Here is a 72,089-nt window from a genome sequence, read left to right on the forward strand (position 1 = left end):
GGAAACTCTAAACCTTCGCCTCGAGTCAGTGAGTCAATGTGCTGGCATCATGACATAAGCAGCGGCTGAGGAGCTTCACAGACTGTCCCTCACTGTGAGCCATCATCACCCTTTTGCATTGACTGGGCAGCAGGCATTCTGGGATTCCCCATCCCCAGCTCCCTGATTAGTCAGTGATCAGCCACTTTCATACACTGCTCTCAGAGGGGAGACAACGTCCTTGGGGGCATCCGGATGTCTACTGAACTCGTCATCCTCCATTAACCGGGATGCGATAAGGGCATGTCTAGCCCTCCTGTCCACGAGTACTCTCACTCCTGCCTGGCCTTCGGCCTCCTCAGCAATCTCTTTATCTGCACCCTCCTGCATGTCCTCCTCGTCGGAGGACACGGCCCGCTCCTGCATGCCATCATCTGAAATCTCTTCACCCCCCTGCAGAGCAATGTTGTGGAGGATACAGCAAATGACAACAATGCGGGAGACCCTGTGGGGACTTTACTGAAGTGCTTCATCGGGTCTGCCAAAGAAATGGAATTGCATCTTTAAGGGTCCAATGCACTGCTAGATGACCGAGTGTGTTGCACTGCGTGCCTCATTATATCTGGTCTCCGCTGCAGTCTGTGGCCTCTGCACTGGTGTCATGAGCCACGGCCTGACGCGATAACCCTTGTACCCAAGGAGCCATCCCTGTAGCCTGGGAAGTCCCTCGAAGTCCAGGGATCTGGGACTGGCCAGATAGGAAGCTGTCTGCCCGCTTCCTGGAAAACTGACACACTTCTATGTGGCACACATCTGGTGGTTGCACACCAGCTGGAACCCCTTCCAGTTTATGAAAGAAACTCCCTGAGCGTGGAGAGCAACGTGGATGCAGTCTATTGCTCCCTGCACCTGTGGCAGACCCACTATCTGTCGATCCCTATTGATCTCTCTTCCTCTGTGGCCTGGTCTTGTTCGAAGTTAATGTATTCACCCGCCCTTGTATATAGTGCATCGGTGACCTCTCAGATGCACTTCTGAGCGGCTGCCTGAAAGATTCCACAGAGGTTCCTGTTGGAGTCCTGGAAGGACCATGGGGCAAAGATGTTCAGGGCCCCCATGACCTTGACAGCCAGAGGGAGTGGGTGTCCTCTGTCATCATGTGGCGCCAAATCCACCAGGACATAGCAGAGTACCGCACTGTCTCCTTCATGAACTTGAGTCTCCACGGCTGGTGTGGCCTCCAGCCCCTGATCCTGGCCAGCGGCACCCTGGTCTTCATGTGGAGGCTCTCTCCTGAGAGCCGCTGCACGTTTCTGCAAGAGTCTGCCCTCATCAAGAGCTGCAATTAATATGCTTGCCAGCTCCACTGGCTCCATTCCTAATTTGGTTGGTATCCTGCGAGGGATAAGAGAGAGAGAGAGAGAGGTATATAGGTTGGTGTTGTAGCTCCTGACTTCGGACTTCGCGACTGGCCATGGACATCTGGAATGGGGGGGTGGGGGTGGGGGGGGGGGGGGGGGGGTGGTTGGGACCTAAAGGAGCCAGACTTGCAGCCGTTGGGGAGCCGGGAGAAATGCCACCCCCTTGCCACTCATTCCCGAGCCACCAATCTGAATCCCAGCCATGTCTTTGAAACTGTTGGGGAGCAGATAACTCCTGAGGGCCAATTAGTCTCACCTGGATGAAGCTCAGAATTCTAACTAGGCACAATTTGTTTCTCCTTCAGGGAGAAGCAGTGTCGATAGGCATCCTGCTTAGTCAGGCTGGAGAGGTCATGGATATCATCCCTCCACACTTGACCTACTTGATTGCTAATCCTCAAGTGGGACAACTCACACCCCTCCCCCTCCCCCTCCCCCCCCCACCAAGTTGCTTTGACCAAATGGCCCAGCTGCATTACAAATCATAGTGCTTCAATGTAATTGTGATAAATGCAATATTTGCTGTACACATTCAATGTGAGGGATTCCACCCAATTTCCAATCCCTCGGTGCACTATGGCTGGAGGTTTTAGATAGTGACCATTTTCCACTGCCCCTCTGCAGCAGCTGCCCAGCTTTAGTGCATCTCTCAGCACATAGTCCTGGACATTGGAATGTGCCAGTCAGGAACACTTTGTCTGGGACACCTCTTAGCACTGGAAGATCAACATTTTTCAGGCAGATCAAAGTGCATCTTTTACTGATGATCCACCAGCTGCAGTTGATGTTTGTCTCAATCTGAGTTTCTGGGAATAGCCTGTAGAGCACAGAGACCTTCGTCATAGGACAGCTTGGGATGAACCTTGACAAAAACTACCACATCTCTCTCCAAACCTCCTTCACATTCTACAAGGAGGTGGACAACAGTCCCTTTCCCACCACAGTCATCTCGATGGCGTCGTGTCGAGGCTGATTCGGAGCATGAAGGAAGTATCTGATAGGGAGGGTCTTGCTTATCACCAGAAAAGCTACGTCTTGGTGATTGTTTGAAATTTCTGGCAATGAGGGATTTTGTCAAATGACTTTGACTGTCTGCTTAGGGAACCGTCCAACAGGATCCACGTCTTGTTTTCCTGCAGGACCTCTCGGACATTGTCTAGTGGACTTGTGGTCAAAGGTATTTCTTCGCATAGATTTTTCCACGAGGGATGTAGGTCAGTAAAACTTCAGCATGTATGACATTTGGTGTTTGCGTATTGGGGGTCTATGCACAAATTGATGTAGCTGCACACAAAAGTGGTCATCAGGAGGTGGGCAATATTGGGTGCGTTCCATCTCCCTTTAGAGGTTTGTACATCATGTCCCGCAAACAGTTCAATTTTGACCTCCAGGTAAAGCAGAAAGTGGCTTGGGTGATCGTCAAGGATATACTGAGAGATCCTCTCACTTAATGGCCAGGCAATGGAGAGGGAGCGTCACTCCCATTTTTAGTTTGACTATAGCAACCTATTCCTTCCAGTTTCTAATGCATGCCATGGTCCTTCCAAACCAAACTGGCACCTTCAGGCTGTTTGACCCGACAGTGAAGGGGACAAAGTATTGGTGAATTTACCTTGGCCATTTTCAACTTCATTCACGGGATGTGGGTATCGCTGACTGGGCCAGCATTTATTGCCCACTGTCCTCCATTTCAGAGGGCATTTGACAGTCAACCACATTGTTGTGGATTTGGAGTCACGTTTAGGGCAGACCAGATAACGATGGCAGATTTCCTTCCCTAAAGGACATTAGTGAACCAGATGCGTTTTTTAAACAATTGACAATAGTTCAACTATAATTCCAGACTTTTTATGGAATTCAAATTTCACCATCGGTCACGGTGGGATTTGAACCGAGGTCCCCAGATCTTGCCCTGGGTCTCAGAATTAATAGTCCAGGGACAATTAGGGGCTGGTTTAGCTCACCAGGCTAAATCGCTGGCTTTTAAAGCAGACCAAGCAGGCCAGCAGCACGGTTCGATTCCCGTACCAGCCTCCCCGGACAGGCGCCGGAATGTGGCGACTAGGGGCTTTTCGCAGTAACTTCATTGAAGCCTACTCGTGACAATAAGTGATTTTCATTTTTCATTTCATTCTACTACTCTACTGCCTCCCGTTTAACTGGTGACCAATGTTGATCGTCTGTGCACTGACAGTGGGTTCGAGCAGAAGATGGTGACATTGCTCATGTTCAGGGAAGCTTTGATCTGAGTGCCTCCATTGCCTGGGATTATTATCCCTCTTGTGCCTGAATCCTTCCTGATGGACTCAACAAATGGCTCTAATACACTAATAGGACCCTGGAGAGAAGGCAGGCCTGCCTGACTCCAGATTTAATAGGAAAGCTTTCCGATTCCCTCACCAGCTTGGAGAGCACATCTACCATGCAGGTATGCGATACTCTGTCAAAGGCTTTCTCTCGATCTAGACTAATTGGGTGGAGAGACACAAAGAGTGGTGTCCTGGCTTCTTTAGTGTTCAGAGCCAGTTTTATACTCATTCCTCAGGGTATTCCAGGGAGGGAATCTAATAGGCATGCCTTGCATTCAAAGTCCATTTGATTTTGATTTGAGAAAACATTTTACACATTCTGAGATATAAATCAACAGGCGTTAGTTTTGGGATATCTGATTCGTTATAGCTGGCGGGAGGGCAGTTTCTATCATCTTTACAGAAACACAGTGATTTAAAAGTTCAGCCTTTTGCATTTTTATGTCCCAGTTTCAAACGTCTCTATTTGAATTGAGCCTTGACACCTCTCCAGGTGCTAAATCCCGTGTCTTCTTGGGACAAGGCAGTTGGTATATAGTTCACATAGGAATTTGTCAACCACCTTTTGAACATTGTCTTTTCATGACTTTTTAAAAACAGGTCTTCTTGCGGCAGCACGGTTGCGCAGTGGCTAGCACTGCTGCCACGGGGTGCCGAGGTCCCAGGTTCGATCCCAGCTCTGGGTCACTGTCTGTGTGGAGTTTGCACATTCCCCCCGTGTTTGCATGGGTTTCGCCCCCACAACCCAAAAGATGTGCAGAGTAGGTGGTGTAGCCACCGAAGTTGGACATTCCCTCAATACAAAATGGAGGAATGCAAAGCTTGCAGGTTAAAATGGACAAAGTTTGCAGCACAAGCAGGCTGCACCAAGCCAATGTGTATTCTGTCTGCTAAGAGAGCAGACAGCACCGAAACGAACATTCCACATACTAATGAGGCAATCTCCGGGACAGTTAACATAGTAATGGAATGATTCCAGGGACAATGGACACAAATAGGGAAGTGATTGCAACAGTGTATGGAAAACCAGACACCCCGGCACCAGCGAGGTTCGAAAACAAAGCACCTGAAGGCCCGCCCAGTAGCCGAGAGATAGCCTCAGTATTGGGGGGATTCAAACATATCGATTGGGAAGAGACCCAATCGATTCCCAGCAAGTAGAGGGTCCACCCAAAAGGGCGCGAAGCCCTAGGACCTATAAAAGACAGGTCCCAAACTTAGTTGGGACCAGCCCTCCTCTCTTGACCAGCCCTCTCGACCAGCCTTTTACTTGACCGAGAGAGAGGAGAGGTTTGGGACAGCAGCCGCCAGCAAGTAAGTGTCTCACAATGATCGCTACCAGAGATAGACACTCCTGACCCCTTTTTAACCCGTACCAACCTGAAGTCTGCGGACCAGTGCAGAGCAAGAGGCCTTGTCCCCTGATCCGGTAGTTCCCTTTAAGATAAGTATTGGTTTATTTAGTGGTAGGAATAGTTTAATCATCTTAGCGTCTGCATGGGTAGTATTATAATTGTATTATAATATACTCATTTGTTTGAACTTACTAATTGGTATATGGTTTTATTGCTTTGAACTTGACCTTGAAACTTGTGGCGGTATCTTAACGATACCTGGCGACTCCAGAGCTAAGTAACGAAACAGAGCCAAATTGAGTGTTAAGCACACTCACCCAGAACGAGCAACAGTGGATTGGCCATGCTAAATTTCCCCTTAATTTGAAAAAAATAATTGGGCACTCTAAATTTAAAAAAAAAACAAAACAGGTCTTCTTTAAGCAATTCAATCTATGGTGAAGTTGTAGGATGTGCGTCGCTCTCACTCCGACATTGTGTTGCCTGTCATGAGGTTCTGGGCGCAATCTTCCAACTTCGTTACGCCAGCACTCAAGCGAAACAAGGCCGGTGATTAGCGGGAAAGACCAAAAATGAGATGCAACCGGCCCGCTCCTGTAGGCGAAATTGGGATCTTGCCGCAGTGAGGCGAGAAACCAATTATCACCATTTAAGCACAATTTCCATACAATTAATGACAGCCACCCAATATCCAATGGCCTCCTGTCATTCAGCGGCATCGCCAGCAAGTGCCCACGCTGGTGCCGATTAGTACTGCTTTTTAAAAATGTGAACCTGGCAGAAGGGCTTCTGTGGGGAGCCGAGGAGGGAAGTAGTCATCTTTTCTCACCGGGGGTGCTGGGCTTGCCATCCCAGTGTTTGGTGGGGTGAAGGTCCATCAGCTGGGGGTGGGGCACCCTCCACAGGAGTGGGCCTCCAATGGAGGGGGGTGGGTCACTTGCTGGGAACCAGGGGGCAACCACTCACGGCACCACCATGCCAATCCCTGTATTGTTTACCCATTCCAGGGCAATCCTTATCCCTGCCCGTCGTTCCCACCGACCACCCATTACCCCCAAGGACTGCTGAGGCCTCTGGCCGTGCGGCTGAAGGCTATTGTTGATAGGGAATTGGCAATCATGGTTAAGTGAGTACTTCACACATTCCAAATGGATTCCCGTGGGTGGGCGGGCCATGTAGCATGTGGGAGTCATTGTCTAGAATCCCAATCACACCTTGATGCATGGACACCATGCCTGAACACTGCGGGAGGCACACGACACACGCGGCAGCCAATTTCCGAACACCCAGGGGATGGAACACAGCTCCAGGGACATGTTCCCGGCCAGAGGGTGTGTGAGTGCCACAGGGAGGGGGAGATGCCCGGGGAGACTGGCCAAGGGTTCAGAAGTCAGCCTGCATTGCGAAGAAAGTGACAGAGGTATCATAATGGTTGTGCACAAAGGTGTTTATTGTTTAATGTGTGTTACAATCTCTCACTCTCCCAATGTTGCCACCCCCCCCCCCACCCACCCACCCCTCACCCCCTGGTGCCCTCAGTGATCCTGAATGCACTTGGCACTCCTAGCTCTACCACTACGTTTAGATGTTTCCCAAGGATGCACATCTGAGGTGGAGGCAGCCAGCTGCTTAGCACGTCCCGTGGCCTTCAATGCCCCTAGCGGGTGTCCATTGGAGGCTCTGAGGCCAAAGGGCCACCTTGTTGGTGGCACATGCACAGCCCTGCCGCTCTGTTGCATGTGTTGACTTCGAGACCCGGCCTCATCAGAGGGGTAGAGCCCAGGGGGGAACTGTTGCCCACCATTGCCACTCAATGGGACGGGAGCAGCTTGGCACCCAGCACCTCCTCCCGGTCGGTGCCCATTGGGCCCTGGTGTTGACCTTGGGACAGAGGGGCAGCTAGTTCAAGCCCCGGGTGCCCCTGTATCATCTGGCTCTGCCAACCCTGGCGGCTCCTCAATGTCTGCACCATGCCGACACTATCTCTAGCGCCCGTAGCCTCTGGGACTCCTCCAAGCGTCTATCGAACTGCTGGAGTGATGTAGACGTCTCCCTCTGAATGTTTTGGCTGCACCTTATCGTCCCAATCAGCTCCGAGTACCTTTGTACCACAGGCTCAGCATCAGGCTAGGGGACCCAGCTGGGTCCTGGGATCCAGCAGCCCACTGACTGCTGTCGCGCCTGGGGATTCCTACCTTTACCTGATGTGCATCGTCAGCAGTGTGATGCTCACCAGATTGTGCCCCAGAAGCCTGCCCACTATCATTTCCCACCGAGGTGTGTGTATCTGCGCTGGTGGAGGGTGGGGATGACAGCTGTGCTATAATGGGTGCATTCTTGGAGCTCACCTCCGAGGTGGTCTCTCCGGGATGGGCCGGTGCCGTCGGCTGGAGGACCTGTGGGAGAATGGACATGTGGTCAGTGGGAGGGATGGGTCAGTCAGTAAGGAAACAACAACTCATGTTTGTCAGGTCCCCCGGATAGAGCCCAGTGGTTCCTCCCTCTGCTGCATCCGCCAACCTCTGCGTGGGTGACCAATCTCCTTGGCCACCCCAGTCACCTCAAGGGCATGCTCCTTGAAGGAGGTGAGAATTCTTTAAGTCCGGCACCCCTCCTCCAGTCTGGGTCCCCTCCCGAAGATTATGGGAGAGGTTTTCCTGAGGAGACACAAAGTGGGCATCGTTAGCCACATGTGTGGTTCACAATGGTGGGAAGTGAAAGTGAAAATTGCTTATTGTCACGAGTTGGCTTCAATTAAGTTACTGTGGAAAGCCCCTAGTCGCCGCATTCCGGCGCCTGTTCGAGGAGGCTGGTACAGGAATCGAACCATGCTGCTGGCCTGCTTTAAAGCCAGCGATTTAGCCCAGTGTGCTGTGGAGGGTGGGTTGATGGGGGAGGGGGTGGAGGGAGAGTTGAGGAGTGGCTACTCCCTTGGGGGGGGTAGTTGTTGGAGCTCACAGCTGCCACCACCACATCCCAGGCAGCACTGTCTGCCTTCTGGCTGACCCTCCGTGCCTCCACGACATCTCACAGCCTCGCCAGATCTCCGTCCCTGAATCTTGGGGCCGGTCTCCTTGGTGCCATTGCGAGCTGGCTGGGGTTGGCTGAGCAAGTGCAGCTTCAGTGCTGCTCTACCTTGTTAGCTTGGGGGGGGGGGGGGGGGGGGGGGGTTGGCGACCACGATCCCGGCGAATTAGCTGGCGAGCCTTCATTTGCACCAAAAACCCCGTGCGGCCTCGTCAAGTGGACCAATTAATTTTGAATCGTGTTGCCGGCCAACGTGCAGGGAAACGTGCGGCAATTCCTGCTCGCTATCAGAGTTAGAAATTTTTCTGGAGAATGGTGCCTTCTACATGGACACGAAAAGTAGCAAAATCTTGGGCGGGGTGGTGGTGAGAGCGAGGAGGAAGAGCCTTGGTAAAACTATCTTCAAGTATCACCCCATCCTGCTTTGGAATTATATTGCTGCTCTTTAACTGTTGCAGTCAAAATCCTGAAAATCCTCCCCAAGAGCTCTGTGGATGTACCAACTCCTTAAAAGACTGGAACAGAAATTAGGGATGTGCTGACCTCGCCAGTAGGTCCATATCCCGTGAATAAAAAAACAGCTGTGAGCAATGTTCCATCTACTTCTGAATTATTCCACGCCGATCAAAACTTTATAAAATTGGGCCCTATTTAAGGACGATCAGATTTTCAACAACTGGATTTAATTCTGTAGTAAATATTACAGAAATAAAGCAACTTCATCACACACCAGAGCTCACAAGTACCGCCCTTTCCCGGAGTTAGCTTCCCCATGAGGGCTGGAACGTCACTGATGCTGCATTTGACCGAAGTGAAACTAGAAACAGTTTGTGCCTCTTCATGAAAGACTTTCTCGCTTCCAGCAAGAAAAGGACGGAGCAGGAATTGATCTGAGTCGCATATTTCCATGGTTGGAAATGTCAGCATCGTCATGTAAGTTTAAAAAAATGCTTTACCAACATGTAATGCCGACATCATATTCATCTGTACATATCCCCTGATAAAATGGTAGAACAAGTTGCAAAACTGAAACCAGGACAGTTAGACCACGTTTAAGTGTGTTCTTGTCATTAAATAGCGATCATAATAATAATGCAAGTCATTTCGAACTGCTCCGTGTCTGTGTCTGCTGCTGCGGCGTATTTTTAAATTGCCAAGGCACTCGACACCAAAGCGGAAACCGCTCACTCAGACATCACGAGTACAAAATTAAAATTGAGAGAATGACAAAAAAGGCATTCAGTCTATAGTATAATTATCCTCCTTGTGCATACAATGTAAGAAAATAAATTCTATTGTTTTCTTTCAGTGCTTCTCCCCCTCCGCCCCACCTTAGATAATTTTAATACTTTCACGAGTATAAAAACGAGCGCAGGTTTTTAACATGTTTGTTATACTTGAATTAAATTCCTGGCAATATTTGTTTGGTGGCCCCCCTTGCCCCTTGGTGGGGTTGTTTAAATGTGACTTTGAGATTGGGGTGTGACTCATTATCTCCCCTTTGCCAGCGTGTTTCGGCCCCACCCCTGCAGCTGACACTCCACTTCACCAGCACACTGGCATGTCATCAGGAGACAAAAGGCGGCTGTTTTCACACATGTTCCAGCACTCTGCAATTTTAGAAAGATTCCACCCATTGACTCCAATTTCGCTGGGGTTTTTGATGACGCACTCGGTTGAATGCGTCTTTGACGTCAAGGGCAATCACTCGACCCTGACGTTCGACTTTCTTGTCCATAGAGTCTTTCCAGCACGGAAAGCGGCCATTCGGTCCATCATGTCCGTGCCACCCATCAAACACCTCATCCTATTTTCCAACACTTGGCCCATGTCTTGTATGTTATGGCTATCAAGTGCTCATCTAAATACTTAAATGTGTGAGGATCCCCTTGTCCCACACCACCCCCCCTCCCATGCTTTCAGGCAGTGAATCCCACATTCCTACCACCGTCTGGGTGACAATGTTTTTCCTCGCATCTCCTATAAACCTCCAGCCCATTACCTTAAATCTAGCCCCTCTGGTTATTGACTCATCTGCCGGGTGAATAGGAACCTATACCCCTCATAATCTTATACACCTCAATCAGGTCCCCTCTCGGCCTTCTATGCTCCCAAGTGTAAATGATTGTAGAAATTGTCATGTTATATTTTATATTTGTGGCAGTAATGTTATTAAAAGCCTGGGTTAAGGTATTTATTTGTTGCAGTAGAACGGTTAAGGTATCCAGATTGTGTGTCTGCTAAAGTTGTAATTAAGTCGTAAAAGGTGAGTTCATGATTGGTTCCAACCACTTGGTGCCAGATAACGGGAGAATGGGATATTGTTATGATTGCTCCCTGGTGATTAGATAATTTATGAGGGGTTGTATTTGGTCCTAACTAAGCAGATCATGACATCTTAGTGGCATCTGTACTGTTAAACGTGGGCAAGGAAACCTCCTGCTGATTACCAAGTACCAGCCACCGTCAGCTGATGAATCAGTGCTCCTCCATGTTGAACACTACGTGGAAGAGCACTGAGGGTGGCAAGGGCACAGAAAATGCTCTGGGTGGGGGGCTTCAGTGTCCATCACCCAAGAGTGGCTTGTTAGTACCACCACAGACCAAACTGGCCGCGCCCTAAAGGACATAGCTGCTAGACTGGGGCTCCAGCAGGTGGTGAGGGAACCAGCAAGAGGGAAAAACATACTTGACCTCATCCTCACCCATCTGCCTGCTGCAGATGCATCCATGACAGTAACGGTAGAAGTGACCAAGTCGTTGTGGAGACAAAGCCCCTTCTTCACATTGAGGATACCCTCCATCATGTGTGGCACTACCACTATGCTAAATGGGATCAACTTCAAACAGATCTAGCAACTCAAGACGGGGCAGCCATGAGGGCCATCAGCAGCAGAAGAATTGTATTCAACCACCATCTGTAACCTCACGGCCAGGCATATCCCCCACTCTACCATTACCACCAAGCCAGGGGATCAATCATGGTTTAATGAAGAGTGCAGGAGAGCATGCCAGGAGCAACATCAGGCATACTGAAAAATGAGGTGTCGACCTGGTGAAGCTACAACACAGGACTACTTGTGTGTCAAACAGCATAAGCAGCTATGCGACAGAGCTAAGCGATTTCCCAACAAACGCATTAGAGTTGGGGGTATAGCTCAGTGGTAGAGCATTTGACTGCAGATCAAGAGGTCCCTGGTCCTTGCATCAGTGGTCGAGAAATTATTGGAAAAGATTCTTAGAGATAGGATTTACTCACATTTGGAAACAAATGGACTTATTAGTGATGGACAGCATGGTTTTGCGAAGGGGAGGTTGTGCCTCACTAATTTGATCGAGTTTTTCGAGGAAGTGACAAAGATGATAGATGAGGGAAAGGCAGTAGATGTTGTATACATGGACTTGAGTAAAACCTTTGACAAGGTACCTCATGATACAAAAGATGAAGTCACGTGGGCTCAGAAAAGAGCTGACAAGTTGGATACAAAACTGGCTTGCGCACAGAAGACAGAGGGTAGCAGTAGAAGGATGATTTTCTGAATGGAAGACTGCGACTAGCGGCTTTCCACAGGGATCAGTTCTGGGGCCTTTGTTATTCGAGGTGTATATAATTGATTTGGAAGAAAATGTAGCTGGTCGGATTAGTAAGTTCGCAGACAAAAATTGGTGGAGTTGCGGATAGTGATGAGGATTGTCAGAGGATACAGCATGATATAAACTGGTTGGAATCTTGGGCGGAGAAATGGCAGATGGAGTTTAATCCGGACAAGTATGGGGTAATGCACTTTGGAAGTCCAACGCATTTAGGAATTGCACAATAAATGGTAGAACTCTTGTGAGTACTGGCAGGCAGAGAGATCTGGGCGTGCATGTCCACTGATCACAAAGTGGCAACGCATGTGGATAATGTGGTCAAGAAGGCATACGGCATGCTGGCCTTCATCAGTCAGGGCATTGAATATAAAAATTGGCAAGTCATGTTGCTGCTGCACAGGACCTTAGTTAGGCCTCATTTGGATTTTTGTGTACAATTCTGGTCACCAAACTACCAGAAGGATGTGGATGCTTTGGAGAGGGTACAGAAGTGGTTTACTAAGATGTTGCCTGGTATGAAGGGCATTAGCTATGAGGAGTGCTTAGATAATCTCTAGTCTGTTCTCACAGGAATAATGGAGGTTGAGAGGAGACCTGATAGAGGTCTACAAGATTGAGTGGCATGGACAGAGTGGATAGTTAGATGCTCTTTCCTAGAGTAGGAGAGTCGAGTAGTAGCGGACATAGGTTTAAAGTGTGTGGGGAAAAGTTTAGAACAGATGTGCGAGGCAAGGTGTTTTACACAGAGGGTGGTAAATATATGGAATGTGCTGCCTGGGGAGGTGGTGGGAGTAGGTACTTAAGGGGCATCTAAACAAATATATGAATGGAAGGATACGGACTCCATAAGTACATACGGTTTTAGTTTAGGCAGGTACCATGGTCTGCGTAGGCTTGGAGGGCTGAAAGGCCTGTTCCTCTGCTGTATTCTTTGTTCTTTTGCATCAGATCTAAGCTATGTAGTCCTGCACATCCAGCCGTGAATAGTGGTGGACAATTAAACAACTCATTGGAGGAGGAGGTTCCACAAATATCCCCATCCTCAATGATAGAGGAGCCCAGCACATTTGTGGAAAAGACAAGGATGAGGCATTCACAGCAATCTTTAGCCAGAAGTGCCAAGTGGATGATCCATCTCGGTCTCCTCCAGAAGTCCCCAGCATCACAGATGTCAGTCTTCAGCTAATACAATTCACTCCACGTGATTTCAAGAAACGACTGAAGGCACTGGATACTTGCTGCAAAGGCTAAACGGCCCTGACAATATCCCAGCAATAGTACTGAAGACTTGTGGAAGGAGTCATCAACAGTGCTATTAAGTGGCACTTACTCAGCAATAAACTGCTCACGGACGCTCAGTTTGGGTTCTGCCAGGATCGCTCACTCCTGACCTCAATTCAGCCTTGGTTCAAACATGGACAAAAGAGGTGAGGTGAGATTGACTGCCCTTGTCATCAAGGCGGCGTTTGACTGAGTATGGCATCAAAGAGCCCAGGCAAACTGGAGTCGATGGGAATCGGGGGGAAAACTCTCCGCTGGTTGGAGACATACCTGGCACAAAGGAAGATGGTCGGAGGTCAATCATCCCAACTCCAGGACATCACTGCAGGAGTTCCTCAGGGTAATGTCCTAGGCCAAACCATCTTCAGCTGCTTCATCAATGACCTCCCTTCCATCATAAGGTCAGAAGTGGGGATGTTTGTGGATGATTGCACAATGTTCAGCACATTTTGTGACTCTTCAGATAATGAAGCAGTCCATGACAAAATGCAGCAAGACCTGGGCAATATCCAGCATTGGGCTGATGAGTGGTTAAGTTGCATTCGCCCCATGCAAGTGCCAGGCAATGACCATCTCCTACAAGAGAGGATCTATAAATAATAATAATCTTTATTGTCACAAGTTGTCACACATTAACACTGAAATGAAGTTACTGTGAAAAGTCCCTAGTCGCTACATTCTGGCACCTGTTCGGGTACACAGAGGGAGAATTCAGAATGTCCAATTCACCTAACAGCACATCTTTCGGGACTTGTGCGAGGAAAGCGGAGCACCCGGAGGAAACCCACGCAGACACGGGGAGAATGTGCAGACTCCACACAGACAGTGACCCAAGCCGGGAATTTAACCTGGGACCCTGGAGCTGTGAAGCAACAGTGCTACCCACTGTGCTACCATGCTGTCCACCGTGCTACCGATCTAACCACCGCACCTTGACATTCGGTAGCATTACCATCGCTGAATCCCCCACTAACAACATCCTGGGGGTTGCCATTGATCAGAAACTAAAGTGCACTAGCCACATTAATACTGTGGCTACCACTGTCTATGTGGAGTTTGCACATTCTCCCCGTGTTTGCATGGGTTTCACCCCCACAACCTAAAGATGTGCAGGGGAGGTGGATTGGCCACATTAAATTGTCCCTTAATTGGAAAAAATTAATTGCGTACTCTAAATTTAAAAAAAATACAGTGGCTACCAGGGCAGGTCAAAAACTAGGAGTCCTACGGCAAGTTACCCTTCTCTTGACACCCCCCCTCTTTCCCCCAAGACTGAACACCATCTACAAGGCACAAGTCAGGAGTGTAATGGAATATCTCCACTTGCCTGGATGAGTGCAGCTCCAACAACAGTCAAGAAGCTCGACATCATCCACAACAAAGCAGCCCGCTTCATTGCTCCCCCTTCCACAAACATTCAAACGCTCCACCACCGATGAGCAGTGCTGCCGTGTGTACCATCTACAAGATGCCCTGCAGCGACTCACCAAGGTTCCGTAGACAACACCTTCCAAACCCACGACCACTACTATCTAGGACAAGAGCAGCAGATACCTGGGAACCCCACCACCTAGAGGTTCCCCACCAAGTCACTCACCATCCTGACTTGGAAATATATTGCTGTTCCTTCGCTGTCGCTGGGGCAACATTCTGGAACCCCCTCCCTAACAGCACAGTGGGTGTACCTACAGTTCAAGGACTGCAGCGGTTCAAGAAGGCAACTCACCAGCACCTTCTGAAGGGCAACTAGGGATGGGCAATAAATGCTGGCCTAACCGGGGCTGCCTGCATCCTGTAAATGAATATTAAAAAAAAAGTCCTAGAGTTCTACCATTAATTGTATATTCCTTAGTCCTCCCAAAATGCATTACCTCACACTTTGCAGGGTTGCATTTTGTGTCATCTGCAAATTTACTGACCATATCTCCCAAATTCACGTCCAGATCATTAATGTACACTATAAACAGCAAGGGACCAGCACAAATCCCAGCAGAACAACACTCTACACAGGCTTTCAGTCACAAAAACTCTACTAAGCAGTGCTGACTCAGCAATAACCTGCTCACTGAAACTCAAGAATGGTAGTGGACAAATAAGCAACGAAAGAGGAGGCTCCACAAATATTCCCATCCTCATTGATACAGAAGCTCAGCGTATCAGTGCAAAAAAACAATACGCAACCACCTTCAGCCAGACGTGTAAAGTTGGTATTCCACCTTGGTCTCCAGGATCACAGATGCCAGTCTTCAGGTAAATCAATTCATTCCATAATCCAACCAGCCAATTACTACCCCGCCAGTCTACTTCGATCATCAATAAAGTGATGTCAGGGGTCATTGACTGATGTCGAGTGGCAGGTACTCAGTAATACTTAATTGACATTTAGTTGTGTGTCTGCCTGGGCACCCAGCTCCTTATCCCATTTTTTCTCTCACTTCCTCTACAACTCTGAATATTCCCATTTATTGTGTAATCCTTTGCCTTATTTGATTTCTGAAAATACATCAGCTCATACATCTCTAGGTTGAATTCTATTTGCGGCTTTTCAGTCCACCTGATCAGCCCATTTATATCTTCAAGAATATTGATGTCAACAATAGTTTTCTTGCATAATCTCTAAAACTCAACTCTTTGTCAAGTCCCTTACAATGATACTTCAAAATTCTCATAATTTTGAGCATTTGACACTCCAGATACAAAGACATTTTTGCAGTCACCAATCTGCTCAATCTTATCCTCATCTATACATTTGATGCTCTTGTCCCTTGCTTCATTATTCCCCCTATGGCCCTCATCCCCTCTCCCTTTAATCAAACTGGCTGGCCACAAAAAGCACTATTGGGTCCTGTGCTCCACTGTAAACAATTCCACTATTTTAGGATAATTTTGGAATGCAAAAATAGCCTTGGCTTCTCTTCTCTACTTCAAAGCATTTTCTTAAATATCTTTCACTTGCCTCCTCCAGCCTAGCCTCCAAATAGAACATAGAACACAGAACAGTACAGCACAGAACAGACCCTTCGGCCCTCGATGTTATGCCGAGCAATGATCACCCTACTCAAACCCACGTATCCACCCTATACCCGTAACCCAACAACCCCCCCCTTAACCTTACTTTTTAGGACGCTACGGGCAATTTAGCATGGCCAATCCACCTAACCCGCACATCTTTGGACTGTGGGAGGAAACCGGAGCACCCAGAGGAAACCCACGCACACACGGGGAGGACGTGCAGACTCCGCACAGACAGTGACCCAGCCGGGAACCGAACCTGGGACCCTGGGGCTGTGAAGCATTTATGCTAACCACCATGCTACCGTGCTGCCCAAAAATGTGAGAAGGTTATGGACTTCTTTGTCACTAAAATTGAGACCATCCATTGAGCTAACTCTGCCACTCCCCCACTTTTCTCTAGCTCACTAGGTCTAGTTTCCTCTAAATTATCTCCTGTCCTAGTTTGCATCTTTTAGCTCTCTCCTAGCTCCTCTCATTCTTTGTCCATGACATCATTCGACTGCTTCCTCAACACTATTCCCACCAAACTATTGACCATCCCTCTTCCCATCCTGGATCTTATGCTGCCTGATATGGTTAGTGGTTCTTTCTCCTAATGTACTGTTTGCCTCCTCTTCAAAGCTGCTGTCCCAATTCCCAATCTCCCTCTGCTTTCCAAAATTCTTGAACATGTTGCTTCACATATCTGAGCCTGTCTTTCCTGCAACTCTACATCTGAACCCCTCCACCCATGCCATAGCACTGAAATGGCCCTTAAAAGTTCCAACCAAGATCCTGTGTAACTATGGTAAACTATTTTTCCTCACCTTTTTGACAGCTTGGCAGCCTTTGACATGGGTGGTACTATCCACGTCCAACACCTCTCCTCCATGTCCAGCTGGTGGGACTACCGTTGCCTGGTTCCATTCTTATCTAGTCAGTCATAGCCAGAGAGTTCTCTGCAATGGCTTCTCTTCCACTCCCACAATGTTACTTCTGGAGTCCTACAGGGATGTATCCATGGCCCCACATTATTTTTCATCTACATGCTGGTTCTTCGTGGCATTGTCTGAGAAAAAATATGCCAATTTCCATGTGTATGCAGGTGACACCCAGTTCTACCATCCCACTGCCTCTCGGAACCATTCCCGTTCCTCTGATCTGTCACACCGTTTATCCAGTTCTGGATGAGCAGAAATTTCTTCCAACAAAATATCAGGATGACCAAAATCATTGTCTTAAGTTCCTGCCACAAACTCTATTCCCCAGCCATGAACTACACTGCTCTCCATGGTCACCTGTAAGGTTGAACCAGATTGTTCACATCTTTAATATCCTTTTTGACCCGAAGGTGAGCTTTCAGCTCCATCATCAATACTTCCAACTTTCACTTTCATAACAGTCAAGAGGTTGTGGTTGACATTGGTACCAACGACATAGGTACCAATGACATGGGTAGATCGGCAAATGAGGTCCTGCAACAGGAATTTAGGGAGATAGGTGGCAGATGAAAAGCAGAACCTCAAAGATTGTAATCTCTGCATTACTCCCGGTATCACATGCTGGTGAGCAGAGGATGGAGCAGATGAATGCGTGGCTGAAGAGATGGTGCAGGAGGTGGCTTTAGTTTCCTGGATCACTGGGTCCACTTCTGGGGAAGTTAGGACCTGTACAATGAAAATGAAAAATTAAAATCACTTATTGTCACGAGTAGGCTTCAGTGAAGTTACTGTGAAAAGCCCCTAGTCGCCACATTCCGGCGCCTGTCCGGGGAGGCTGGTACGCGAATCGAACCGTGCTGCTGGCCTGCTTGGTATGCTTTAAAAGCCAGCGATTTAGCCCAGTGAGCTAAACCAGCCCCTACAGGGTGGGTGGGTTGCACCTGAGCTGGAATTGGGCATCCTTGCGGGGAGATTTGCTTACGAATGCTACTGGGGACGGGGCGGGTTTAAACTAATTTGGCAGGGGGATGGCATATGGAGTGGAAGTACAGTAGGGGGAGATGCACAGCCAAATATAGAAAAGAAACAAGTCCATCTGGAAGGTAGAGTGAAGATAGGCGTCGAGGCCACAGTACTGAAGTGAAGCCGGGCAGGTGGTAGAAGTGTCAGTTGGGTCGTTTCAGTGATCGGGACCATTTTTAAAAAATGTGTTCACGGGATGTGGGCGTCGTTGGCTGGGCCAGCATTTATTGCCCATCCCTGAGGGTATTTACATGGCTGTGGTTCTGGAGTCACATATAGGCCACACCAGGTAAGGACAACAGATTTCCTTCCCTAAAGGACATTAGTGAACCAAATGGGTTTTTTACGACAATCAACAATGGTCATCATTCGACTTTAAATTCCAGATTTTTATTGAATTCAAATTTCACCATCTGCCTTGGTGGGATTCGAACCCGGGTTCTGGATTACTTGTCGCGCGACAATGCCACTGCCTCAGTAAGATTTAAGGTGGTTATGGAAAAGGACAAAAGATAGACTGTAAATAAAGGTTCTGAATTGGGGGATGGGTGACTTTTAATATGATAAGAAAGGATCTGGTCAAAGTGGACTGGGAGCATCTACTTGTTGGAAAATCTACATCAGTGGGAGTCATTCAAAAAAGGAAATGGAGAGAATATAGGGTTAACATGTTCCGATAAAAATAAAGGGTGGGAGAAAAAAGTCCAGAGAACTCTGGTTGTCAAGGGATATAAAGGATTACAAAAGGATAAAAAGGAGGCTTTTGAGTTACAAGGGGTTCAAAATAGTGGATGCACTGGAAGAATATAGAAAGTGTCAGGGGGTACATAAAATATAAATAAGGAGAGCAAAGTGGGTGATGAAAAAACACTGGTGGGCAAAATGAAGAAAAACCCAAGATGTTTTATAAGTATATCAAGGTCACAAGGGTAACGGGAAGAGTAGGGCCCATTTGAGACCCAAGTGGACATCCGTGTATGTGAAGCTGAAAGATGTAGATGAGGTATTGAATAAATATTTTGCATCTGTATTCACTATGAGAATGTCAGTGTAGGTATAGACGGGAGTGGTGGTTGAACTGTGATTAAATTAAACAGATTAGCATTGAGAAGGAGGAGGTGCTAGCAATTTTAATTGGCTTAAAAGTGGATAAATACTGAGGCCCAGATGAGATGTTTACTAGATCGTGTGAAGCAAGGGGCTCTGGCGCTAATTTTCAAATCCTCTCTGGCCACAGTACTGCAGGACATTAATAGTAATGTGGCACCATTATTCAAGAAGGGAAATAGAGGGACGGCATGATGGGGCAGTGGTTAGCACATTTGCCTCACGGCACCGAGGACCCAGGTTCGATCCTGGCCCCAGTCATTGTACGTGTGGAGTTTGCATATTCTCCCCATGTCAGCGTGGGTCTCACGCCCACAGCCCAAAGATGTGCAGGGTGATGGATTGGCCACACTAACATTGACCCTTTAATTGGAAAAAAGAAGGGAAATAGTGAATCCCTCCAGTGCAGAAGGAGGGCATTCAGCCCACTGACACTTTTGAAAGGCCATTCTACCTTTGCCCAATCCCCCATCCTATTCCTGAAACCCCACCCTAAGAGGCAATTTTGCATGATCAAAACCACCTAACCTGCACAACTTTGGACTGTGGGAGGAAACCGGAGCACCTGGAGGAAACCATGCAGACATGGTCGGAATCAAATCCAGATCCCTGAGAGGCAACAGTGCTAACCGTTGTGGTACCATGCCACCCATTAAATTTAATTAAAGGTCAGTGAGTCTAACATCAGTGGTAGGAGAATTATTGGAAAAAATTCTGAGGGACAGAATTAATCTTCACTTGGATTGGCAAGGATTAATCAAGCATAGTCAGCAGGATTTTGTCAGGGGGATAACATGTCCAACAAATTTGACTGAATTTTTCAAGGAGGTGACTATATGTGTTGATGAGGACAGTGCAGTTGACATAATCTATATGGACATCAGGCTTTAGACAAGGCCCGGCATGGGGGACTGATAAGATCCTTTGGGAACTGGGGCAATTTGGCAAACTGAATCCAAATTTGCTTTAATGGCAGAAGGCAGAGGATGATGGTCGAAAGTTGTTTTGTGGCTGGAAGCTTATGTCTATGTGGTGTACCACCGGGATTGATACAGCGTCCCTTGCTGTTTGTAGTGTAAGACATAGGAGCAAAGTTAGGCCACTCGGCCCATCAAGTCTGCTCTGCCATTCAATACTTTTCTCAACCCCATAACCCCTGATCCCCTTATTAATCAAGATCTTAAAGACACTCAGTGATTTGGCCTCCACAGCCTTCTGCGGCAAAGCGTTCCACAGATTCACAGATTCTGGCTGAAGAAATTTCTCCTCATCTCTGTTTTAAAGGATCATCCCTTCAAACTGAGGCTATGCCCTGTGGTTCTGGTCTTTCCTACAAGTGGAAACATCCTCTCCACGTCCACTCTATCCAGGCCTGTCAGTAACCTGTAAGTTTGTTTAAGATCCTCTCCAACGAGCACAGACCCAGAGTCCTCAACCGCTCCTCGTATGACAAGCTCTTCATTCCAGGGATCATTCTTGTGAACCTCCTCTGGACCCTTTCCAAGGCTTGTTCCCTACGCATTGCACTCCAAAGTTGACTGTGAGCTACAGTGCCCAATGGATCTGGGGATTATACATCCTGAACAATTTATGAAGTGGGCTGCACCCATGGTGTCTGTAATGAAGCCTGACAAATTTATTTGACTGCGGGGATTACAAGCTCACAGTGAACCGAGCTTCATACCTCGAGTGGTATTCAATACCTAGAAGTAGAGGATTTGTACGCAAAACTAGCTGGAGGGCATTCTTTTACGAAACTTGACATGAATCACATCTATTTACAGGTGGAGCTAGATCCAGCGACCAGAAAATTTGTGACCATAAACACCCATTGAGAATCATTTGAATACACCTGCCTCCTGTTCAGGATCTCATCTACCCCAGAGATTTTCTAGCTCGTAATGGAAAGTCCTGCAGGGTCTGCCAAAGGTGGCTTTCTATGTAGATGAGTACTCATCTCGGGCACCATGGAGAAAAAACATATGGACTACTTGCAAGAAATGCTCATGCGATTTTTCACAAGTGGGCGCCAGACTAAAGAGGAGCAAGTGTGTGTTCCGCATCGAGAGTTTAAAAAAAATCATGACTTATTTAGGAGACAGGGTTGTCTGGGATGGTCTACACCCAGTGGAGGACAAGGTCACAAAAGAGGCTCCGACCCCGACGTAAAGCACTGAACTGTGGTCATTCCTAGGCCTGGTAAATTATTATCGAAAGTTAATCGCCAACCTGGCCACCTTATTGGCTCCACTCCACATACTGTTGAAGAAGGACCAGAAGTGGTTATGGGGTGCCTCGCACGACAATGCATTCGCCGGGTTTGTCGTCCACACAGTCCTCACTCCCTATGATCCAGCTCGGCCGCTAATCTGAACACGAGATGCCTCCCCTATGGTATTGGGGTGGTGCTCGCTCACAGATGGGACAACGGCATGGAACACCCCATCGCTTTCGCCTTGTGGGCCCTGGTGGATGCTGAATGGTGATTATGCTCAAATTGAGACGGCCGGCTTAACGGTAATATTTGGAGTCAAGAAATTCCACTAGTATGTTTATGGGAGACACTTCTTTGTGTGACTGACCACAAGCCCCTGCTCAGCTTTTTAGGGAAGGTAAGGGGATCCCACTAATCCCATCTGGCAGAATTCAGCGTTGGATTCTCCTGCTTGCTGCATATGAAGATTCATTTCAACTCCGCCCAGGTGTTGCAGATTGCCCAGGCCAACTCCCCCAGTCATCTACCATTGCTCATGAGTTCCATGGGAAGTGGTTTCCATAGTTAATTTTATGGTTACCGTGCCAATGACGGCTGTTCAGGTGCAAGCATGGATGCAGTGGGATCTGAGACTGGTGAAACACCGCCACATGCTTTTGAGTGGCAGACTACAGGGGACTCCTATAACCCTACAGCCTTTTGTCCAGAAGCTGTCTGAGCTTAGCATGGAGGACAATGTCATATTGTGGTGAGTTTGTATATAGTCATCCCACCTGCTGAAAGACCTACACAGTGGTCACCTGGGAGCCTCTAAGATGAAGACATTGGCCCGCAGTTATGTTTTGTGGCCTGGTATTCATGGGGACATTGAGATGGACTTATGCAGCTGCCCGGCATGCTAGGAGCATCAGAAGCTTCCACCAGTGGCCGACCTTCATCCATGTGAATGGTCCGCCATGGATGCGTCTGCATGCGGACTTCGGAGGGACTTTCATGGGGTCCATGTTCCTCATTATCGTAGATGGCCACTCGCAGCAGCTTGACATCTACAAAATGGCTATGATGATGCCCAGGACCATGGTAGAAAAGCTCCAGTGTTTTTCAGCACTCACGGGATCCCTGAGGTCCTAGTAACCGACAATGGAACATCCTTCATGAATGAATGGTTTTCCATGTTTTAACTACTGCACAATGACCGACGTGACGACAGGGGTAGCTCCTGCAGAACTGCTGATGGGCTGAAGGCTTAGAAACCACTTGAGCCTCGCGTTTCCGAATTTTGGCAGGAAAGTGGAGGTATAGCAGGAGCCGCAGAAGCTACACCATAACTGGAGGATGCCACGGTAGCAGTTTCATATGGGACACGGTCTATGCTATGCCCGCAACTTTGGAGTTGGGCTGGCGATCATCACCCGCAGCTGTAAACTGGCTGGCAGACTTGGCGGAATTTATCCACTTGGAGAAGATCAAATACACCATCTGAGGGTCAGAGGAAGGCTTCCTCAAAGTATGGGGGCAGTTTGTCGGCCTGTTTCAAGACCTGTTCGGAGCCAACAATAATTAGAAAGGAAGAAAATGAAGATTAGAATAAGACAGAGAGGAATACACAACCCGGGGGGAGGAAGAGAGGAGGGAACCGGAGGGAAATGAAGGGAACACCACAGAGGGAGGGGGCAAACGAACCCCCCCCCCCCCCCCCCCCCCCCCCACACACACACAAGGCAGACACGGCGGAAAATACAAAGGAAAGGTTCTGTCATGTCTAGAACCAAGGTTCTGGCGATAACACTTCGGAGGTCAGCCAGACAAAGGCGTTCGACAAACCAATACACACTGCCCGATGCAGAACCATCGCACGCTGAAACACAGTCTCTGGCAAAGTGGCACAGCAGGCCCCCACCATTGGCTGCTGAAGGGGAGCTTTTGAACTTTGGAGAGGAAGAGGTATCATAACCCTCACGTGAACCACAGGGAAACCATTGTTGAACTTCCCGTGGAGTGCAAGCTTCCCAGGTAGGGGGCGGAGGCCATCCAGCTGTCGTTTGTTAGGCTTACATATAAATCCGCCCCTAACTGTGCCTGGATGTGTTGGCTGTCCCAATAAGGACTAGATTGGGAGAGAGTTACTGCTGTGGGCAGGGTATTGTACAAAATTCAATAAATCCCTGTTCTATTGTCGCTAGCCTCCCAAGTTACTAAAGAAAGCAAGCTCTGGAGTAAGAAATAAATAAGGAGGCTAAATGGAATGTTAGCTTTTGTTACAAGGGTGTTGGGCGTATCCGAGTGAAGAAATCCTGCTGCGATTATACAGTGCTTTGGTGAGACCACACCTAATCTCCTTACCCAAGGAAGCATGTATTTTCCTTAGATGGAGTGTAACAAACGTTACACTGACTGATTCCAGAGATGAAGAGAATGCTTTAAGAAATTTGTGTAGGATGGCCATATATTCTCGAGTGTTTAAAGAATGACTGGTCATCTCATCAAAACATAAAATACTTAGCGGATTTGACAGTGTTCCGACTGGCAAGTTCAGAACCATAGGTCATGTTCTCAAGGTAAAGGGTTGGCCATTTAGGATTGAGCTGAGGAGAAATTTTGTAATTAATTTTTGGAATTCTCTACGCCCAGAGTGATGTGAATGATCAGTTGTTAATGCACGGTAGCACAGTGGTTAGCACTGTTGCTTCACAGCACCAGGTTCCCAGGTTCAATTCCCAGCTTTGGTCACTGTCTCTGCGGAGTCTGCACATTCTCCCTGTGTCTGCGTGGGTTTCCTCCGGGTGCTGTGGTTTCCTCCCACAACTTCTGAAAGACATGCTGTTAGGTGAATTGGACATTCTGAATTCTCCCTCGTGTACCCGAACAGGTGCCGAAGTGTGGCGACTAGGGGATTTTCACAGTAACTTCATTACAGTATTAATGTTAGCCTACTTGTGACAATAAAGATTACTATTATTATTATTATATTTAGGACTGAGAGACTTCCGGTAACGGCGATGTGCTAAGCAGATGCACATCAGGTGGCTCTCCTCTAGAACGAAGCCAAATATGCACATTTAGTCAAAATTAGTCAGGAAATTCGGTCCTATCCCACCCACAATTAAAAAAGGGAAAGGGTCAAATCATCATGCCAGCAAACAGGAGCTCGAGAGGCCACAGAGACGGCAGAACCGGAGGGAAAGGCCACAAGCAGTGGGTGGACAAGTCGGCGGGCCCACAAGGCAAGGGGTCACCAGCCACCCCGGAGAGGAGACCGCCGACCCGAACATCACCTCCCCCCAATTTGGAGATGGATGGAAAACATTCCTGACGAAGGAAGTGACTGAGACGAGGGAGGCAATAACAGAGGAAATCAAGGTGGCAGTGACTGAGGCGATGGCCACCATGCAGTTGGTATCGATGGACTGGGGAAGGAAGTGGAGCTCAGGGGAAGACGAACCTTGAGCTGGAAAAGGTGTCGATGGGTCAGAGCGCCAGGATTGTAGCTCTGGAGGCAGAGATCAAAACGTTTGTGGTGACACTCAGTGGGGCTTGAAGGGGAAAGTTGAGGACCAGGAGAATAGGTCCCGATGTCAGAATAGCCGGATTGTGGGCCTACCAGGGGGAATTAAGGACAGATACTCGACGGGCTATGTGGCCCAAATGCTGGGCAACCTAGTCGGGAGGGTCAGCTGTCCCAACACGGTAGCATAGTGGTTAGCAGAAATGCTTCACAGCCCCAGGTCCCAAGTTCGATTCCCGGCTTGGGTCACTCTGTGCGGAGTCTGCACGCTCTCCCCATGTGTGCGTGGGTTTCCCACGGGTGCTCCGGTTTCCTCCCACAGTCCAAAGATGTGCAGGTTAGGTAGATTGGCCATGCTAAATTGCCCTTGGTGTCCTAAATTGCCCTTAGTGTTGGGTGGGGTTACTGGGTTATGCGGATAGGGTGGAGATGTGGGCCTGGGTAGGGTGCTCTTTGCAAGAGCTGGTGCAGACTCGATGGGCCGAATGGCCTTCTGTACTGTAAATTCTATGATCTGAATTCGTTGGAGATCGACCAGGTGCACAGATCGCTCCGACTGAAGCCCAAAGCGTGGGAACAGCCAAGGGCAATAATTGTGAAACTGCATTAATGGGATCGTGAGAGGATCCTATGGTGGGCAAGGCAGATGAAGGCAAGTGGCCGGAAAGGACATAGAATCCAGGACTACCAGGGCATTGTGGAACACCTGGCAAAATGCTTGCGGAGGACCTGGCAAGGTGCAGGACCGAGTTCAAGCAGGTGAAATCGGCCCTGTACAAAAGCGGAATGAAATTTGGCATGCTGTTCCCAGCCAGGCTCTGGGTCACGTTCCAAAATAAGAAACATTATTTCAACACCCTGGCAGAGGGGGATGAGTTTGTTCGGATCAACGGCAACGCTGAGAGCGAAGTAGAGGAGGAAAGAGCGGTGAAAAAAAATATGATGGATGCACACTAAGTTTGCATGGGACTGTACTAACTTGGTTTGATCATAAAGATCAGACTACATGGAGGGTGATGGCAACAGAACACAGGGGAGGGTGAGACCAATGGAACTGGAGGGTATAGAAAAGGGGTAAAATCAGCCCTGGCAGGGGGGCCACCACTTTAGTGGGGAAAGCTAGCGCAGGATGTATGAAAGCAAGGGGTCCCGCGATGCACCTCCTGGCAGGGAGGGAGTGTCTGGCGGTGGGAGGAGGGGTGGACTGGGGGACCATGGGTAATGTGAGGAGGGGGTGGGAACACTAGGGAAATACAAGGAAAAGAGAGGGATGGGTTTCCGATTGGCTTTAGCAGATAAGGTTGAGGGAACAAGAAGCAAGCAATCCCGGAGTGCAGGGTCGCACCCAGGGTACACAACTTAAAAATGTTGTTTTTCACATTTTCTCCCAAATTTGCACCCACCAACAATAAACAGTAATGAATATAATGTCAATCCCTAATCAATAACCAGAATCCCATCCTTCCCACCAAACCCCAAACATTAGCCCGCATGTTAACATAAACGAATGACAAAAAGGAATCGGAAATCACCCATAGTCACCATTAAAACGCACAGTCCCCCTCCCCCCAACCTTCCCAACCACCCCCCCCAACGAATGGTTGATGTTATCCAGTTCTTGAAAGTGCATAATGAACAATGCCCATGAATTGTAGAACCCCTCTAGCCTTTCCCTCAATTCAAACTTGACCTTCTCAAGAGTCAAGAATTCCAACAGGTCCCCCCGCCATGCCAGGGCACAGGGTGGAGAGGTTGCTCTCCTTGCAAAGTAGCTATGTTTAAAACCTGGAACCAGATGAGACAGCAGTGACCGCCGATGAAAGGGGAACATGTAAATTGTACATATGAACCGTCTTGCTCATCTGTTGTATAGTGTACAGATCTAAAAATTCAATAAAAATATTTTAAAATTAAATTTAAAAAAAGGACACTAGGCTGGGGGGTGGGGGGGTTAAGGTCTTGGGGGTTATTTACAATTTACAAAAGCCAAACATTGTATTCGGTCTATACAGACGTGTTTGTTTTGTATTGTATAAAATGAAAAATAGGAATGAAAATATTTATTTTAAAAAATATATTCTGAATTGAGATTGATAGATTCTTGGGAGCTTAGGGAATCCGGGATCAGATGGAAAAATGGAACTGATGACATCTTTCCATGATCTTACTGAATGGGCAGACTGAAGGGAACCTATTTCTTGTGTTATTATGATCTTATGTTGAACCTGTCCACCTCACCACCTCTCTCTTCGTTGAGATGATTTTTTGAACTTGCCTCTTTGACCAAGTTTTGACCTAAATGTAGCTCGGTGTTAAATATCGGCATTTGAAGCCCCTCAAGAGGATTTCCGACATAAACGGTACATTAAGAATGCAAGTTTTGTTGATATACCTAGATGACCCAAATTTTATCACTCCCCATTTCGTGGTACTAATTTCACCCCAGTCATGGGTAACCAGAATGGTGGGTCATCTCTCAGTCCAAACATTTTAATTAGAATTAGTCGATCTGTGCTATGCATTACATGACCCATTCTATGTCAGGAAAATCAGTTTTCAATCATTATTTCTGTTTCTCTTTCAGGATATTGAGTTTGCTGAATTGAAAATCTTGGAACCAATACTTCAGTTCTATTTTTATTATGGCTTGGTGTCAGACGGATTGTGTTGAAAAACCTCTCTGTGCAGCATTCAGGAAACTGGGAACTTGTGTTGGTCAAAATCCCTGGTGGTTCTTGCTGGTTCCTCTGGTTGTTTCTGTAGTAATAGGGGGAGGATTTGGTTTCTTTGCTAAAAATGAAAACAATGACATAGAGTATCAGTTCACACCTATTAATGGACCAGCAAAATTAGAGAGAAAGTTCATTAAAGAACATTTTCCGACAAATGATTCGCAATTCTTCTCTAGGCCGAGGCTGTATGCAGAGGGGGCATTTGCTTCTTTCATTGCTGTTTCAAAAGATGGCAACATCCTTACAGAAGCAACATTCGAAGAGATTCTGTCCATTGATAAAAATGTCAAAGGCTTTCAAATTTATGACAGTGGCACTGCCTACAATTATTCTAATCTTTGTGCAAAAACTGGAGCCATTTGCTTCTCAAATCCACTCTTAGATTTGCTAAATTATGATGCTTCTCTGGTTGAGAAAACAAATATTACTTACCCAACAGCTAATCGTGCTTTTATTGCTGATGCACTGGGTGGTGTTGAATTAAACAAAATTGGAACTACTATCAAAAAGGCTAAAGCTTTTAGGTTGCGCTACGAATTAAGAGAAGATGATGAAGAAAACAAGAGACTCAGTTTACTCTGGATTGAGGAGTTTCTACGTGAATTCCCAATGGCACTTGCACAGTCAACACATATTGAGGTAAGGATTTAAAATAAGCGGATTAACTTTTTAAGAACTCTCTCTCTTCCCCCAGCAGAATTTACCCTTATGTCGCGATCAGAAAAGTTCTATTTGGTTATCTGCCATATATATCATTGACCATCCTCGTAAATATAAATTTGAAATATTTGGGAATGTATATGCTGTGAGGCAACTGAAACCTTCGCTACTCGTAGAATTCTTTTGAAAAATTCCACTGCAAAAAAATCACAACTTTATCACATTTCACTGAGAAATGATCCAAGATTGTGTACAAATAACAAATGTCCACTGGTTTATACGGTTGCTTCACTAATTTGAAATTGTTATACATTATCAAGCTTTTCAAAATTTTTGAAAACTCGATCTGCCTTTATAAGTGTGTAATGCATTGGGCGTGATTCTCCCAGACAGGGAGAAATCGTAAGGCTGGCGTCAAAACCGGGCGGTTTTGACGCCAGCCTCCCCCTCCCCGACCGGGAACCGATTCTGGTCCCCGGTCGGGGCTAGTATGCCGCGGCCGTGAACTCCGGCATCGCGGGCTTAACGAATTTTGTTAAGCCCGCTTGCCAGAGTTTGCGCCGGCTGACGCGTCACATGACGTCAGCCGCGCATGCGCGGATTGGAAGACTCCAACCCGCGCATGCGCGGATGACGTCATCGCGCATTTGCGCGAAACCCGCGCATGCGCGGGCCGGGATGCCCCTCAGCCGCCCCGCGAAGTGATACAGCGGGGCGGCGGAGGGACAAAGAGTGGGCGGGCATCGGACCCGGTGCCCGCGATCGGTGGGCACCGATCGCGGGCCCATGGCACCCTTGGCACGGCCATGGTACTGCCGTGCCATACGATGCCATGGTTTTCAAAATCGGGACTTTACGGCCCTTTTTACGAACGGCCAGACCAGGTGTGTTTGCCGTTCGTAAAAACGGCCGTAAAGGGCTTGGAATTCGGCCCATCGGCCAGCTGAGAATCGCTGCTGGCCGTAAAAAAACGGCGGCAGCGATTCGTGTCGGGAGTTGGGCGTTGGGGGGGGGGGGGGGGGGGGAATAGCGGGAGGGCGACGGACTAACGTGGCCGTAAAAATTTACGACCCCCGCTATTCTCCGCACCGTCGTGAGTGCGGAGAATTGCGCCCATTGTTTTTAGTGTACAATTGGCGTGATTCTCTGTCTGGAAGTCCGTATTCTCTCACCGGACGAGAATTGCTACTGATTTGTCCCCATGATCAGGAAGCAATTCAGTACCCTTACCATGCAAATTTATGCATGGCAAGGATTGCGAGGGTTTCCCAAGGGAATCCTGCTAACGGGACACCGTCTCTGGGTGTGTGTCCCTTCCCCCAAGTACGGGGATGACCTGCCAACCCCTTTTTTCTCTCTTCTCCTTCCTGTCTGGAAGCTAGAGAGCAGTCGATATTGGGACAGTGGAAAAAAAATAATTACGATTCTAACACTCACCTGGAAGCATCTCGTGTCCATTCCTGGAAAGAGAATAGCTGTGACCTGTGTTTGAATCCCTCCGATCAGTTAGCTACAAGCCATTCATTCATTAATCCCAATGAGCTGTGATTGACAGCTTCCATAAACCAGTTGTGAACCTTGCTTTATTCATAATCTTCATGGATGAGTAAGTTTAGGTGCTGAAACCACATTTTTTACGAACATCAACCACATCTGTGCTGTACTGTTCTATGTTCTATCAAAGAGTTAAGTGCATTCCAATCACACCACTTCACACTTGAATGATTTTGAAGTGCTAAGCCGGACATTGACGGTACTTAACTCTCTTTGATGTGCTTGATGTATGTAAACATTGTGTGGTTTCAGAGCGAACCTTGATTTCGGCTGAATGTCCAATTCTCCATCCCATCATGGGTCGCTATTCCAGCGCCGTGGGGTGGAAAGTCCAGGGCAATGTTTGCATAAAGTAAGGTACTTCTAGAAGTGCATCTTTAATAGTTAATGAGTTAGGTTAATCAGATTAAAGTTAACTTGTTCATACGTTTTTAGCGAGGCATATAGAACATAGAACATAGAACAGTACAGCACAGAACAGGCCCTTCGGCCCTCGATGTTGTGCCGAGCAATGATCATCCCACTTAAACCCACATACCCCTAACCCAACAATCCCCCCATTAACCTTTACACTACGGGCAATTTAGCTTGGCCAATCCACCTAACCCGCACATCTTTGGACTGTGGGAGGAAACCGGAGCACCCGGAGGAAACCCACGCACACACGGGGAGGACGTGCAGACTCCACACAGACAGTGACCCAGCCGGGAATCGAACCTGGGACCCTGGAGCTGTGAAGCATTGATGCTAACCACCATGCTACCGTGAGGCCCCATGTCTGGGGGCATAGTTGGCTCTTATTTACTGAAACAGGATTGTGAGATGAGATGCGGACTTCTCCCTTTGACAGACAAAGTGTTGACCCCACGATTGAATTGTAGAGTTTTGCATTCCCATTGGGACACTAGTTCCAGCACTATTCAGGACATTCCTAATGGGCCAGTACTCTGCCTATATGAAACTAGTGCAACTCTCATAAGCGCTGGCATTGGATTCGCTGGAGTCGGCACTGGCACTGGATAACTTGAGAAGAAGGAGCTGCTCCTAAGCACTCCACTACCCACACACTCTCTCATTCCAACCAAGAAGATGGCCCCAAGGGGAGTTGCCCCGTGATTCAATGATGTGAACCTCAATTGAATGATGGATGTAGTGGAGGAGAGGCGGTACACCCTCTCCTTACGGTGGGCAGGAGGTTCCCACCTGATGATGTTAACCGGGCCTGGGGGCGCTGGCGGAGGGGGTTAGTGCTGTGGGCCTCGCCATGCGAATGTGTATGCAGTGTCAAAAAAAGATGAACAACCTCCTTCGGTCAGCTTGGATGAGTCACCACTTTTGTCTCCTGGCATCACTCTTGTTTGCTTCCTGCCCCCTCACCCCCTCCCGGAGAAATCAAAGCCCATCTGCCTGTATCCCCCTTACATCCCACATTGCACCAAACCCCAACACCTGCACTGTTCCTTTTGGCCAGGTGCCTTACACACACAGTTCACCAGCTGCAGACTGCCATGTAAATCGTATCTCTCAATGTGCATTGTCTCTTGCCCAGGAGAAGATGGTGTATAACCGCCGGGAGTGTGAGAAGGCCAGAGGAGGACCACTGGACTTGCGTATTCTAACTGCTGCTGAGAAGAAGGCAATGGAGTTAACTGGGGAGGTCGGCATGGGTCAACCAAGTGAGCCCCTAATGCACAATGATGTCCGTATTGCAAGCGAGTCACCCCTCTCCCCCACACCACTCCTTCCCAGGAACTCAACATATGTCTTGTCTTTTGTCTTGCAAGATCACCATCCGATGAAACCGACCCATCCAGGGTACTCTGCCCCCGGCCATAACCCTAGGACAACCCCGGAGGACCTGTCCGGGGACAACACTGACTTTTCGGCCCTGCATTCAGATGCAGCCTCTACCAAAACAGCGACTATCACCTTGGAAAGCTTTATTACTGAGGAGGCTCCTGGGGCACGTTGTAGTGCATACGTTATACATGCTGTGGCACATCGGGTGGAGGAAGGAACACCGAGTGAGTGGGCAGTCGGAGGGCTTAGCTGTAGTCCAGACAGATATTGCGCTTCTGGAAAGAATGATCCTATCGCTGGTAGAGATGCAGATGCAGAGCCAACACCTACAGGATCAGCAACTTTCTAGCGCTTGCAGGTGCAGTTAGAGGAGTCTAACCGCCTTCAGGTGCAGGAGATCGTGCTGACAATGCATGGTACCCAGGCCATCACTGAATGGGTGGTGTCCGTGGTGAGAAGTGCAAAGCCAAGGGTAATGACCTGCAAGGCTTGGGACCCATTGTGCGGTGGATGGCTGAGGCTCAGCAGAGGGGAGCCCAGTCACCAGCAGCCATGCACCAGGCCCACATGGCCTTTGCTGCAGGCTCTCCAGAACTTAGCCCAGTCACAAAGGGTCATGGCTGAGAGCGTCTGGAACATTGGCTGACCTCACCCAGTCACAGAGGGACATGTCCCTGTCTCTGCTCCATGGTTGAGGGGATCAAGACCCCGGTTGAGACGAGAGCGGGCCTTCAGGACTGGCAGCGCCAAGTGATGGTGGAGTATATGGAGCTCACTCTGTCCTCACCTCCGTCCCATGAAGTAGCCAGGGGTTCATCGAGCAAGGCTAGGAAGGAGGAAATGCTGGTGACTGTGCCTGTGCTCCCTCGCACCCCCATCTGGCACTGCCTCATCTGATGGGCAGCGGGCAGAACAGGGTAGCAACGAGTCACCTGTGACACAAGAATGATGACTGGGCCCTCCTTGGTCCAGGCCCTCCAGAGGTCACAACAAGAAACGTAACGGGCCGCCTCCATGTCTGGTGTGCTGTTTGGGGAAACATGTAGAAGGAGCGGTGGAGCATTCAAGATCAGGAAGGTATGCACCAGTTCAATTGGCAGGGGTGCAGCACATAGGTTAGAGGTAAGGATTAGGGCACAATACTGTACACAGTTACAAGTAAACACATTTGCACTAAAATTTCAGCTTGCCTCAATCCTGTGTCCAAAGGGTATGAGGGATGGGCTGTGTTGGGATGGGGTTCATGATGTGGAGATGCCGGCGTTGGACTGGTGTGAGCACAGTAAGAAGTCTTACAACACCAGTATGAAGTCCAACAGGTTTGTTTCAATTCACTAGCTTTCGGAGCACTGCTCCTTCCTCGGGTGAATGAAGAGGTGTGTATATATATATATATATATATATAAGACAAAGTCAAAGATGCAAGACAATACTTTGCGAGCATTTGCAGGTAATTAAGTTGTTACAGATCCAGAGAGAGCGGTAATCTCACGTTAAAGAGATGTGAATTGTCTCAAGCCAGGACAGTTGGTAGGATTTTGCAAGCCCAGGCCAGATGGTGAGGGGGTGAATGGAATGCGACATAATCCAAATTCCCGATTGAGGCCGTACTCATGAGTGTGGAACTTGGCTATAAATTTCTGCTCAGCGATTCTGCGTTGTCGTGCATCCTGAAGGCGGCTTTGGAGAACGCTTACCCGAAGATCAGAGGCTGAATGCCCTGCATTGCTGAAGTGTTCCCCGACTGGAAGGGAACATGGCGAGGCCATGCAGACGCTGCAACATCGGATTAACGGACATCATATGACAATCGCCAGGCAGGAATGTTCTGGCCTGGGCTTGCAAAATCCTACCAACTGTCCTGGCTTAAGATAATTCCCACCTCTTTAACCTGGGCTTACCCCTCTCTCTGGATCTGTAAAGAATTAATTATCTGCAAAGACTCGCATTCAAAGTATCATCTTGCTTCTTTGACTTTGTCTATGTATATGTTTTTGGAACCTACCTCTTCATTCACCTGAGGAAGGAGCAGTGCTCTGAAAGCTAGTGATCCGAAACAAACCTGGTGGACTTTAACTTGGTGTCGTAAGACTTCTTATTGGGGTGGGCTGGATGTTAATGTTGTCAAGTTGGTGGTTTGGGTGTTGGAGGATGGCGCGGGGCAGGGTCTCCAGGAAAATCTGATGTTCCACCAAGGATCACGCTCTGAGGTGGCAGGAAATGGGGCCAGAGGTGTGAGATCACCATGTAGGACGGCCCCTATTTGCTGTAGTCCAGACAGGTATAACACTTCTGGAAATAAAGAATGATCCTATCACTGGTAGAGATGCAGAGCCAATGCCTACAGGAGGGGTATTAACAACTTTCGAGCGCTTGCAGGAAAGATTGACAAAGGTGCCACGGACATAAGACAAAGTGGGTGTTAATGGCAGCGTTAAGAACTAAAAAAACGCTAATAGTGGGATAAATGTAAAATAGCTGAATGAAACTAAGAGAATAAAGATCTGTGCTCAGTGAAAACAGATCAAGACAGATGGCCCTGTGGGGGAGGGTGTTGTTTGCATTAGGACAAACCAAGGAAACCAAAAACAGAAAGGGGGTCAAGGGGTCAAACCAAGGACACCAAAGAAAAGCTCAAAATGGACGGAATGTTTACAGCCCAAAGTTGTTGAACTCCATGTTCAGTCCAGAAGGATGTAACTTGCCTAATTCGAAGCTGAGGAGTACGATTCTCCCAAAAAGGAACAAAGTCCCCGAACGAGCGTGTTTGGCCGCCTGTTTCCTTACCCCCCCACCTCACACACACAGTATCCAAAATGGTATACTTGTTTGAGAGGGTGACAATTAACGGGGGAATTCTACACTGACTGCCTGCCCTTTCTAGTCGCCCATCTATCTTCCTGCACCTTGGGTGTAACCACATTTCTATAACTCCTGTCTGTGGCGCTTTCCGCCATCTGCATGCTCTTAAGTGCATCCAACTGCTGTTTCAAAAGAACCTCGCGATCTGTGAAGAGCTACCATTGGGTACACTGCCTGCAGATATAGTCATCCAGAACATTGGAAGCATCACGGACCTCCCACATCTCACGGTTGAAACACTGCACTCCGCAATAAATTCAATAGTGAACTCAGGAGAAACGTCTTTTCCTGGAGACTGCTACTAATAGGGAACTTGCTATTACATAGAATAGTTGAGGCAAATGGCGTAGATGCCTTTAATGGGAAGCTGGATAAGTATACGAGGGGGAAAGGAATAGTGGGATATGTAGGGAGAGTTGGATGAAATGGGGGTGGAATTCTCCAGTCCCCCAGCCGCGTGTTTCTCGACCTCATGCCATTCCCTGGTGGTGGGATTCCAACTTCCTGCCGTCTGGCAGTGGGATTTCCTATTGAAACCAACCCATGCTGCCGGGAAACCTGTGGGCGGGGCTGTGCTGCCAACGAGAAAGGGGAATCCCAATGGCCGGAAAATTCCAATATAGTATTATGTGAGATGTATCTTCCAATTAATTATTTTTCAAGTTCTGTATAGTTCTTTACCGTTTTGGGGTATTGAAGGGATTGCCTTATCAAAAGATAGAATGTGCAAGCTGGGGATATGACAGGAGAGTGGGACTAGGTAGAATGGTAAAAAGAAACTCTCCAGACTTAATGAAAAATAATTAATTGGCAGGGAAATCTTGCATGGTACTATATTGTATGGTACTTTATCAAACGTAATATTGGATTTGATTCATTGAATATACTGAATGGCCTCCTTTTGTACAGTAAGATTGTATGAATGAGACAAGGAGGAGGTCTTCTCATTTACTATTGTACATTCAGAAGCATTTAGTTATGTGATGATTGTATGTATGTAAATAACATTTATTTTTACTGATTGCAGGTTTCACATTTTACGTCTGTCTCGAGGCAAGAAGAATTTGGAAAAAATTCCAAAAGGATTATCCCTCTTTTTTCACTCACATATTTTCTTTCAATATTCTTTTCCATCATGTCTTGTGTGAGGTAAAGTTAATTTCCATGAAACTTGCAGTATTGTTTTTTACAATAAATATTTCACACAAAATGTTACTTAACAGAAGGTGTCCCATTTATTTTTAGGTTTGACTGTGTGAGAACTAAGGTCTCGGTTGCTGCTCTGGGAGTCGTATCAGCTGGATTAGCTGTGCTTACTGGGTTTGGTTTGCTGATGTATTGTGGGATGTCATTTGCCATCGATACTGCCAATGCACCCTTTCTGATTCTAGGTAAGTATTTCACCGACAATATTTGGAATATCATTGTCTGTCAGACAGGCTTATGTATAGACTTTGTTCTGGCACATAGTGGACATATTTGTGGGAGTTAATTGGTAGTACCTGGCAGCATCTTGGCCATTAAAGATGCTTGTGACTGAAACCTACCCTAAACAAGATACACTGAAGCAGCATAAATACCGAGCTATAACTTGGCATCCATATGCTTTTCACATATAGTTGAATATCTGTAATTATACATCGACATAAATAAAGAATGGAATTGTATGTATGTGAACTAACATATATTTTCTGATTTTTATATATGCTACACAAAAGTCCAAACTCCTTTTGTTAGTGGCGAACCAAAACCAACAATTCTGTCACGTGGGTAATATATCATAAAACCTTTTAAAAATTGCAGTTGGTGGGGTGGGGGGTAGTTGCAGTAGACAGCAGGCAGGCTCCCAAAGACATGGCACCCTGATGTACAGATCCAGCCTGCCATGAAGAGAATTGACAGCATTAAACAGACTTGTTTGTAACTGTGCTGAAGGCTTCCAATCCCAGGATCCACAAATTAGAAGTTAGGGACATGAGAAGGCAGTGCAAACAGGGTTTTGTCATCCAAAATATTAGTGATGTGGAATAAGTTGCCAGAGGAAGCTGCTTAAACATTCAGTCTGAATAGGTTCAAGAAGCAATTGGTTGGAGAGGGGATTGGCAGATATGGACCTCTATTTTGTTCAATGTGTACACCATTACAAAAATGATGCACTGTATAAATTGAGAAAATGGGCTTGGACAAATTCCCTTATAAAGGGTCTCTCCTCTTATACAGTCTTGATAAGTAAATAGTGAAAGCATAAAGTATGTTTAGAAACAGAAAATAGGAGCAGGAGGAAATAATTTGACCCTTTGAGCCTCATTTGCCATCCGTTCCGATAGTGGCTGATCATCCAACTCAATAGCCTAATCCCCCTCCCCCCCCCCCCCCCCCCCCCCCCAATCCTTTAATCCCGTTCTCCCTAAGTGCTATATCTACCTGCTTCTTGAAAACGTGCAATGTTTTGGCCTCAACTACTTCCTGTGGTAACACATTCCACAGGCCGATCACTGTGGGTAAATAAATTTATTTTCATCTCTGTCCTAAATGGTCTACCTCAGACTGTGAACCCTGGTTATGGACATCATCAGGAACAACCCTCCTGCATCTACCCTGTCTAGTCCTGTTAGAATTTTATAGGTTTCTGTGAGACCCCCTCATTCTATTGAACTCTAACGAATACAATCCTAACCGATTCAATCTCTCCTCCATATGTCAGTCCCACCATCCCAGGAATCAGTCTGGTAAACCTTCACTGCAGTCCCTCTAGAGCAAGAACATCCTTCCTCGGATGAGGAGACCAAAATGGCATACAATATTCCAGGTGTGGCCGCACCAAGGCTCTGTATAATTGCAGCAAGGTACCCCTGCTCCAGTAGTCTAGCCCTCTTGTTATGAAGGCCAACAAACCACTTGCCTTCTTTACCACTTGCTGCACCTGCATGCTTACTTTCAGTGACTGGTGTACCAGGACATCAAGGCCTCATTGCACATTCCCTTCTCCTAATTTATGGCCATTCAGATAATAGTCTGCCTTCTAGTTTTTGTTACCAAAATGGATAACCTCGCATTTCTCCAAATTATATTGCATCTGCCATTCATTTGCCGACTCACTTAACTTGTCCAAATCACACTGAAGGATCTCTGCATCCTCCTCCCAGCTCACCTTCCCACCCAACTTTGTGTCATTTGCAAATTGGAGATATTACATTTTGTTCCCTCATCTAAATCATTAATATACATTGTGAGCAGCTGAAGTCCTAGCACCGATCCCTGTGGTACCCCTCTCGTCACTGCCTGCCAATTTGAAAAAGACCCGTTAATTCCTACTCTTTACATCCTGTCTGCCAACCAGTTTTCTATCCATCTCCATAAACTACCCTAACCCCATGCACTTTAATTTTACACACTAATCTCTTAGGCAGGACTTTGTCAAAAGCCTTCTGAAAGTCCAACTATACCACATCCATTGGCTCCCCCTCGTCAACTCTACTAGTTACATCCTCAAAGAATTCCAATAGATTTAAAAATGATTTCCCCTTAATAAATCCATGCTGACTCTGTCTGATCCTGCCACTATTCTCTAACTGCTTCTGTTTAAAATCTTTGATAATGGATTCTAGAATTTTCACCACTACTGATATCAGGCTTACTGGTCTTTCATAGAATCATAGAAAAGTTACAGCGCAGAAGGCAGCCATTTGACCCATGCCAGCCCAAGGACAAACAGGTGCCCTTTCAAATCCCACTTTCCTGCACCCGGTCCATAGCCCTGCAGCTCAGAGCACCTAAGGTGCAGGTCCAGGTACAGGAGGTCTCTGCCTCCACTACCAACTTGGGCAGCGAATTCCAGACACCCACTACCCTCGACATCAAAAAATTCTTCCTCCTGTCTCCACTGCACCTTCTGCCTTTTATCTTGAATCTAGAATCTCCCATGGTTCTAGAATTCTTCACCAAGGGAAACAATTTTATTCTGTCCACTCTATCTCTTCCTCTCATAATTTTGAACACCTCAATTAAATCACACCTCAGCCTTCTTTGTTCCAAGGAAGATAACCCCAACCTATCCACCTATCCAACCTGCGCTGTTTAGCACAGCGCTAAATCGCTGGATTTGAAAGCAGGCCAGCAGCACGGTTCGATTCCCGTAACAGCCTCCCCGAACAGGTGCCGGAATGTGGCGACTAGGGGCTTTTCACAGTAACTTCATTTCATCGTGACGATAAGCGATTTTCATTCTCTCCTCATAGCTAGACTTTTCTAGCCCTGGCAATATTCTTGAAAACGTCCTCTGCACTCTCCAAAGCAATTACGTTCTTCCTGTAATGTGGTGACCAGAACTGCACACAATACTCCAGTTGTGGCCTCACCAGTGTCTTATACACTGTGTCTTCAACATTACATTCTTACTTTTATATTCTGTACCTCTACCAGTGAAGGAGAGCATTCCATGTGCTTTCTTAACAATCATATGTCCTTGAACTGCTGTCTTTAGGGACCTGTATACTTGTATGCCAAGATCTCTCACTTCGTCTACCCCTCGTGGTATATTCCCATTTATTGTGTAGTCTCTATAACTGTTTGACCTCCCTAACTGCATGACCTCACATTTCTCTTTTTAAATTCTATCTGCCACTTTATCACCCACTCCACCAATCCATCTATTATTCTGGAGATTGTAGCTATACTGTCCATCACTCGGTCAATCTTGTGTCGTCTGCAAATTTCCCAATCGTACACCATTTCCCTATTAATATTGATTAGCCATGATGTGGAGATGCCGGTGTTGGACTGGGTTGGGCACAGTATGAAGTCTTAAAACACCAGATTTATTCGGAATCATGAGCTATCGGAGCGCAGCTCCTACATCAGGACTCACCGTGAGTCCTGATGAAGAAGCTGCGCTCTGAAAGTTAGTGATTCCAAATAAACTTGTTGGATTTTAACCTAGACTTGCAAGACTTAATATTGATTAGCTAAGATAGAAAATATTCTTCGAGAATAACTTTGCGTTAATAGTTGCTGTTTCTCTACTTTGATTTAATTCGATAGATATTAATGTCATCTATTGAATAATGCCATTGATTTGTAAAGAAATATTCAGGTACCCAAGAGATATGTTCCTCAATGTACAATTTTAAGGAAGTATTTAGTTTAAAAGAAAAAATATTAACTAATGACAATTCAGTTCAAAGATTTCTCTTTAGCCATCAGACACAACTCCAGGTGTAACCCGATTATGCTATTTAAGAAGATAAAAGCAAATTGCTGGAATCTGAAATAAAAGCAGAAAATACTGGACAATCTCAGCAGGTCTGACAGCATCTGTGGAGACAAAAGGGAGCTAACGTTTTGAGTTTGGATAACTCTTTGTCAAAGCTAGAGGTAACTGGAAATGGAATCAGATTTATACTGTAGTGGGGGGACGTGGAGCAGTGGAGCCGGGTAGGGGGCTAGCGATAGGTGAAGATTGACAAAGATGTTGAGGGCAGGAGACAAAAGGAATGTAAATGGGTGTGATTAAAGCTAAGAAGGGTGCTAAAAGTGGCACATTAGATTAGAATGTATAAATGGCAGAACAAAGGTGAGTAGTGTGTCAAAGGGCAACGAGGAACAGATGGCCCAAGTGGGGTAGGGGAATGGGGAACAATGGTGAGGGGAAAAACGGATCAGTGGAAGAAATGAAAATAAATTGATAGAAACAAAAATAGGGTGAATGCGTTGTTGAACTCGATGTTAATACCGAAAGGCTGTGATGTGTGGTGGAATCAAACTAGAGTTGGCAGAACTGGCGGTGGATGATTCTTTAAATGCAGAGACTGGTGGGATGATGAAAAGTGAGGACAAGGGGGATCCTATCCTGGTTGTCGGAGGAAGGAGAGGGGGTGAGGACAGGGGTGCGGGAGATGGGTGGGACACGATTGAGAGTCCTGTCAACCACAGTGGGCAAGAAACCACGATTAAAGAAGAATGGAGACTTGTCAGCAGCACCGTTTGGAAAGTGGCATCATCATAATCGATGCCAAGGAGGTGGAGGAACTGGGAGTCCTTGTGGGATGTGGGGTGTGTAGAGCTAGCTGTGGTTGAAGTAGCTGTGGGAGTTGGTGGGTTAGTAATAGATATTAGTGGACAGTCTCCCCAGAAATTGAAATAACAAGCTCAAGGAACAGAAGGGAATTGTCAGAGATGGACCATGTGACGGTGATGAGGATGGAAATTGGAAGCAAAGTTTTTTTTTTAAAATTTAGATTACCCAATTAATTTTTTCCAATTAAGGGGCAATTTAGCGTGACCAATCCACCTACCCTGCACATCTTTGGGTTGTGGGGGTGAAACCCACGCAGGCACGGGGAGAATGTGCAAACTCCATACGGACAGTGACCCAGGGGTGGGATTCGAACCCGGGTCCTCAGCGCCGTAGGCATCAATGCTAACCACTGTGCCACCGTGCTGCCCCATTGGAAGCAAAGTTAATAGGTTTTCCCACGTCCAGACGGGAACATGAAGTGTCAATGAAGCAGTCATCGATGCACCGATAAAAGAATTGTGGGATGGGGCCGAAGTAGGACTGGAACAAGGAATGTTCCATAGACCCTGCAAAGAGACGGTCAAAACTGGGACTCAACAGCCCCACCATTGTTGGCAGGTTTGATGACAAAGCCAGGGTTGGACCTGAGAGAGCGGAGTGCACATAGGTCAGAAGGTGACAGACTGGAGTTGGTGCGAGGAGCAGAGAAATTCAGAACACACTAACTCTCAGACACCTCCTTCTACCTCCCCCTGGACCATGACTCCACCACTGAGCATCAAACCATTGATTCCAGGACTGCCAATTACCTCATCTCCTCTGGAGATCTTCCCTCCACAGCTTCTAACCTCAAAATCTTCCAATGTCGGACAGATTGTTTCTACCTCCCCCCAAAATCTGTAAATAGTACTGTCCCAGTAGGCCCATCTTGTCTGCCTGTTGCTGCTCCCACCTACTTCAAGAAGACCATCATCATACCAGTGCTGGGCAACGTACCTCAACGCCTTGACATCGATCATTATGAAGTACTTCGAGAGGTTGGTCATGAGACACATCAACTCCATACTCTCAGAATGCCTTGATCCACTGCAATTCGCATACCGCCAAAACTGGACCACAGCAAGTGCCAACTCCCTGGCTCTACGCTCATCCCTGGAGCATCTCGACAACAAAGATTCCTACGTCAGACTTGTATTCATTGACTACAGCTCTGCCTTAAACACCATAATCCCAACCAAGCTCATATTAAAGCTTCAAAACCTAACCTGTGCACCTGGATTTCCGACTTCCTGACCCATAGACCGTAAACAACAACACGCCCTCCACAATATTCCTCTACACTGGGGATCTGCAAGGCTGCGTACTTAGCCCCCTACTATACTCCTTATACACCTCTGACTATGTGGCAAAATTTGGCTCAATCTACCTCCATCTACACGTTTGCTGATGACATGACCGTAGTGGGTCGGATCTGGAACAACGATGAGCCAGAGTACGGGAGGGAGATAGAGAACCTAGTGGAGTGATGTAATGACAACAATCTCTCCCTTGATGTCAGCAAAACTAAAGAGCTGGTCATTGACTTAAGGAAGCAAAGTATCATACACACCCCTGTCTGCATCAATGATGCCAAGGTGGAGATGGTTGACAGTTTCAAATTCCTAGGTATTCACATCACCAACAATCTGTCTGATCCACCCACGTCGATGCCACGACTAAGAAATTACAACAGCGCCTATACTTTCTCAGAAACTAAGGAAATTCAGCATGTCTGCATTGACTCTTACTAATTTTTATTGATGCACCATAAAAAGCATCCTGTCTGGCTGCATCACAGCCTGGTATGGCAACTGCTTGGCCCAAGACTGTAAGAAACTACAGAGTGTCGTGAACACCCCCCAGTCCATCCCACAAATCTGTCTCTCATCCATTGACTCTGTCCACACTTCCCACTGTCTTGGGAAAGCAGGCGGCATAATCAAAGACCCGTCCCACCCGGCTTATTCACTCTTCCAACTTCTTCCATCGAGCAGGAGATACAAAAGTCTGAGAACACGCACTAACAGATTCAAAAACAACTTCTACCCCACTGTTACCAGACTCTTGAATGACCCTCTTATGTATTGATCTGATCTCTTCAGACTTCTTCTCTACTGAGTAGTAATGCTTCACTGATTGATACACAATGTAAATAAAATCGACACTGGCATCGGGTGAAGCATATGGAAGAATTGTGGGATGGGGCCGAAGTAGGACTGGACAAGGAATGTTCCACAGACCCCTTATGACCTATCTGCACTCCGCTCTCTCAGGTCCAACTCTCGATTTGTCATCAAACCTGCCGACAATGGTGGGGCTGTTGTTGTCAGATGTACTGACTTCTACCACAGAGGCTGAACACCTGAACAATCCCTTCAAACCAAAGGTGTGGTTATGGGTATGTGCATGGGTCCCAGTTTTGACCGTCTCTTTGCAGGTACTGTGGAACATTCCTTGTTCCAGTCCTACTTCGGCCCCATCCCACAATTCTTCTGTATGCTTCACCCGATGCCTGTGTCGATGTATTTACACTGTGCATCTATCATATGTCCTGTGTTTCTTTTTTCTCATGGATGGAATGATCTGTCTGGACTGTACGTAGAACAATACATTTCACTGTACCTCGTGACAATAAAATAAATCCAATCCAACTTCGACCCTATCCCACAACTCTTTCATCAGTACATTGACGACAGCTTCGGTGCCACTTGTTCCCATCTGGACCAGGAAAAATTAATTAATTTTGCTTTGAATTTCTACCCACCTATCACCTTCACATGGTCCATCTGTGACACTTCCCCTTGACCTTTCTATTTCAATTTCTGGGAATAGACTGTCCCCTAATATCCATTGTAAATCCACAAACTCTCAGAGCTACCTTGACTACAGCTATTCACACCCCACATGCTGTAAGGACTTCATCCCATTCTACATTAGATTTAGATTTATTGTTACATGTGCCAAGGTACAATGAAAAGTTTTGTTTTGTTCTGCGCACAGTTCAGGCTGATTGTTCCATACATGAAAAACATGACATGCCACAAATACACAATGTAAATAAATCGGGTGAAGGGTTTAACCCCAGCCTCTGGTCATTATCCATGTAGAATTTGCACATTCTCCCCGTGTTTGTGTGGGTTTTACCCAACCACTCAAATGATGTGCAGGCTAGGTGGATTGGCCACGCTAAATGACCCCTTAATTGGGGGGGAAAAAAAAATTGGGCTCTCTAAATGTACTTTAAAAAAAAGAGACATAGGGTGAAGCAAACAGAATGTAGTGCTACACAGCAGAGAAGATGCGTGAAGAGATCAGTTTAGTCCATAAGAGGGTTATTCAGAAGTCCGGTAACAGTGGGGAAGTTGTTTTTGAAAAAATGAAATGAAAATCGCTTATTGTCACGAGTAGGCTTCAATGAAGTTACTGTGAAAAGCCCCTAGTCGCCACATTCCGGTGCCTGTCCGGGGAGGCTGGTACAGGAATCTGTTAGTGTGTGTTCTCAGAATTTTGTACGTCCTGCTCAATGGAAGAAGTTGAAAGAATAACCGAGGTGGGAGGGGTTCTTCATTATGCTGCCCACTTTCCCAAGGCTGCGGGAGGTGTAGACAGAGTCAATGGATGGGAGGCGGGTTTGTGGGATGGACTGGGCTGTGTTCACAACTCTTGTGGTTTCTTATGGTCTTGAGCCGAGCAGTTGCTCTACAAGGCTGTGATATTGCCAGATAGGATGCTTTCTGTGGTGGACTATAAAACTTAGTAAGAGTCAATGTTGACATACTGAATTTCCTTTGTGCCCTGAGGAAGTAAAGGCGCTGTTGGGCTTTCTTGGTTTTAGCATCGACGTGGGTGGACCAGGACAGATTGTTGGTGATGTGCACCTAGGAATTTGAAACTGTCAATCATCTCCACCTCGGTACCATTGATGCAGACGGGTGTGTGCGACACTTTGCTTCCTGAAGTCAATGACCAGCTCCTTAGTTGTGCTAACATTGAAGGAGAGATTGTTGTCATTGCACCACGCCACTAGGTTCTCTATTTCCCTCCTATACTCTGATTCATCGTTGTTTGAGATAGGACACATTACGGTCATGTCATCAGCAAACTCCCTGTTCCATTCTCTCTTGTCGCATTTGATTTGATGATGCCACTTTCCAAAACGGTGGTGCTGATATGTCTTCATTCTTCCTTAATCATAGTTTCTCACAAATTGTGATTGACAGGGCTCTCAACCGTGTCCTACCCATCTCCCGCACCTCTGCCCTCACCCCCTCTCCTTCATCCCAGAACAGGAAAAGGTCCCTCTTTTCCTCACATTTCATCCCACCAGCCCCTGCATTCAAAGAATTATCCTCATCCAGCATGGTTGCACTACCAAACACATTTTCTCCTCGCTCCTCCTGTCAGCATTTTGCAGGGACCGTTCCCTCTGGGTTACCCTGGTCAACTTCTCCGTTAACCCTAAACCTCAACCTTTTCCCATGGCATCTTCCCATGCAATTGCAGAAGATGTGAAATCTATCCCTTTACCTCCTCTCTTCTCACCATCTTGGGCCTTAAACACTCTTTTCAAGTGAGGCAGTCCTCACGTGCACCACCTTCAATCTGGTCTATTGCATTTGCTGCTCTCAATGCGGTCTACTCTACATTGGAGAGACTAAATGAAGACTGGGTGACCACTTTGCAGAACACCTCCGGTCCGTCTGCGAGCAGGACCCAGACCTTTCTGTCGCTTGCCATTTAAACTTGCCGTCCCGCTCTCACATCTACAAGTCCAACCGTAGCCTGCTGCAATGTTCCAGTGAAGCCCAGCGCAAATTGGAGGAACAGGAGCACATTATAGCTTCCGGACTTAACATTGAGTTCAACAACTGCAGGCTGTGAACTCTCCCCTCACTTTCAACTTATTTTCACTTTTATCAATTTGTTTTCATTTCTTCCACTGATCTGTTTTTACCTCCTCATTGTCCCCCCCCCCCCCCCCCCCCCCCCCCCCACTCCACTTGGACCAACTGTTCAGTTGTCCTTTGATGCACCGCTTCTCTTTGTTCTGCCATTTACACATTCTAATCTCTTAATGTGCCAGTATCAGCAACCTTCTTAGCTGTAATCATGCCATTTACATTTCTTTTGTATTTCTGTCCTCAACATCTTTGTCAATCTCCACCTACCACTGGCCTCCTATTCAGCCCCACCGCTCCACATCTCCCCACTACAGTGTAAATCTGACCTCACTTCCAGTTCTCTGGCAAAGAGTCATCCAGAGTTGAAACGTTAGCTCCCATTTCTCCCCACCGATGCTGTTTAAGAGCTTGGTTCTCTCATTCAACTATTAGGAATTACGGGTGCAGAAATATCACTGAAGAAGTCAGAACAGAGTCAGAGACCTCCCTCCCCAATTACTCCCCGAGTCCACATAAAAGGCAGGAAGATGGAAGCATTCCTACAAAACGATCAAAACATTCCCCTTTAAAATATTACTAAAAAATAGAACAGTTTCTGCATGCTTTACATCAATTGAGGCAATTCCTTGTTTCAATAGATTACAATTTTATTCCGAACAGAATTCTGCAGGACTAAAATAAAAATACTTTACTAATAACTAAATTATTTATTCACCTGTGTTGGTAACAGTAAGAAGTCTTACAACACCAGGTTAAAGTCCAACAGGTCTATTTGTAATCACTAGCTTTCGGAGCTTAGCTCCGTCATCAGATGAGTGACTCACTTGATGAAGGAGCTGTGCTCCGAAAGCTAGTAATTTTAAATAAACCTGTTGGACTTTAACCTGGTGTTGTAAGACTTCTTACTGTGCCCACCCTAGTCCAACGCTGGAATTTCCACATCATGGATAACAGGTAAAAGTATGAATGATGTAGCACTTTTAATGAACACACAGGGCGGGATTCTCCTTTCCAGGGACTAAGTCCCCACGCCGGTGGGAGAACGGTGCCAACCACTCCGACGTCAACAGCCCCCAAAAAATCTTCGCACTTCCAGAGGGGTTGGTGCCGCTCCAACTGGTGGCGAGGAGACTGCGCGAGTTCGCACATGCGCGGAACCGCCGGCATGGTTCTGGTGCGGGAGGAAGGAGTGCCCCCACAGCACAGGCCCGCCCGCAGATCGGTGGGCCCCGATTGCGGGCTAGCCCACTGTGGGGGCCACCCCCACCCCCGGGGTCGGATCCCCCTGTGCCCCCCCCCACCAAGGACCGCCCCCGCTGACTTACCTACCAAGTCCCGCCATGTGGGGCCATGCTTAATCCATGCCAGCGGGACTGGCCAAAATCAGACGGCCACTCAGCCCATCGGGGCCCGGAGAATTGACGGGGGGGGGGGGGGGGCGCTGCCAACGGCCCCCGACTGGCAAGGCATGAACCCTGCCCCCTGCCCGAAAACCGGCGCCGGAGAATACGGCAACCGGCGTCGAGACGGCGGCGCGGGATTTGCGCCACCATCCGGGGATTCTCTCACCTGGTGGGGGGGGTCAGAGAATCTATTGCAACTGTGTTGGAGTATATTCAGTCTTCTGCTTTTCTCTTGTAGTTTACAATCTTTGCACCCCCACTAGTGCTCTATAATTGTTTGACATATTGTTTATGTGGCTACATACCATGAATGCAAAAACAAAGTCACAGTAGTACTTTTCATGAAAGAAATTCTTTCATTAATTTACTAGAACAATACAGTAAAAATATTAAAAAGCCTAACAACTTAATGACTAATTTATCGTACATTATACTTGGATCTGCAGGTATTGGGGTAGACGATATGTTTATTATGCTCTCCAGTTGGCAAAAGACAAAAGTGCATGATAAAGTTGAAGATCGCCTGGCAAAGACTTACTCAGAAGCAGCTGTTTCTATTACAATCACCACGCTGACTGATGTTTTGGCCTTTTACATTGGTATCATGACACCTTTTCCATCTGTGCAGTCATTTTGTGTTTACACAGGTACAACTATTCTGTTCTGCTTCCTTTACAATATTACGTTTTTTGGAGCTGTTCTCGCACTGAATGGGAGAAGAGAAGCCAGTAACAGACACTGGCTGACATTCAGAAAGGTTGAACGTGATTCTAAACCAGACAAGTCTAAACTCTATGGTTTATGTTGTGTGGGTGGGAGCTACAATCAGGAATCGGGAGCAGAATCGGAGCATCCAGTTTATTTTTTCTTTAAGAAGTATTATGGTCCTTTCCTTACAAACCGATGGACCAAGGCAATTGTGGTGCTCCTGTACACTGGGTATTTGGCTGGCAGCATTTATGGCTGTTTACACATCAAAGAAGGAATTGATCTCAGAAATCTGGCCTTTGATGATTCATATGTGATTAAGTTCTATAATGATGAGAGTGATTTTTTCTCCGATTATGGGCCACGAGTCATGGTTACTGTCACTGAACCTGTGGAATATTGGAATTCTACCATTCAAGATGAAATTGAAATTTGCATGGGCAGATTGGAAAACAACTCTTATGTAGATCGTGAACTGTCAGAGTCCTGGCTTCGTATATATGTTGAGCATGCTGCAGATATGTCAATAGATATAAGGGAAAGAAATGCATTCATTGGAAATTTATCAAAATTTTTGACATATGTCCCTGCATTTCAACAAGATATTGAGCTGTCAGAAGATAATATGGACATTAGAGCATCACGATTTTTTATTCAAACAGTGAATGCCAGTGATTCATTTAATCAAAAAAACATGTTGATTGAATTAAGAAACTTGGTGAAGGAATGTAAAATCCCTTTGCTTGTGTATCATCCAGCATTCATCTACTTTGATCAATTTCTTATAATAGTGACCACTACCGTCCAGAATATAATTGTGGCCACTGCTGCCATGTTGGTCATTTCTTTACTCTTAATACCTAATCCAATTTGTTCTTTATGGGTCACATTTGCTATTGCATCAGTTTTAGTGGGTGTGTCTGGTTTTATGTCTTTCTGGGGTGTCAATTTAGATTCTATATCTATGATTAATCTGGTCATTTGTATTGGATTTTCTGTGGACTTCACAGCTCATATTTCATACGCATTTGTTTCAAATGATAAAACAAATGCCAATGAACGAGCTATTGATGCGCTGTACACTCTTGGCTATCCCATTCTGCAAGGGGCTCTTTCAACTATAATTGGCATTGCGGTGTTGTCTATGGCAGGAGGTTACATATTTAGAACCTTTTTTAAGATCATGTTTCTTGTCATATTTTTTGGTGCTGTTCATGGCCTTGTTTTGATGCCAGTGTTTCTAACATTTTATCAAGCTTGTGGCAATCAGAATAGTGGTCCCTCAAATACACATGACAGTAAAGAGAATAGCCAGAACAGAAATGCACACAACTACCTGCAGGTTCATCATGGCAAAGAAAATGGAGCTGATTCCGGTGAACTAACAAACTTGTAGTAACTACTTGTTGTCTGAGATCAAGGCGATCTTTGGCAACTTTATGAATATATTGCCACAGGGCTCAAAACAGTAACTTAATTCAGAACACAAGACTTATTCCTTTTCCCCAAAGTTCTACCATGTTGTCATAACTTGCATAAATTGAGTGATTGAAGAAAAAAAATAAACACTTAAACCAAAAACCCTGGATAGACAGTTCTGTATCAAAATGACTCGCATGTCCCCTGAAATGGCCTAGCTCCAGGCAATTAGGGACGACCAACAAATGCTGGCCCATGAACATCCAATGAATAAAAAGTGATGTAAAATGACGGCGTCGCTTGGCTTCCCCTGATGATCCTGTGTAGGTGGAATGCAGGAAAAGGTTCAATGTTGTTGAACTAACAATCCGAGCTCAACTCTTATAGTCTGCTCACACCACCATGTGTGGCCTCCCTACTTACAACACACTTGATTTCCTTCTAATTTCTACAAACAATGCACCATATTTCATTCCAGCTCCCTTTCGTGGGAGATTTTGTTCCTACAACTCTCACCACTATTCTACCATGTAGGCAAAGTGGTTAGCACTACTGCCTCACAACTCCAGGGACCCAGGTTCAATTCTGGCCTTGGGTGACTGTGACGTTTGCCCTTTCTCCCCGTGTCTGTGGGTTTCCTCTGGGTGCTCCAGTTTCCTCCCACAGTCCAAAGATGTGCAGGTTAGGTGGATTGACCATGCTAAATTGCCCCTTAATGTCAAGGATGTGCAACTTAGGCAGGTTATGATGTTACAGGAAGAGGCCTAGGGGAGTAGAGCTTGGTCTGGTGCTTTTTCAGAGTGTCAGAGCAGACTTTTTATTAAATTAAGGGACAATTTAGCGTGGCCAATCCACCTACCCTGCACATCTTTTGGGTTGTGGGGGCGAAACCAATGCAAACACGGGGAGAATGTGAAAACTCCAGACGGACAGTGACCCAGAGCCGGGATCGAATCTGGACCGTGGCGCTGTGAGGCTGCAGTGCTAACCACTGCGCCACAATGCTGCCCTGGGTCTGTGCAGACTTGATGGGCTGAATGGCCTCCTTCTGCACTGTAGGAATTCTATGGATCTATAGACAGCCTTTCTGTCATATAGATCCTAACTATTGATTCCATGTCCCCTTACCCATATTTATACAGCTCTAGCTATTGATCACTGTGTAATATTTAGATTAAATCCATCCAGCTGTGTGTGAAAGCTTAATGACATTGAAAGAGTTGTATGTCTTGGTTAATGCCACTTTGTCATACTTCAAAAACTGATTATCTGGCTATTTATTCATCTACCTTTAGTGGGATCTTGTGTGGAAATTGCTCCGGAAACCCAGCTCCACCTCATCACCTCTTTCAATTCCACCACTGTTGCTAGATTTTGTTGGTTTATCCGGCATCCAGCACAATGATTTCCTCCAATTAAATATTCGGAAGGCTGTGTAACTTTGTTTTCGATCATCTCTCCAAACTCTGTTCCTTATCTACCAAATTTGTCTGCAATGTTGGCGTCACATTCAACCCCGTGGATCACATATTGAGCCCATCACCCGAGATGTCCGCTTCCACCTACGTTACATCTTTGCAGCTGCCTCAGCTTATCTGTTGTTGAAACACTTATGCTTGACCTTGTCACTTGTAGAATTGATTATTCTGACACAACCCTGGCTGGTTGTGTCAATCTCCCACATTCTACCCTCCAGAAACTGGAGGTCATTAAAGCTTTGCTGCTTGAGTCTTAACTTGCAGCAAATCTCATTCCCCTATTATCCCTGTGCTCACTAACCGATATTGGCTCCTGGTCAAACAATATCTTGGGTTTCTAAATTCTGATGCTCGTTTTCAAATCCCACCATAGCCTTGTGACCTTCCCATTGCCTCTGTAATCTTCTCCAGAATAACAAATCCCTGAGATATCTGTGCTCATCTAATGGTGGCCTCCTGAGGTCCTTGATTTTAATTCCTCCACAGTTTGGTGATGAAGCCTTCAGTTGCCTGGACCCCTGGATCTGAAATTCATCCTTGGGCTTCTCCGCCTCTTTTCTTCACTTTCCTCCTTTGAGATATTCCTTAAAATCTACCCCTTTGGCCAAGTCTTTGGTTATCTGACCTATTATCTCCTTCTGTGGATCAGTGCCTTTTTTTGTAACATTTCTGTGAAGTGCCTTGGAATGTTTTATGTTGAAGGTGCCATATAAATGTTATTTCCTATCTGATACCAGTTTTATTTCAAAGTAATCCATTGATTGCAAAGCAAGTTTAGATACACTGAGGCCCATTTAAATGCTGCATCTTTTGTTACTCTTAATTCAATAGAAACTTACTTTCTTAATTGTACATATTGTAGAGTTTAATGGAACATCTTTAACTGAATGGATTATTGAGATTGCTTCTACATGATGCATTAGTTTAATCTGCAACACAGCACGTGACATGACCTGCACCAAATGGTAACGCGATTTTCTTCTGTAACCATTAAAGATGGTCTTGTTTTTTTAATAATTGTGCCCATGATGTTAGGGCATACTAAGATGATCAACATGCCATGTAAGATGAACTGTCACAACAAGTAATGCTATAATTGCCAAATACTGCTTGAAAATACCTCATTCAATTAAAGAGCATGGTTTCATTGTAATGATATAAAAATAATTTGTGCTTGTACACCCTCCATTTATCGCTCACCAGAAGTGTCTCTATATCCTTATTATATGGAGACTAGAATTGTTCACTGTAGTAATCGAGGAGACATAAAATAAAGTGTCCCAGCCACAATTAACATTAACCCCGGTCTTGGTCTGGGATGGTTTATAAAAGGCTCGATTAAGAGTCCCAGCAGGACCACCTGTCACCATGGGAAGTGAAACTTCACGAGCTCCACAGAGAGATCATGAGTGGTCCTCATGAGCGTTATCTCATTCCTATCCCCCCCCCCCTTTGTTGAGGGCATCACCTTGCCTGGAGTAGTTCCCGCCGTCGAGCGTTCCCCGCTCCGAAGATGGCCCAAGGTACTTTTTTACGGTCCCCTCCATAGTCCTGAACTTGTATAGTGAGAAGTCTTACAACACCAGGTTAAAGACCAACAGATTTGTTTCAAACACTAGATTTCGGAGCACTGCTCCTTTCCTCAGGACTTTAACCTAGTGTTGTAAGACTTCTTACTGTGCTCACCCCAGTCCAACGCCGGCATCTCCACATCTGAACTTGTATGACACGGGGCCAGTCTTCTCAACTACCACCTCGAGATCCAAGGGTCTCTGAAATTGTGAATTTGGATGGCATCTCCCACCCTAAAAGTTCTATTGGTTCAGCAGGATGGCAGCAATTTTTCTTTTGAGCCTCCTGTTTTGACTCCACTTTCCCACTTGGGTTAGCAAACAGTAGACTGAGTCTGGACAAGAGGTGTCTGTCCATCAGCAATTCTACTGGCGCAACCACCTTTGTCACGTGGCATCCTGTAGTTGAAAAGTGACTGAACCAGTTTGGTATTGAGCGAGTCGGTGGTCTGTTTATTCCTATTGTTTCTAAATGTTTGGACTGCCCGCTCAGCCAAGCCAATAGAAGGTGGGTGGTAGGGTGCCTTCCAAATGTGCATCATCCCATTGGTCTTCGCGAATGCCTGGAATTCTCTGCTGGTGCTAGAAATTGTGGATGACATCGTTGTATGGTCATCCATTTAGAATGGGTGTCAATCAAGATTGAAAACATTGAACACATAAATGGCCCGGTGAAGACCATGTGTTCCCATACCCAAGGCTTGCCGGGTGTAGCCAGGCCGACTGGGAGCTTCTGATTTTCCTGACATGATGGGCAGTGTTTTACCAAACTTTCAATGTTAGAATCAAGCCTTACGACCATCTTCATCTTGGAGACTCCTACGTGATCACTGTTGAGTTCCTTCAAGATGGAGCACTGCCACGGCGAGGGACAACCACTTGGGCATCTTCCACTCTGAATTCTTGCTGTTCAGACAAGAAGGGCTTCAGGTCCTCCCTAGGGTGACCTTGAATTTTGTGCAGGGTGTCCATAAAATTTAAAGTCGTGATGAATTTTTCCATTCATGTTGGGAGGAGGGATGAAACATGGGGTGCGAGCTTGTGGCTAACAGTACGTGTCTCAGGCCGTCAGCATTCGCTATGTGCGTTCCTGGGTGGTGTTTAAAGGAGTACTCGTATGCTGCCAATAAGAGTGCCCAAAGTTGAATCCGAGCTGAAACGATGGGTGGGATTGCCTCTTTCTCCTTAAAAAGGCCCATCGGGGCTTTATGGTCTGAGATTATCATAAAGTTGTCGGCAGTAAACGTACAGATGGAATTTCTTCACTCCGAATATCACGGCCAAACTCTTTTTAATTTGTGCATAGTGTCGCTCTGTATCTGCCAGGGTCTGTCTCGCGGATGCAATCGGTCGCCTAGTGCCATTGACCTACCGATGGGAGAAGACTGCCCCTACTCCAAAGGTGTTCTTTGTCAGTAGCCCTGTGATTAACACATCATCTAGGTACACTGTCACTCCAGGAAGCCCTTGAGGGATATTTTCTGTATCGAGCTCCAGCTGAAGGTACGCTTTGCTCATCTCCAGCTTGGTAAACCTGTGGCTTCCAAACAGCTTTGCATAGAGATCTTTGAAGACAGATCAAATTATTGAGTTTTAATACAGGAGTCCTGGCCCAACCCTATCCGCAAAATATATTGAGCGACTTATGTCATGATGCTCCAGATGTCCAGGTTGGGCCTCTACCTTGGTGGGCAAGGCATAAGGGATCAGTCATGTCCTGAAATATTAAAAAGGTCTCCAGGTTCATGCAGACTACTGCCCGTGCACCGTTGACCTTCCAAGGCCCTCCTGAAATGCCTTGGGGTATTTCCCAATGACTTCATATAGGCCACAGTTTGTCTGCCAGTCCAATTGGATTTTTGCAGCTGGTCTCTGCCCAGAAGGGTGAGTCCTGGTCCTTGCATGACTATTAGGGGAAGTCCGACCAACTGTTGCTCATGCATGACAGCGGTAGAGGCCCCCCTGCATATGTGGCCACTCTGGCCATGATGTCCAGCAGGGACATGATGCCGGGTCAAGAGGCTCCTGAAGGTCTTCCACAATGGAGACAGTGGCTCCCGTGTCCACTTTAATTTCCAAGGGGTGATTGTTAACCCAGAGTTTAATCTTGATAAGGGCAAATTTGGGGGTGGTGGTACAATTCAACTGCTTTAGTTTGTCCTGTCCGAGCTGGCGGATGTTTAGAGCTGAATCCTGCAATGGCTTTGACTTCTGGCTTGGGCAGTATGCAGCCTTGTCTTGGGCGTATCCTCAGGCCACAAGTACAAAACTCTTGTGACTGCTATTAGTTCTCTGAGGAAGCTTCTCTAACAGTCCTGGAGTTTTGCGGCCATTAGCCTATGTCCATTTGTGCTGTGGCTGAGTATGACCAGGTGGCGGGTGAGGTGCGCAGGTGCTGTCTACAGGTAACTCGGATTTTCCTATAATGGGAATGTTCAGCACTTGAGCACGCTGCAGTCTATTGAACCTTTGGACTTCCCAGGCCCCTTTTTCAGCATTTTCCAGGGACAGCTCCAGTTCTCTGGCTCTTTTAAGATCAAGGACGGGTTCTGCAAGCCGTTTTCTCTGTGTCGCAACATTGGTTATCCCGCATTCCAGCCGGTAGCATCCCCAGCAGGGTTGACCCATAATTGCAGTGCTAAGCCATTTTCTTGAGCTTGGTCAAGAATTACATTACAGGTTCTCCAGGGATTCATCCGGCTGTAGTAAACCTGTAGCGCTGAGAATAACTGATGGTGTTGGATCAGAGTGGTTCACAACTAAGTCTACAAGCCAGTAAAAGTTGAATCTGGGTCAGCCAGGTAAGTCAGCCTCCTAATGAAGGCAAACATCTGGACTCTACAGACAGACAAAAGGATTACTTTCTGTCAGCCATCACCTTTATGCATTTGCACAAAAGAAATAGCACATTCTTTCAGCATACTGTAGCCAATCCTCCACGCCCACATCTTATGGCTCGAGTTTCCCAAATAATGGCATTTACGGGTTCTCTTCGTACACTTCTTAACGGAGGTGTTCTTTTTCTGAGCAGAGCTGTCCAGAATCCCATTCTTGCCCATCGTCACCAGCCTAGTAATCCAGGAGATACAAAGTTAAAGGTCAAATCAAATTTATTTTAACGCCAAAGGAAAGTCGCACCCGTGTGACCCAGCCAGCGATTACAGGAACTCCCAGTTTGGGTCTGGGAGGGTATTTAAAAGGCTTGATAACTAGTTCCAGTTGGACAGGCCTCTGCCTCTTACCATGCAAACTCCTACTCCATGAGCCCCCCCCCCCCCCCCATCCCCCAGGGAGATCAGTGAGTGATCCCTCGAGGTCAAAGAACAAAGAAACGTACAGCACAGGAACAGGCCCTTCGGCTCTCCAAGCCCATGCCGACCATGCTGCCTGTCTAAACTAAAATCTGCTACACTTCCTGGGTCCGTATCCCTCTATTCCCATCCTATTCATGTATTTGTCAAGCTGCCCCTTAAATGCCACTATCGTCCCTGCTTCCACCACCTCCTCCGGCAGCGAGTTCCAGGCACCCAGTACCCTCTGTGTAAAAAAACTTACCTCGTACATCTCCTCTAAACCTTGCCCCTCGCACCTTAAACCTATGCCCCCTAGTAATTGACCCCTCTACCCTGGGGAAAAGCCTCTGACTATCCACTCTGTCTATGCCCCTCCATAATTTTGTAGACCTCTATCAGGTCGCCCCTCAACCTCTGTCGTTCCAGTGAGAACAAACCGAGTTTATTCAACCACTCCTCATAGCTAAAGCTCTCCATACCAGGTAACATCCTGGTAAATCTCTTCTGCACCCTCTCTAAAGCCTCCACATCCTTCTGGTAGTGTGGCGACCAGAATTGAATACTATACTCCAAGTGTGGCCTAAATAAGGTTAGAACATAGAACAGTACAGCACAGAACAGGCCCTTCGGCCCTCGATGTTGTGCCGAGCAATGATCACCCTACTCAAACTCACATATCCACCCTATACCCGTAACCCAACAACTCCCCCTTAACCTTACTTTTTAGGACACTACGGGCAATTTAGCATGGCCAATCCACCTAACCCGCACATCATTGGACTGTGGGAGGAAACCGGAGCACCCGGAGGAAACCCACGCACACACGGGGAGGACGTGCAGACTCCGCACAGACAGTGACCGAGCCGGGAACCGAACCTGGGACCCTGGAGCTGTGAAGCATTGATGCTAACCACTATGCTACCGTGCTGCCCAACAGTTCTATACAGCTGCAACATAACTTGCCAATTCTTATACTCAATGCCCCGGCCAATGAAGGCAAGCATGCCGTATGCCTTCTTGATTACCTTCTCCACCTGTATTGCCCCTTTCAGTGACCTGTGGACCTGTACACCTAGATCTCTTTGACTTTCAATACTCTTGAGGGTTCTACCATTCACTGTATATTCCCGACCTACATTAGACCTTCCAAAATGCATTACCTCACATTTGTCCGGATTAAACTCCATCTGCCATCTCTCTCTGCCCAAGTCTCCAAACAATCTAAATTCTGCTGTATCCTTTGACAGTCCTCATCGCTATCCGCAATTCCACCAACCTTTGTGTCGTCTATAAACTTACTAATCAGACCAGTTACATTTTCCTCCAAATCATTTATATATACTACGGATAGCAAAGGTCCCAACACTGATCGCTGCGGAACACCTCTAGTCACAGCCCTCCAATTAGAAAAGCACCCTTCCATTGTTACTCTCTGCCTTCTATGACCAAGCCAGTTCTGTATCCACCTTGCCAGCTCACCGCTGTGCCCGTGTGACTTCACCTTTTATACCAGTCTACCATGAGGGACCTTGTCAAAGGTCTTACTGAAGTCCATATAGACAACATCCACTGCCCTACTTGCATCAATCATCTTTGTGACCTCTTCGAAAAACTCTTATCAAGTTAGTGAGACACTACCTCCCCTTCACAAAACTATACTGCCTCTCACTAATACGTCCATTTGCTTCCAAATGGGAGTTGATCCTGTCTCGAAGAATTCTCTCCAGTAATTTCCCTACCACTGACGTAAGGCTCACCGGCCTGTAGTTCCCTGGATTATCCTTGCTACCCATCTTAAAGGAACAACATTGGCTGTTCTCCAGTCCTCCGGGACATCACCTGAAGACAGTGAGGATCCAAAGATAGAACATAGAACATAGAACATTACAGCACAATACAGGCCCTTCGGCCCTCGATGTTGCGCCGACCTGTGAAACCCCTCTAAAGCCCATCTACACTATTCGCTTATCGTTCATATGTCTATCCAATGACCATTTGAATGCCCTTAGTGTTGGCGAGTACACTACTGTTGCAGGCAGGGCATTCCACGCCCTTACTACTCTCTGAGTAAAGAACCTACCTTTGACATCTGTCCTATATCTATCTCCCCTCAATTTAAAGCTATGTCCCCTCGTGCTGGACATCATCATCCGAGGAAAAAGACTCTTCCTGTCCACCCTATCTAATCCTCTGATCATCTTGTATGCCTCAATTAAGTCACCTCTTAACCTTCTTCTCTAATGAAAACAGCCTTAAGTCATCTCAGCCTTTCCTCAGAAGATCTTCCCTCCATAACCAGGCAACATCCTGGTAAATCTCCTCTGCACCTTTTCCAATGCTTCCACATACTTCCTATAATGCGGCGACCAGAACTGCACGCAATACTCTAAATGCGGCCACACCAGAGTTTTGTACAACTGCAACATGACCTCATGGCTCCGAAACTCAATCCTTCTACCAATAAAAGCTAACACACCATACACGTTCTTAACAACCCTCTCAACCTGGGTGGCAACTTTCAGGGATCTATGGACATGGACACCGAGATCTCTCTGCTCATCCACACTACCAAGAATTGTACCATTAACCCAGTACTCTGTCTTCCTGTTATTCCTTCCAAAATGAATCACCTCTCACTTTTCTGCATTAAACTCCATTTGCCACCTGTCAGCCCAGCTCTGCAGCTTATCTATGTCCCTTTGTAACTTGTAACATCCTTCCGCACTGTCCACAACTCCACCGACTTTAGTGTCATCTGCAAATTTACTCACCCATCCTTCTACGCCCTCCTCCAGGTCATTTATAAAAATGACAAACAGCAGTGGCCCCAAAACAGATCCATGTGGTACACCACTAGTAACTGGACTCCAGTCTGAACATTTCCCATCAACTACCACCCTTTGTCTTCTTCCAGCTAGCCAATTTCTGATCCAAACTGCTAAATCACCCTGAATCCCGTGCCTCCGTATTTTCTGCAATAGCCTACCGTGGGGAACCTTATAAAAGGTTTACTGAAATCCATATACACCACATCAACTACTTTACCCTCATCCACCTGTTTGGTCACCTTCGCAAAGAACTCAAGAAGGTTAGTGAGGCACCCTTCAGAAAACCATGTTGACTATCTCTAATCAAATTATTCCTTTCCAGATGATTATACATCCTATCTCTTATAAACCTTTCTAATACTTTGCCCATAACAAAAGTAAGGCTAACTGGTCTATAGTTACCGGGGTTGTCTCTACTCCCCTTCGTGAACAAGGGGACAACATTTGCTATCCTCCAGTCTTTTGGCACTATTCCTGTAGACAAAGATGACTTAACGATCAAAGCCAAAGGCTCAGCAATCTCCTCCCTAGCTTCCCAGGGAATCCTAGGATAAATCCCATCCAGCCCAGGGGACTTATCTATTTTAACACTATCCAGAATCGCTAACACCTCCTGAAAATGAAAATAGCTTATTGTCATGAGTAGGCTTCAATGAAGTTACTGTGAAAAGCCCCGAGTCTCCACATTCCGGCGCCTGTGCGGGGAGGACAGGTACGGGTACGGGAATCGAACTATGCTGCTGGCCTGCTTGGTCTGCTTTAAAAGCCAGCGATTAGCCCAGTGAGCTAAACCAGCCCCTTATGAACCTCAAGCCCTTCTAGTCTAGTAGCCTGTATCTCAGTATTCTCCTCGACAACATTGTCTTTTTCCTGTGTGAATACTGACGAAAAATATTCGTCCTATCTCCTCGGACTCCATGTACAACTTCCCACTACTGTCCTTGACTGGTCCTACTCTTACCCTAGTCATTCTTTTATTCCTGACATATCTATAGAAAGCTTTAGGGTTATCCTTGATCCTACCTGCCAAAGACTTCTCATGTCCCCTCCTGGCTCTTCTTAGCTCTCTCTTTAGATCCTTCCTAGCTAACTTGTAACACTCGAGCGCTCTAACTGAACCTTTACGTCTTATCTTTACATAAGCCTCCTTCTTCCTCTTGACAAGTGTTTCAACTGCTTTAGTAAACCACGGTTCCGTCGCTCGACCACTTCCTCCCTGCCTGACAGGTACATACTTATCAAGGACACGCAGTAGCTGTTCCTTGAACATGCTCCACATTTCCATTGTGCCCATCCTCTGCAGTTTTCCTCTCCATCCGATGCATCCTAAGTCTTGCCTCATCGCATCATAATTGCCTTTCCCCCAGATATAACTCTTGCCCTGCGGTATATACCTATCCCTTTCCATCACTAAAGTAAACAGAATCGAATTGTGGTCACTATCACCAAAGTGCTCACCTACCTCCAAATCTAACACCTGCCCTGGTTCATTACCCAGTACCAAATCCAATACGGCCTCGCCTCTCGTTGGCCTATCCACATACTGTGCCAGGAAACCCTCCTGCACACATTGGACAAAAACGGACCCATCTAAAGTACTCGAACCATAGTGTCTCCAGTTAATATTCAGAAAGTTAAAGTCCCCCATAACAACTACCCTGTTACTTTCGCTCCTATCCAGAATCATCTTTGCAATCCTTTCTACATCTCTGGAACTTTTGGGAGGCCTATAGAAAACCCCTAACAGGGTGACCTCTCCTTTCCTGTTTCTAACCTCAACCTACCTCAGTAGACGAGTCCTCATCAAACACCCTTTCTGCTACCATAATACTGTCCTTGACTAACAATGCCACCCCTCCCCCACTTTTACCACCTTCCCTGAGCTTACTGAAATATCTAAACCCTGGCACCTGCAACGACCATTCCTGTCCCTGCTCTATCCATGTCTCTGAAATGGCCACAACATCGAAGTCCCAGGTACCAACCCATGCCGCAAGTTCACCCACCTTATTCCGGATGCTCCTGGCATTGAAATAGACGCACTTTAAACCACCTTCCTGCCTGCCGATACACTCCTGCAACTTTGAAACCTTACTCATGACCTCACTACTCTCAACCTCCTGTGTACTGGAGGTATAATTCAGGTTCCCAATCCCCTGCTGAACTAGTTTAAACCCTCCCGAAGAGCATTAGCAAATTCCCCCCCCCCCCCCCCCAGGATATTAGTACCCCTCTGGTCCAGGTGTAGACCATCCCGTTTGTAGAGGTCCCACCCCTACCCCAGAACGAGCCCCAGTTATCCAGGAATCTGAAACCCTCCCTCCCGCACTATCCCTGTAGCCACGTGTTCAACTGCTCTCTCTCCCTATTCTTTGTCTCACTAGCACGTGGCACGGTAACAACCCAGAGATAATAACTCTGTTTTTCCTAGATCTAAGTTTCCACCCTAGCTCCCTGAATCCCTGCCTTACATCCCTATCCCTTTTCCTACCTATGTCATTGGTGCCTATGTGGACCACGACTTGGGGCTGTTTCCCCTCCCCCTTAAGGATCCCGAAAACATGATCCGAGACATCGCAGACCCTGGCACCTGGGAGGCAACACACCAACCGCGAGTCTCTCTCGTTCCCACGAATCTCCTATCTATCCCCCTAACTATGGAGTCTCCAATGACTAATGCTCTACTCCTCTCCCCCGTTCCCTTCTGAGCAACAGGGACAGACTCTGTGCCAGAGACCTGTATCCCCATGGCTTACCCCTGGTAAGTACCCCCCCCCCCAACAGTATCCAAAGCGGTATACTTGTTACTAAGGGGAACGACCACAGGGGATCCCTGTACTGACTGCTTCCTCCCAGCCCCTCTCACCGTCACCCATCTATCTTTATTCTTCGGAGTTCATCCAGCTCCAACTCCAGTTCCTTAACGCGGTTTCTGAGGAGCTGGAGATGGGTGCACTTCCCACAGATGAAATCAGCAGGGACACTGACGGCGTCCCTCACCTCAAACATTCTGCAGGAGGAACATTGTACTGCCTTCCCTACCATCCCTTCTCGATAAAACAAGAAAAAGAAAGGAAGAACTTACCTGAAATTCCCTCAACCCTTTAGGTTAGAGAAGGTGGAAGGGTGGGGGACACTACAAGTATAGTGTCTTGGGTTTAGCAACCGCCCAACTTATGTACAGGTACTAACAAATCTTCCTGCAGTTCTAAAGGTAAGTTTTTAAAGGTAAACTTACCTTCCCGACAGGTGCCTGGACACTGCTCCCGCCGAAAATAGGGAGGCCGCTTCTCCTGTAGGATAAGTTTTTAAAGCTAAAATACCTTCCCAACAGGCCCCTGGACACTGCTCCCGCCGAAAATCTGAAGAAAGATTTCTGTCAAGGCCTCAGCAATTTCCTCTCTAGCCTCCTTCAGTATTCTGGGGTAGATCCCATCAGGCCCTGGGGACTTATCTACCTTAATATTTTTCAAGACGCCCAACACCTAGACTTTTTGGATCTCAATGTGACCAAGGCTATCTACACACCTTTCTCCAGACTCAACATCCACCAATTCCTTCTCTTTGGTGAATACTGATGCAAAGTATTCATTTAGTACCTCACCCATTTTCTCTGGCTCCACACATAGATTCCCTTGCCTATCCTTCAGTGGGCCAACTCTTTCCCTGACTACCCTCTTGCTTTTTATGTACGTGTAAAATGCCTTGAGATTTTCCTTAACCCTATTTGCCAATGACTTTTCATGACCTATTCTAGCCCTCCTGACTCCTTCCTTAAGTTCCTTCCTACTTTCCTTATATTCCACACATGCTTCGTCTGTTCCCAGCCTTCTAGCCCTGACAAATGCCTCCTTTTTCTTTTTGACGAGGCCTACAATATCTCTCGTTATCCAAGGTTCCTGAAATTTGCCGTATTTATCCTTGTTCTGCACAGGAACATGCAGGTCCTGAATTCCTTTCAACTGACATTTGAAAGCCTCCCAAGTGTCTGCTGTTGATTTACCCTCAAAAATCTGCCCCCAATCTAGGTTCTTCAGTTCCCGCCTGATATTGTTATAATTAGCCTTCCCCCAATTTAGCACATTCACCCGAGGACCACTCTTATCCTTGTCCACCAGCAGTTTAAAACTTACTGAATCGTGGTCACTGTTCCTGAAATGCTCCCCTACTGAAACTTCTACCACCTGGCCGGGCTCATTCCCCAATACCAGGTCCAGTACAGCCCCTTCCCTAGTTGGACTGTCTACATATTGTTTAAGAAGCTCTCCTGGATGCTTCTTACAAACTCTGCCCCGTCTAAGCCCCTAGCACTAAGTCAATTTCCCAGTCCCAGTCAATATTGGGGAAGTTGAAGTCTCCCATCAGAACAACCCTGTTGTTTTTACTCGTTTCCAAAATCTGTCTACCTATCTGCTCCTCTATCTCCCGCTGGCTGTTGGGAGGCCTGCAGTAAACCCCCAACATTGTGACTGCACCTTTCTTATTCCTGATCTCTCCCCATATAGCCTCGCTGCCTCTGAGGTGTCCTCCCATAGTACAGCTGTGATATTCTCCCTAACCAGTAGTGCAACTCGGCCACCCCTTTTACATCCCCCTCTATCCCACCTGAAACATCTAAATCCTGGAACGTTTAGCTGCCAATCCTGTCCTTCACGGTAGCATGGTGGTTAGCATCAATGCTTCACAGCTCCAGGGTCCCAGGTTCGATTCCCGGCTGGGTCACTGTCTGTGTGGAGTCTGCACGTCCTCCCCGTGTGTGCGTGGGTTTCCTCCGGGTGCTCCGGTTTCCTCCCACAGGCCAAAGATGTGCGGGTTAGGTGGATTGGCCATGCTAAATTGCCCGTAGTGTAAGGTTAATGGGGGGATTGTTGGGTTACGGTTATACGGGTTACGTGGGTTTAAGTAGGGTGATCATTGCTCGGCACAACATCGAGGGCCGAAGGGCCTGTTCTGTGCTGTACTGTTCTATGTTCCCTCAACCAGGTATCTGTAATGGCAACAACATCACAGTTCCAAGTACTAATCCAAGCTCTAAGTTCATCTCTCTTACCCGTAATACTTTGTGCATTAAAACATATGCACTTCAGGCCACCAGACCCGCTGTTTTCAGCAACATCTCCCTGTCTGCTCTTCCTCAGAGCCATACTGGCCCTATTCCCTGGTTCTCCCTCAATGCTTTCACCTTCTGACCTATTGCTCCGGTACCCACCCCCCTGCCATACTAGTTTAAACCCTCCCGCGTGACACTAGCAAACCTCGCGGCCAGGATATTTATGCCTCTCCAGTTTAGATGCAACCCATCCTTCTTATACAGGTCACACCTGTCCTGGAAGAGCTCCCAGTGGTCCTTGTGAGGATTATCACATTCATCATACTTCAAATGTGGACTACCTCACATTCTCTGTAAGTTGTACAGAACTTCTCTGTTTTTCAATTATATTCCTCGAGAAAATGACTGGGAACTTTGTTTACCTTTCTAATGCTCTTATTAACCTGCATCACTACTTTTAATGATTTGTACACCTGCTTCTTTATCTCATTTAAACATTTATTTTCCAAGGAATATGCAGGCTCCTTAATTTTCCTACCAAAAGACGCATCCCACATATCTCTATTTCCCCTTCTGCAAAATTATTAATGACTTCCTCTATTTTATTGTTATCCTTTATCTTCACTACATCCACATTGTATTGGCAAATATTGAAATTGTACTTCTGATTCCACGGCCAAATTATGGAATGCCCAGCATCCAAATAAGGTTCATAGATATCTTAAACTATGTGACTGTATTTCATCGACAGTGTATTATTTAAAAAGAAACAAAGCCCTTTTTAAATAATAATAATCTTTATTAGTGTCACAAGTAGGCTTACATTAACGCAAGTAGGCTTACATTAACACTGCAATTAAGTTACTGTGAAAATTCCCGAGTCGCCACACTCCGGCGCCTGTTCAGGTACACTGAGGGAGAATTTGGGTACACTGTGGGATAATGTCTCTGAACAAACACAGGACATCCTTGGGGGTGGGGGGTGGGGGGGGGGGGGGGGGGCGGGGGGGGGGGGGTGGGGGTGGGGGGGGGTGAACAGCCAGAGGTCGTAGTACATAACGTAGGTACTAACGACATAGGCAGGAAGAGTGATGAGATCCTGCAGGAGTTCAGGGAGTTAGGCAGTTAGCTAAAAAGCAGGATCTCTAGGATTATAATCTCAGGATTACTCCCTGTACCACGTGCCAGTGGGGCTAGAAATAGGAGGATAGTGCAGCTAAATGTGTGGCTAAACTGGTGGTGTAGGAGGGAGGGTTTCAGATTTCTGGACCAGGGGCAGGTGTGACCAGTACATGAAGAACGGGTTGCATCTAAACTGGAGGGGCACCATAACCCTGGCTGGGAATTTTGCTAGAGTCACTCGGGAGGATTTAAACTAATATGGTAGGGGGGTGGGAACCAGAGCGTTACCTTAGAAGGTTTAATAACTGAAGGGGAAATAGAGAACAAAAATAAGAGAACAACAACATCAACCTGCCTGCTCAATTGCAGTGGTTTGAAGTGTATTTGTTTCAACGCCAGAAGTATAGCAGGTAAGGAGATGAACTTAGTGCACTTATTAGTACTTGGAACTATGATGTGGCTATCACAGAAAAGTGGTTAAAGGAGTGGCAGGATTGGCAGCTGAATGTTGGAGGACATAAATGGTTCGAGAGATAGAGGGGAATGTAAAAGGGGGGAAGTAGTATTACTGGTTAAGGAGAATATAATGGCCATACTGCGGGAGTACACTTCTGAGGGCTCATAGATTGAAGCAATCTGGGTAGAGTTCAGGAAAAGGAAGGGGGCAATCACAATGTTGGGCATTTATTACAGCTGAGAGATAAAGGAGCCGATAGGTAGAGAGATTTTGGATAGATGCAAAAGTAACAGGGTTGTTGTTGCGGTAGGGGACTTTAATTTCCCCTATATTGACTGGGACTCACTTAGTGCAAGGAGCTTGGATGGGGAAGAGTTTGTAAGGTATATCCATGAAGGTTTCTTGATGCAACATGTAGATAGACCAACTAGGGAAGGGCAGTACTGGACCTGGTATTGGGGAATGAGCCTGGACAGGTGGTTGAGGTTTCAGTAGTGGAACATTTTGGGAGTAGTGACCACAATTCTGTAAGTTTTAGGGTATGTTTGGATAATGATTAGGGTAACCCTTGCGTTAAGGTGCTAAACAGGGGAAAGGCAAGGTACGATAACATTACACAGGAATTGAAGAATTTGGATTGGGTGCGGCTCTTGCAGGGTAAAACAATATCGGACACGTGGGAGTCTTTTAAGTGACAGTTGATTCGGATTCAGGAAAGTAGGAAGGTATTCAAGCAGGAAATTAGGAAGGCTAGGAGGGGGTCATGAAAAATCCTTGGCAAGTAGGATTAAGGTGAATCCCGAAGCTTTTTATTCATATGTAAAAAGCCAGGAAAAGGATTGGACTAAATGAGTACTTTGCATCAGTGTTCACCAAAGAAAAGGACTTTAGAACATAGAACATAGAACAGTACAGCACAGAACAGGCCCTTCGGCCCTCGATGTTGTGCCGAGCAATGATCACCCTACTCAAACCCATGTATCCACCCTATACCCGTTACCAGTAGAAGGGTGTTTTTCTCAATGGAAGGTTGTGACTGTAAGTGGTGTTCCACAGGGATCTATGCTGGGGCCTCTGTTGTTTGTAGTATACATTAACGAATTGGAGGAAAATGTAGCTGGTCTGATTAGTAAGTTAGCGGATCACACCAAGGTTAGTGGAGTGGCAGATAGTGTTGAGGATTGTCAGAGATTACAGCAGGACATAGATAGCTTGGAGACTTGGGCAGAGAAATGACAAATGGAGTTTAATCCAGACAAATATGAGGTAAGGCCCTTTGGTAGGTCTAACATAGAGGGGAAATATACTGTAAATGGCAAAACTCTTAGGAATATAGAAAGTCAGAGAGATCTGGACGTATATGTCCACAGATCTTTGAAAGTGGCAATGCAAGTGGAAAAGGTAGTCAAGAAAGCATATAGAATGCTTTCCTTCATTGGATGGGGCATCGAGTGCAAAAACGGTCAAGTCATGCAGCAGTTGTATAGAACCTTGGTAAGGCCGCACTTGGAATATTGCGCACAATTCTGGTCGCCACACTACCAGAAGGATGTGGAGGCTTTGGAGAGGGTGCAGAGGAGGTTTACCAGGATGTTGCCTGGTCTGGAGGGTGTTAGCTATGAGGAGAGGCTGAATAGCTCAGACTGTTTTTATTGGAACGACAGAGGTTGAGTGGTGACCTGATAGAGATCTACAAGATTATGAGTGGATGGGCAGGCACTCTTTCTCAGGGTGGAGGGGTCAGTCACCAGGGGGAATAAGTTTAAGGTCCGTGGGCAAAGTTTAGAAGAGTTGTGTGAGGCAGGTTTTTTACGCAGAAGGTGGTGAGTGCCTGGAACCCGTTGCCAGGGGAGGTTGTGGAAGCAGATACATTAACGGTGTTCAAAAGGCATCTCGACAAATACATGGATATGTTTTGGCCAAGATTGGTATCATGATGGTACAGCCTTGGAACTTCCGGTGTGGGCCATGGAGTAAGTAGTCACATACAAGGCAGCTGCTGCCCAGGGTCACAGAAAAGAGCTCTTTTTAACCAATACAGGGTGGAATTCTGATGAAAAGATGTAGGTGAATGTTGGAGGAGTACTTTCCCCCAGGAATGATATGTCTCTTGGTTACCAGACCCAGGAGAAAACAGTGAGAGATTTGGCTGAAAAATTGGAGCAGATGCCTGCGGCAAAAACAAGAGACATGCAGGCGGGGGAGGGGGTGTGGGGAGGGGGGGGGGGGGGGTGGTGGGGGGGGGGGGGGGTGGGGGGTACGCATCACGTTAAAAGGCTTCAGCTTGACTTAATGGCCTTTACCAAAGCTGAATTTCAGCAGCAGAGGGAACAACTTCGAAAAGATCTCGCAAAGTGTAATGACCTCCAATTAGCATTATTGGTTGGCCAATTGGAGTATGAGCATATAAGCATATAAGCCCGTATAAGCACCTGTGTAGGCTTTGTGTCCCAGTCTTAAGTTGACTGGAATGCTAGCAGCACTGTTTGGAGCTGCTCTTGTATCTAGTGATTGGAAATAAATATTGGTGTGGTGACGGGACTCCTGCCTCCTGTGGATTACTACAGTGGCGATGAGGTAAACAAAGAACTTTGCGGAGACCAGCTTCCGCACTCGGTGGGTAAGCCTTGCTATTTCAAAAATGCCGTTATTTGGGAGGTTAGATGCATTCGACCCGACTATTGAGGACTGGTCCCAGTATGTGGAGAGAATGTGTTACTTCTTCCGGGCCAATGATATAATTACGGACGAAAGGAGACGGCTTATCCTGCTGTCAGCGTGCGGACCCTCAGCTTTCGCTATTATACGTAGTCTGACTTATCCCGATGCGCCGGACACGAATTCTTTCCAAGAATTAACGGAATTGGTGAAAGAGCACTACGACCTAAAACCACCCCTCATTTTGAGTAGGTACAGACTCTACACAGCGAAGTGGGAAGACAGGGAGTCAGTCACGAATTTCTTGACTCGCCTGAGAAGGCTGGCGGAAAAATGTGAGTTCGGCCCGACGCTAAATGAAATGCTTCGGGACCGGTTAGTGTGTGGCACAAACGACCTCACAATACAGAAGCACCTGTTGGCGGAAACGCAGCTAGACTGCAGGCAGGCGTTACAGCTCGCACTGTCCCTAGAAAAAGCAGCAAGTGGGGCGCAGGAACTACAGGGCACGCCAATGGAGGTAGATACCTGTGAGAAGGACTACCACAACGGGTCCAGCTACCAGATAGCCGCTCTCAGGAAAAGCCTGAGGAATAGAGGGCCAAAGGAAAACCCCAGAACTGCACCCAAGTCTGCTGGGACTAACTGGAGACAGAGGGAAGTACCGGCTGAGGCTCCCCCAACAGAGAAGGACCGTTTCTGGCACCAGACAGAGTGGGGTAACAGCGACAGAAACCCAAGAAGGAGGTGGCAAAAGAGGAATAGCAGGTGGGGACGCAGGGAAGTATACAACCTAGACGCCCCATCCTCCTCCGAAGGGGAACAATTATATAATATTGCGATGAAGAAAGCAGAACCTATTAAGATTACCCCACGGATGAACGGTCGGCAGACAATAATGGAAATAGACACAGGGGCGGCCGTATCAGTAATGGGAGTGGCAGCATTTTAAAAAATCAAAGATGGACTCCAGCCACTAACCCTAACAAAAACATCGACAAAACTTAAAACTTACACAGGGGAACCCCTGGAAGTTCTAGGCACGACTCATGTACCCGTGGAATATGAGAAACAATTGCTCAGATTACCGTTGACAATAGTAGAGGGCTCCGGACCGAGCTTAATTGGATGGAGATGGCTGAAAGACCTAAAATTAGATTGGATGAAAATTTTCCAGAGTGGAAGCGGGCAGTTGAGTGGAGTACTCCAAAAATACCCGGAGGTCTTCCAAGAAGGTTTGGGGGAAATCATAGGCGCCAAAGCAACTTTTCATGTGGACCCAGAAGCCCTTCCGAAATTTTGTAAGTCCAGGCTGGTACCTTTCGCGTTAAGGAAGAAAGTAGAGGTCAAAATAGAAAGGTTACAGCGCAACGGCATTATCAGACCAGTACAGTTCTCAGAATGGGCAGCGCCGGTGGTACCAATTTTGAAGCCAGACGGCTCGATACGTCTCTGTGAAGATTTCAAACAGACGGTAAACAAATACATACTGCTGGACAAATACCCGATCCTGAAAATAGACTACCTATATGCCAAATTGGCAGGTGGGCTTTTGTTCACGAAACTGGACATGAGCCACGCCTACCTGCAGTTAAAACTGGACAAGGACTCCCAGAAGTTCGCTACGATCAACACCCTGAAGGGCCTTTTTCGTTATACTAGGCTATCTTTCGGAGTGTCATCAGCCTGCGCTATATTCCAGCATACGATGGAAAATATTCTGCAGGGACTACCGCAGGTGGCGATTTATATGGACGATGTCTTAATCACGGGTAGGACGAACAGGGAACAATTAAGGAACCTGGAGGAAGTGCTCAGGCGTTTTGCAAAGGCAGGCGTACAGCTTAAAAGAGAAAAATGTGTTTTTCTGGCCCCATCTGGGATATAAAATAGATGAGTCGGGCTTACACCCATTGGAAGACAGAGTAAGGGCAATAAAAGAAGCCCCAGCTCCCGCCACGGTCCACGATCATTTCTAGGGTTGGTAACCTATTATGGCAAATTTATTGAAAATAGGGCATCCATCCTAGATCCCCTCCACCAGCTACTAAAAAAGGGGCAAGAATGGAAATGGTCCACCTGCCAAAACCGAGCATTTAGGGACATTAAGGAACAACTGTCATCCGAAAATATCCTAGAGCATTATGACCCAAGGAAGGAATTGGTGGTCACTTGTGATGCATCCCCTTACGGCGTAGGAGCCGTCTTAGCCCATAGAGGAAGGAATGGGGAAGAACGGCCAACAGCCTATGCTTTGAAGACCTTGGCGATGGCTGAGAGGAAGTACGCCCAAATCTTGAAGGAAGGACTGGCGGTGATATTTGCAGTAAAAAAATTTCACCAGTATCTGTACGGGTGGAAATTCACCATAGTGACGGACCATAAGCTGTTATTAGGGTTATTAAAAGAAGACAAGTCAATACTCCCGATCGCATCAGCTAGAATCCAACGCTGGGCGTTGCTACTGGCGGCATATAGATACGTTCTGGAGCACAAACCGGGAATGCGAGTAGCAAATGCAGATGCTTTGAGCAGACTTCCCCTCCCGGACACCCTGCTGCGAATACTGAAAGTAGAGGAGACAGTTGAGACTGTAAATTTTTTGGACACCCTACCAGTGGACGCACAACATATTCGGTTGTGGATGCAAAAAGACCCATTTTTAGCCAAGATGAAGCATTTACTGCTAACAGGGGAACTGGAAAGACCAGTGGAATCCCAGATGCACCCATACTGGCGCAGAAGGGACCAAATAACCGTAGAAGACGGTATCCTATTATGGGGAGCCTGGGTAATAGTCCCAGCTCAGGGCCGTCGGGCAATCTTAACCGAGTTACATCACGGACACCCAGGGGTGTCTAAAATGAAGGTGCTAGCTCGAAGCTACGTTTGGTGGCCAGGATTGGACACAGACATAGCAGCCTTGGTACGTCGGTGCCAGGAGTGCCAACAGGGGCAAAGAGTGCCACCAGCTGCGCCATTGCACCCGTGGGAATGGCTAGGCAGACCGTGGACCTGCCTGCATATTGACCACGCCGGCCCTTTCATGGGCTCAATGTTTTTGGTGATAGTGGACGCCCACTCCAAATGGTTGGACGTCCACCCACCGGGTAAACACGGCAAGCACAGCATCGACAATCGAAAAGCTCAGGGCCTCGTTTGCAACACATGGACTTCCGGAGGTATTGGTGTCGGACAACGGAACGGCATTCACAAGTGGGGAATTTGGAAAATTCCTAAAAGAAAACGGAGTCCGCCACATCAGGACGGCCCCTTACCATCCAGCGACCAACGGCCTGGCAGAGAGAGCGGTCCTCAAGAAGCAGCTGGCAGCGTCAATGGACACAAAGCACTCCCGCTGGCTGTTTGATTACAGGACCACACCGCATTCCACAACGGGCATACCGCCAGCTGAACTCTTAATGGGAAGGCGGCTGCGAACGAGGCTGAGTCTCCTTTTTCCAAATTTAACGGGGAAAGTGGAAAAACAACAGGAGGCCCAACGCAGGGGACATGAAAATAGTTGGCAGCAGAGACATTTCCAGGTGGGGGCACCGGTTTGGATCAAGAATGATGGGAATGGACCAACCTGGGTCAAAGGCACGGTAGAGTCCCAAACAGGGCCCATATCCTATGAAGTTTCAGTAGGAGGTAAGGTGCTGAAGAAACACCTAGACCAAATAAGGGCAGCGGAACCACACCTGGAGGCAGGAAAAGCAGGACCACCGCAAGCTGGGATAGCCCAGACGGAAAGGATACCCACACCCCAGCCCCGAGCAATTTCTCCAGACCCCGTCATCCAGTCGTCAGAGTCGGAGATGGACACGTTCGACGAGGCCGGTGCGTCACCTCTCCCCGAGGAGGAGAAAGAACAACTTCCAAGGAGGTCGTCAAAAAAAAGATGGGCACCTATAAGGTACACCCCGCCCACTTCGGAGAACGACCCGGCGGATGAACCAGAGGTGACAGACCCAGACATGAGGAGCAGGAAGAAGCTCAGAGGAATGCCAGCTGGCAGGAATTCCTCGGACCTTGGGGGGGGGGGGGGGGGGGGGGGGGGGGAGGGGGGGGGGGGAATTACCTCCAATTAGCATTATTGGTTGGCCAATTGGAGTATGAACTCCCTCAATGAAAGCTCATTGAGGGGGCCCATATAAGCACCTGTGTAGGCTTTGTGTCCCAGTCTTAAGTTGACTGGAATGCTAGCAGCACTGTTTGGAGCTGCTCTTGTATCTAGTGATTGGAAATAAATATTGGTGTGGTGACGGGACCCCTGCCTCCTGTGGATTATTACACAAAGGCAATTGATGAAGCGGTAACCCCCCTGAAGAGTTCTTTGGAATGGGTGGAGAAGTGTTTGGAGGTGCAGGGGTTGCAGATTTGGGAGATTGAAGGAGTGACCTCGGACCACAGCAATCATGTGGTGACTTTGGAGGTGGAGGTTTGGCTCCGAGGAGACCTGTGCAAAAAGTTGAAGGCAAAGGTGGAGGATCAGGAGAATGTCTCGAGAAGGCAGAACCTGCGAATAGTCAGCCTGCCTGAAGGAGTGGAAGGTGTGAGTGCCACGAGGTACATCTTAAAGATGCTGGCAGGACTGGTGGCAGAAGGGGTGGTAGATAAGGCGCCTGAAGTGGACTGAGCGCATAGGTCCCTGAGGCAGAAGCCTAGGGCTGGAGAGCCGCCACGGGCGGTGATTGTGAGGCTCCACCAATTTGAAGAGAAAGAGAAGATTTTACAGTGGGCCAGGGAAAAGCATATCAGCGACTGGACGGGGAATAGGCTCCGAA

General features: G+C 47.0%; 1 protein-coding gene across 1 annotated transcript; it reads left to right on the top strand.

Annotated features, from left to right (window-relative positions):
- The first annotated feature begins 8,788 nt into the window (after nt 1-8,788).
- LOC119966464 (patched domain-containing protein 3-like) lies at nt 8,789-51,481 on the top strand. The gene is made up of 5 exons (XM_038798195.1): nt 8,789-9,024; nt 27,336-28,122; nt 35,387-35,508; nt 35,605-35,750; nt 47,165-51,481. Exons 2-5 carry the CDS (start codon nt 27,394-27,396, stop codon nt 48,820-48,822), a joined length of 2,655 nt encoding a protein of 884 aa, XP_038654123.1. The 5' UTR covers nt 8,789-9,024; nt 27,336-27,393; the 3' UTR covers nt 48,823-51,481.
- Nucleotides 51,482-72,089: the final 20,608 nt, after the last annotated feature.

This window comes from Scyliorhinus canicula, chromosome 5 (genome assembly GCF_902713615.1).
Source record: "Scyliorhinus canicula chromosome 5, sScyCan1.1, whole genome shotgun sequence".
NCBI lineage: Eukaryota > Metazoa > Chordata > Chondrichthyes > Carcharhiniformes > Scyliorhinidae > Scyliorhinus > Scyliorhinus canicula.

Bases quoted from the DNA above. Each gene is read 5' to 3' on its own strand.
- LOC119966464 (XM_038798195.1), top strand. From the start codon at position 27,394: ATGGCTTGGTGTCAGACGGATTGTGTTGAAAAACCTCTCTGTGCAGCA. The intron at 35,509-35,604 runs GTAAAGTTAATT...ATTTATTTTTAG, and splicing joins TCCATCATGTCTTGTGTGAG to GTTTGACTGTGTGAGAACTA. The intron at 35,751-47,164 runs GTAAGTATTTCA...TTGGATCTGCAG, and splicing joins TGCACCCTTTCTGATTCTAG to GTATTGGGGTAGACGATATG.